Raw genomic sequence first — 61,286 nt, forward strand, 5'->3', positions numbered from 1 at the left:
ACAGAGAAATACTGGAACTAACAGATGTTATAAACCAAATGTAGCTAACAGAAGAATACACCTTCTTCTCAGCACCTTACAGAACTTTCTCCAAAATTGATCATATACTCGGTCACAAAACAAGTCTCAACAGATACAAGAAAACTGGAACAACCCCTTGCATCCTATCAGACCATCACAGTTAAAGCTGGATTTCATCAGCAACATAAACAACAGAAAGCCTTACAAACTCATGGAAACTGAACAACTCTACTGAATAATTACTGGGTCAAGACAGAATAAGAAAGAAATTAAAGACTTTCTAGATTTCAATGACACTGAGTATACAACATATCCTATATATATATATATATATGCCAGGCAATGGTGGCACAGGCCTTTAATCCCAGCACTCAGGAGGCAGAGGCAGGCAGATCTCTGTGAGTTCGAGGCCAGCCTGGGCTACAGAGTGAGTTCCAGGAAAGGCGCCAAAGCTGCACAGAGAAACCCTGTCTCGAAAAAAACAAAAACAAAAAAACCAAAAAACAAACAAACAAACAAACAAAAAAACTCTAGAACAAAAAGAAATAAGTTCACCCGAGAGATGGCAGGAAATAATCAAATTGAGGACTAAAGTCAATAAAATAGAAGCAATGAGAACAATACAAAGAATCAATCAATGAAACCAAGAGTTGGTTCTTTGAAAAAAATCAATGACGATCCAAACTAACTAAAAGGCAGAGAGAGAATATCCAAATTAACAAAATCAGAAATGAAAAGGGATATATAACAACAGACACCGAGGAAATCCAAAGAATCATACTTTAAAAATCTATATATCACAAAATTGGAAAATCTAAAAGAAATGGATAATTTTCTCAATAGATACCACTTATGGATATGATAAGATAAAAAGGTCAATTATTGAATCTACTTTTAAAAAGGAACTACTTGTTTTAAATAGGATAAATAATGAAAATTTTTTTTGTCTAAGCTTATCAAATGTTAACAGACTGGACATTGTTATATATTAATGGAGTTTTTCATCTGAATCTGTCAAATGTTAATGGACTAAACATTGTTAATGTAATTCTTGACTGTATATATTGTATATACTTATTGGATATAGTTTTTCTTGTATTAGTTATAAGTTTTTTTAAATTTTGACAAAAAAGGGGAAATGTGGTGATATTGTGTTTCCCCAAAATATTGGGTACCCTAATAAACTTATCTGGGGTCAGAGAACAGAACAGCCACTAGACAGACATAGAGTCCAGAAAATGGTGGCACTCACACCTTTAATCTTAGCTTTCTGGAGGCAGAGATCCATCCGGATTTCTGTGAGTTTAAAGCCACACTGGAAACAGTCAGGCATGGTGACTCATGCCTTTAATCCCAGGAAGTGAGCCTTTAATCCCAGGAAGTGATGACAGAAGGTAGAAAGGTATATAAGGCATGAGAACCAGGAACTAGAGCCTGGTTAAGCTTTTAGGCTTTTAGCAGCAGTTCAGCTGAGATCGATTTGGATGAGGACTCAGAAGCTTCCAGTCTGAGGAAACAAGATCAGCTGAGGAATTTGTGAGGTGAGGAAGCTGTGGCTTGTTCTGCTTCTCTGATCTTCCAGTGTTCACCCCAATACCTGGCTTCAGGTTTGATTTTATTAATAAGACCTGTTAAGATTCCTGCTACAACCACTTATCAATGTTAAATCAAGATCAAATAAACAATTTAAATAGATCTATAACCCCTAAGGAATTAGAAGGAGTCATTAAGTCTCCTAAGCAAAAAAAGCCCAGGACCAGATGGTTTTAACACAGAATTCTGCCAGACTTTCAAAGAGCTAACACCAACACTCAAGTTATTTCACAAAATAGAAACAGGAGGAATATTGCCAAATTTATCTTATGAGACCCCAATCACCCTGATACCTAAACCACACAAAGACTCACCAGAGAAAGAGAATTACAGATCAGTTTCCTGTATGAATATAGATACAAAAATACTCAATAAAATACTTAAAACCAAATCCAAGAACACATCAAAAAGATCATCCACAATACCAAGTAGGCTTCATCCCAGAGACGCAAGGGTAGTTCAACATATGAAAATCAGTCAACGTAATCCACCATATAAACAAACTAAATGAAAAAAAATCTCATAATCATCTCACTAGATGCCAAAAAAGCCTTTGACAAAATCCAACACCCCTTCATGATAAAGGTTGTAGAGAGATCAGGGATACAGGGAACATTCCTAAACATAATAAAGTCAATTTACAGCAAGCCAATAGCCACCATCAAATTAAACGGAGAGAAACGCAAAGTGATTCCACTAAAATCAGGAACAAGACAAGGCTGTCTACTCTCCCCATATCTATTCAATATAGTACTCGAAGTTCTAGCCAGAGCAATAAGACAACAAAGGGAGATCAAAGGATACAAATTAGAAAGGAAGAAGTCAAAGTATTGCTATTTGCATATACATAAGTGGCCCTAAAAATTCTACCACGGAACCCCTACAGCTGAAACACCTTCAGTGAAGTGGCTTTATAGACGATCAACTTGTATATCTGGTGTAGGTATAGACAGGTTCACACAGTCCATGGAAGCAGAGACAGCTGCACCCCGAGGATAAATCTGCAGCCTTTCCCAGATGCAGGGGTTTCCGTCTCTACTGACTGGTCCACTCTTGCTGAGCAAAGGGCCCTTTTATTGTTATACAATTTACACCTTTAGCAAGTCAATTCCATATTCCAAAACCTCTTATCTAAGCCCCCCAGAGGGACAGTGCCAAACGCAAATTCTCAGTAAAGGAATACTACAGTGTTCTGGGTTGTCCTTAAACCAAACATAGGCTTTGATCCCCTAGGGAAACTCTCAGCTAAGACTTCAAACAGAAGGAACAGAGCAAACAGGAGGCAGCAATCACAAAAGGCAGATCAAAGCTAGGTGCTAACAGTCCAGAGTCAAACCAGCTGTAGCTCTGTGGGAATTCTCCCATCATTAACTCCAAAAAAAAAAAAGTAGCCCTCCTATATACAAATGACAAATGGACTGAGAAAGAAATCAGGGAAACAACACCCTTTACAACAGGACCCAAATATCATAAAATATCTTGGGATAGCTCTAACCAAGCAAGTAAAAGACTTGTATGACAAAAACTTCAAGGATTTGAAAGAAGAAATTGGAGAAGATATCAGAAGATGGAAAATCTCCCATGCTCATGAATCAGTAGGATTAACACAGTGAAAATGGCCATCTTACCAAAGGCAATCTTCAGATTCAGTGCAAGTCCCGTCAAAATTTCAAACAATTCTTTGTTTGTTTGTTTGTTTGAGACAGGGTTCCTCTGTGTAGCTGGAGCTGCCTGCCTCTGCCTCCTGAGTGTTGAGATTAAAGGCGTGCACCACCACTGCCCAGCTGTAACACAATTCTTTACAGACCTTGAAAGGACAATACTCAACTTCATATGGAAAACCAAAAAACAAACAAAGAAAAAAAAAACCCAAAATCCGATGTTGGGATAATCTTTTTGTATACTGTGTAAAGATGTGTCTCTGCATCTGCCTGCCTGAGGCACCTTCTGATAGGTTTAATAAAGAGCTGAATGGTCAATACCTAGGCAGGAGAGGCTAGGTAGGACTTCCGGGTAGAAATAGATACTCTAGGAAAGAATCTGAGGTGGGAGATTCATCAGTCAGATGATGGAGGAAGTTGGATGTACAGTACTTAGGAGCGCTAACAAGCAGAACATTAAGTGTGGGCTCCTAGTAACGGAGGATATGGACCTACATCCACTATCTTCAGTAACCTGGCAAGGCTTTCAGTGGTGGAACTGGGACACCAACCCAGCCACAAAACCTTCAACCTACAATTAGAGCCTGCAAGATGTCCTGGTGCAGAACTTGCGGGACTGACTAAGCAATGACTGGTCTAATCTGAGGCCCACCCCAGGTGAGGGAACCATGCTGATGACCAGGGACTGGAGGCTGGACAGCCCAGAGACCTAGGGTAGAACCAAACATGACTAGCCAAAAACAAAAAAAACACTTAATGAAACGACTCCTAATGATGTTCCGCTATACTCATAGATCAGTGCCTAGGCCAGTTGTCATAAGAGAGGTGCTGAGGATGATCCTTCTGCATGCTGTGTATTACTCTCATTGGTTAATAAAAAAGCTGATTGGCCTATAGGAAGGCAGAATAAGGCTAGGCAGGAAAGCCAAACTGAAAACGCTCGGGGGTGGGGGTGGGGGCCGGGGTGGGGGGGAGTGGGAGAGAGGCCAAGAAGCAAGATGTTAGAGGACAGGTAAAGCCAGGAGCCACATGGCAATACATAGACAAACAGAAATGGGTTAATTTAAATGTAAGAGCTAGTTAGTAATAAGGCTGAGCTATCAGCCCAGCATTCTGTAATTAATATAGGCTTTTGTGTTTATTTGGGACTTGGTAGTTGAGACAGGAAAACTCTGCCTCCATCTACACAGAGGCTTCCTCCAGCAGCTCTTAGCAGCAGATGCAGAAACCCACAGGCAATCATTAGGGAGAGAGGGAGCCCAAGTTGAACATCTCCATCAGGTCCCTCCCCTTGGAGCTCAGGGAACCCAACAGGGGAGGGGATGAGGAATTGTGGGAACCAGAGAGGTTGAGGACACGAGGAGAACCCGGCCTGCAGAATCAACTAAGCAGGGCTCATGGGGCTCACAGAGGCTGAGGAGGCAATTCCTGAGCCTGCATGGGTGTGCAGCAGGTCCTCTGCATATATGTTGTGGTTGTTGGCGTGGTGTTTTGCGAAACTCCTGGGGGTGTCTCTGACTCTTTGCCTGCTCCTGGGACCCTTTTCCTTCACTGGTTCCCTCACCCAGCTTTGATGAGAGGGTTGTGTCTGGTCTTATTGTCTTCTTGTACCATGTTGAGCTGATGTCCCTGGGAGACCTGCTCTTTTCTGGGGGGGAGATGAAGGAGGGGAGGGGAAGTGGGGGCATCTGGGAGAAGTGGATGGAGGGAAGGCTTTGGTCAGGATGTATTTTATTTTATTTTAAAGATTTATTTATTATGAATACAGTGTTCTGCAGATGTGTATGCCTACGTGTCAGAAGAGGGCATCACAGCCGGGCGGTGGTGGCGCACGCCTTTAATCCCAGCACTCGGGAGGCAGAGCCAGGCGGATCTCTGTGAGTTCGAGGCCAGCCTGGGCTACCAAGTGAGTTCCAGGAAAGGCGCAAAGCTACACAGAGAAACCCTGTCTCGAAAAACAAAAAACAAACAAACACAAAAAAGAAGAGGGCATCAGATCTCTTTATAGATGGTTGTGAGCCACCATGTGGTTGCTGGGAATCCAACTCAGGATCTCTGGAAGAGCAGTCAGTGTTCTTCACCTCTGAACCATCTCTCCAACCCCTGAATGTATTTTATGAGAGAAGAATAAATTTAAAAAATTATCTATCACCGGGTGGCGGAGGCACATGCCTTTAATTCCTGCACTCGGGAGACAGAGACAGGTAGGTCTCTGTGAGTTCGAGGCCAGCCTGGTCTACATCATGAGTTCCAGGACAGGCTTCAAAGCTACAGAGGAACCCTGCCTTGAAAAAAACAAAACAAAACAAAAACTATCATTATTTCTTCTTTTTGGGGGGATGGAGAATCTTTTTCAAGACAGGGTTTCTCTGGGTAGCCCTGGCTGTCCTGGAACTCTCTCTGTAGACCAAGCTGGCCTCTGCCTCCCGAATGCTGGGGTTAAAGGTATGCCACACCAACAGCTTCCATTTCTTCTTTATTTTGTTTTTACTTTTTCTTTGGGGACAAGAGTGGGATGTGAACAGAGAAAGGGAGCTTTTTAATGCATATAGAAGTTAACCAAGTTGAGGCCTAGGAAATGTAGCTCAGTAAGTAGATTGCTTACTCTAGAAGAAGTAATGATAGATAATTTTTGTTTGTTTGTTTTTGTTTTTTTGAGACAGGGTTCCTCTGTAGCTTTGAAGCCTGTCCTGGAACTCACACTGTAGACCAAGCTGGCCTCGAACTCACAGAGACCGACCTGCCTCTGCCTCCTGAGCATGCACAAAGCCCTGGGTTCCATCCCCAGTATTGCGTGAGAGCAGGTGTGATGGCCTGTGCCTGTAATCACAGCACTTGGGAGGTGGAGATGGAATAAAGACCTTTGTTATCCTTGACCACACAGCAAGTTCTAGGTCAGCCTGGGCTACTTGAGACCCTGTCTCAAAAGCTAATCAAGATGAGGCCAACAAAATGGCTCAGTGAGTAAAGGTACTTGCTGCCAAGCCTGATGCTCTAAGTTCAATCCCTGTATCCCACATGAAGAAAGGAGGAAACTAAGCTCCACAAGTCCTCCGAGTCTCACACATGTGCCAGGACACATGTTCCACAGACTCACATCCACACAATCAGTCAATCAATACATGCCATCGTTTTTAAAATTAGGTATGTTGAAGAAACAGAAGGTTTACCTATGGCACATAAATCTTCACTACTACTAGATATTTTGGCCATATCAAAATGAGACATCCCCAAATAAAAAAAGTTGGAATCTCAAAATTCATGATGTTAGTATTGACCTTGACTCTGTAATCCGTCAGATAATAGTAATAATTTAATAGTAGGCAAGTTGTGTGAACAAGAGGTAGATTTGCCTTTCCTGAAGACATTCAAAACCAGCTCTTGCAGAATAGAATATTTGTTTAGCTATGTAAAGATGTGTTGCTGTTTCACCTTGCCTGCCTAAGGCACCTGATTGGTCTAATAAAAAGCTGAACAGCCAATAGCCAGGCAGAGGAGGGATAGGCAGGGCTGGGGGAGAGGAGGCCAGGGGCCGCCAGCCACAGAAGAAGCAGGAAAGCAGGATGGACAGTATGTAGATGAGGTAAATGAGCCTCAAGGCAGTACATAGATTAATAGAAATGGGTTAATTTAAGTTGAAAGAAAGAAAGAAAGAAAGAAAGAAAGAAAGAAAGAAAGAAAGAAAGAAAGAAAGAAAGAAAGAAAGAAAGAAAAGAAAAAAGCTAGCCTTAAGGCCGAGCATTCGTAATTAACCATAAGTCTCCGTGTCATCCTTTGGGGGCTGGCGGTCCAAGAAAGCCTGCTACAGCCAGCAGAACTGAAAACAAGCTCTCTGGAAAATTCGGTCCACTGGAACTTTCAGTGACCGAACTGAGCGTTGGATTTGATTCTTCATTTATTTTATTTAATCTTATTAAATATGATTTTATTTCATCATGTCTCTGTTCAGTACTTGGACTGGGGCCTTGTGCGTGCTCGGCGCGTGCTCTCCCACTGAACTACAGCCCCAGCTCCAGGGCTGTCACAGGCCCCTCGGAAAAGACACCAAGTTGGTGTCCTGGCTCCTCCAAAACCGGAACCGGCTGTCCCCACCGGGCTGAAAATGCAGCTGGGCCTGGTGTGTGTGTTTGCCTCACTCAAAAGACCAGCCCTGAGGGCTGTTTGGGAATCCTGAGGTTGACTAGCTGGCCTCACCTCAGGGAGGCGAAATGGAGGAGCAGGCAGGGAATTCCAAGTTCTAAGGGAGAAGGGGCACCGTGACCCCATGACACCCCTGCGGCCTGGGGTGAGCCCGGGGTGAGCCCGGGGTGAGCCTAGGGTGAGCCCGGGGTGAGCCCGGGGTGAGCCCGGGGTGAGCCTGGGGTGAGCCCGGGGTGAGCCTGGGGTGAGCCCGGGGTGAGCCCGGGGTGAGCCTAGGGTGAGCCTGGGGTGAGCCTGGGGTGAGCCTGGGGTGAGCCTGGGGTGAGCCTGGGGTGAGCCCGGGGCTCCATAACGGCCGCTCCTCACACCGGCTCCCCCACCAGCCTTAGATCCCTGCTAAGCTCTCCAGGGGCTGATTAGACAAGAAGGATCGCGAGGCTCGGCTTGGAAGCCTAGCCACCTCCGCAGTCCTTCCTTGCCAGCCATTTCGTGCACATGAGCCATTGCCCGCCCGCCCGCCCGCCCGCGCCTCGCACCTCGCGCCGTGTCTGCGGAGAATGATTTTACTGTGACGCTGCCCACATGCCCTTGCTCACAGCCCTTGCGCGCGGCAGCCCCTTTTCCTCAATCTTCAGCGTCATACCCCGTGTGACACGCGCGCTGTGTTTCCCTGCTGCCACGGGAGGTGGAAATGGTGGGTGGGAGACTGGATCTTCACTTTTATTCCACGTGGATTTCAAACCCCCTTTCAAAATCAAAGATCGCTCCACAAAGGCTGACGAGGGACTTTAAGGATAGACTTGAAAACAGGGCTGGAGAGATGGCTCAGAGGTTAAGAGCACTGACTGCTGGTCCGGAGGTCCTGCGTTCAATTCCCAGCGCCCACATGGTGGCTCACAACCATCTGTAATGAGATCTGGTGCCCTCTTCTGTAAAACAAATAAGGGGGGGGGGGTTTAAGAGCTGGTCAGACCACCTTAGAGTTGAGACTGAAGCCCAGACAGTGATGGGTCAATGGTAGTGATGGGTCAATGGTAGGCTGCACCACGTCTTGGACTGCTTAGAAATGCATATTGTTAGCCCTCTATTTACACTGCAATCTCACCTCAGGTTCCCGAAGATGGATTAGAGGGGGGTCACTGGATCTATTTGTCCAGTTCCCAAAGGGGCCACAGTGGATAAATCTTTTTGTTTTCCACTGTTCTTTTTGTCTTGTTTTTTTTTGGGGGGGATTCTCTGTGATGATTTTTACCCTGCGAAGAAAAGTCATGAAACACGACAGAATCCACTAACAAGAGTTTTATTCAGAACGGAGAAAGGGACAGATGTGATCAGGCCTGCTGAAAGCTCACGTGGGGGAGAAGGGGTGGGGGTGGGGACGGGACATGGGGCCTGCCTTTCTAAGGGCCTACCTGCACATGTGCACACAGGCCCACGTGGCTACTCCACGCATGCGCATTGATCACGTGGTCACAATTACGTGACCACATAGCACATGGGTTTTGTAGGACGTATAACCCAGAAATGACTAGGTGGAAATGACAAAGTGTCCTTCCAGGGCATGCACGACCATGGGGGTGTGGCTGGAATTCCTATCATCCTGGATCTTGCTTTGTAGACCAGGCTGGCCTCGAACTCACAGAGATCCCCCTGCCTCTGCCTCCCTAGTGCTGGGATCAAAGGTGTGCGCTACCACCGCCCGGCTGTTTTCCACTATTAATTAGATTCTTTTTTTTTTTTTTTTTTTTTTTTGGTTTTTCGAGACAGGGTTTCTCTGTGTAGCTTTGCGCCTTTCCTGGAACTCACTTGGTAGTCCAGGCTGGCCTTGAACTCACAGAGATCCACCTGGCTCTGCCTCCCGAGTGCTGGGACTAAAGGTGTGCGCCACCACCGCCCGGCAATTAGATTCTTTTTACTAGCTTATTGGGGATGAGTAGCTGAACCTTGCTTGGGGTACAACCTGTGACAGGGAAGACCCAACCCCCAAAAGTTATTCTCTCTCTCTCTCTCTCTCTCTCTCTCTCTCTCACACACACACACACACACACACACACACACATGCTCACACACATGATACATACTCACACACACACCACACACTCACACACATAGACACCACACATATACCACACACACATCACATACACACATACCACATACACACATACCACACACATACTCACCACACACACTCACCACACACACACACCACATACACACATACCACACACACACTCACTACACACACACACACACCACACACACACCACATACACACATACCACACACATACTCACCACACACACTCACCACACACACACACCACAAACACACATACCACACACACACTCACTACACACACACTCACCACACACACACCACATACACACATACCACACACATACTCACCACACACACACCACATACACACATACCACACACACACTCATTACACACACACACACACACTCACCACACACACACCACATACACACATACCACACACATAACTCACCACACACACTCACCACACACACACACACACATACACACATACCACACACACACTACACACACACACACTCACCACACACACACCACATACACACATACCACACACCCTCACCACACACACACACTTACCACACACACACCACATACACACATACCACACACGTAACTCACCACACACACTGACCACACACACACACCACATACACACATACCACACACATAACTCACCACACACACTGACCACACACACACACCACATACACCCATACCACACACACACTCACTACACACACACACACACACACACACACACACACACACTCACCACACACACACACCACATACACACACACCACACACACACTCACCACATACCCACCACACACACACATACACCTCATTAAAAATAAAGGAAGGGAGCCGGGCCGTGGTGGCGCACGCCTTTAGTCCCAGCACTCGGTAGGCAGAGGTAGGTGGATCTCTGTGAATTCGAGGTCAGCCTGATCTATAGACTGAGTTCCAGGCCAGCCTGGTCTACAGAGTGAGCTCCAGGACAGCCAGGGTCACACAGAGAAACCCTGTCTCAAAAAACAAAAACAAAAAGAACAAAAAAAAAAACAAAAACCCCACAAGTGGACAGGTTCCAAGGAATGACATCTGATGCGGTCCTCTGGCCTCCAAATGTACATGTGCACTCACATGAACACACAACACATATATACACATAAATAGAAAAAAAAAAAAAGAAACAGATGAGTCTTGTCTCAGAAGACAGAGCTGCCAACTCAGAGACCTAGGGTTTGGATAGGAAGCTGGGTGATGGGAACCCCGCACAATACTGGAAATCTGTGAGGAACTGGGGGCTGGACAAATGTGAGGAACTCCTGGGCACATCATAGGAAACCGTGGAGATGCTGGGTGTGCTCAAGTGACCCCCCCCACACACACTGCGGATGCCTGGCTCTTCTGGTGACACACACACACACACACACACACACACACACACACACCAGTTTCTCCGAAGAGGCAGGAAGTGCCACCTGAGGTTCACTTCCTCTGCCGGATGTTCAGGCACTGCCTAGCTGCTCCCCTCACCCCTGGGACTGTCACACCTCCTCTGCAACACTTTCACTTCCCCTGGTGTCCAACCCCGGCCCCAAGCACAAGGGAGCACCTGGTCTAGGGAGGCGGGGGTGGGGTGTGTGTGGGGGGGGGGTGAAGAGACCCAAAGACACACACACACACACACACACACACACACACACACACACACACACACACACGACAGAGGCAGAGAGGGACCCAGAGAAAGAAAGAGATGCAGAAGAAGAAGGAAGGACAGAGAGAGAGAGAAAGAGAGAGAGACAGAGACAGAGACAGAGAGACAGAGAGAGTTAGTTCAAGGGCAGGGGCGGAGCCAGTGGACAGTGAGGTCAGAGTGTCTGTGAGGTTGGCCCCTGCAGAGACAACCCTGAGGCCCCAGGACAGAAGTGGGGAGAAGTCAGTCAGGAGCCCCTGTGCACCCTCCCCGAGCCATGAACACCTGCGAGGGACCACCCATTGTGTCCTTGGTACCCACACATTCCAAAGACCCTCAGGTACGCGCCCTGTGGAACCCATGAAGATGGGGCCCAGCCGCAGCCGTATGAAAAGGGCTGGGTGGAGCTCCACCCCTGGAACTTCCTCTTTCTCTGCCCTCTTCCTTTGCGCCTCCTCTTAGTCTCTCTTCCTTCTCCGACCATTATGCCCCTTGTTCCCTGTGGCCAACACCTCTTCTGTCTGGGCTCCTCGAGTGGGTCGCTCCCCATCTAGGCGAAGATGTCAGCCCAGGAGAGTTGCCTCAGTCTTATCAAGTACTTCCTCTTCGTTTTCAACCTCTTCTTCTTTGTGAGTTTCCTCAGGGCTGCCCAGCGGGGTCCCAGGGACACCGTGGCCGCGGTCTCATGCTCTTCTCTCCCCTAGGTACTAGGCGGCCTGATTTTCTGCTTTGGCACCTGGATCCTCATTGACAAGACCAGCTTCGTGTCCTTTGTGGGTGAGGGGGCTGGGCAGTAAGGGAGGGTCTTCCTGGGGTGGACCTGACCCAGAACCCCACCCCAAGGCATCTCCTTTGCCCCGGAGGCCCTCAGTAGTTACCAACTTCCCAGACAGGACTCAAATTCTAGAGCCCCACTGGCCACTGCCACCCTGCCTCTGTGCCCCGTGTCTTCCCTGGCAAACAGGACATGTAAACTGGACATGGTGGTGCACGCTATCATCCCAGCGCTCAAGAGGTGGAGCTGGAGGATCAGGAGCTCAAGGCTATCCTTGGCTACACAGCTGGAGGCCAGGCTGGGCTCTGTGAGACCTGACTCAAAACAGCCATGACAAAATGAGACCATGATTACAAACAATAATAACAGAAATACTTCCTGTGTCACATCTTGGACTGGGGCTCACAGACCCTCCCTTCTTGAGGTTCACGGAAGGGAAGTCTCTTGCTGGGTGTCACACAGCAGGGAAGGGGAAGAGCAGAAATAACAGTAATAGCAGGGAAACTACTGATGAAGTGGGCATCAAAACCATAGCAACTGGGCCGGGCGGCGGTGGTGCGAACCTTTAATCCAGCACTTGGGAGGCAGAGCCAGGTGGGTGGATCTCTGTGAGTTCGAGGCCAGCCTGGTCTACAGAGTGGGTACCACAGAAAAACAGAGCAACTCATATTTATCACGGTGAACAATGGTTCTCATGCATACCTCAGAACAATTCTAGGGTGTATGTGATGGCTCACATCTGTTATCCCAGCACATGGGAGGTGTAAGCAGGAAGATCAGAAGGTCCAGGTCACCCCTGGCTACAGAGTGAGTTCAAGACCAGCCTGAGGTACATGAGACTCAGGGTGGGGCAGAGCCAGAGGCCCAGGCAGATTCTGAGTAAGGCCCAAGAGACGGGGCTCTGCCTGGGCGGCCTAGGGGAGCTGCTATTTCCCAGCCCACCCTCACCGACTTTCACCGCCTTAGGCCTATCCTTCGTACCACTGCAGACCTGGTCCAAGGTCCTGGCTGTCTCGGGTGTCCTCACCATGGCCATGGCCCTCCTGGGTTGTGTGGGGGCTCTGAAGGAGCTGCGCTGTCTTCTGGGCCTGGTGAGTAGCGTCCCCATCACGGTTCCTGTTCTGCCCCTCCAAGGCCTTCTCCCGCCTCACCTCCCTCTCCACTCTGTCCTCAGTACTTCGGGATGCTGCTGCTCCTGTTTGCCACACAGATCACCCTGGGGATCCTCATCTCCACTCAGCGGATCCGGGTGAGTTTACCAACACTATTACCCCAGCCGTGGAGGTTGAGGGGCAGGAGTAGAGGGGGGAAAAGGCATGTGGGCACTGCCACCAACCAGGAAGCTGAGCCACAGAACAACACACATACACAGAGACAGTAAAGGAAGACCGGGACCGGGCACACATAAAGCTGCCGTGGCATTGCGTGTGTCCCAGCTACTCACAGGCTCATATTAGCCCAAGAGACCAAGGCTAGCCTGGGCAACATACTAAGGCCGTATCTATCAAAAAAGAATAGGCCGTGTGTGATGGCACACATCTTTAACCCCAGTACTCTGGAGGAAGAGGCAAGCAGATCTCTGGGAGGCCAGCTTGGTCTGTACAATCAATTCTAGGGCCGCCAGTTACATAGAGAGACTCTGGAGAGAGAGGGGAGGGTGGAGGCAGAGGCAGACACAGACCGACTTCTACTTGGTAGCATTTATTCAGCTGATTGAGTGCTTGCCTACCATTCATGAGCTGGTGGTCGGTTTGGTCCCCAACCCTGGATACCAGCACCCAGAAGCTAGTTAGGATCAGTTCCAGACCAATGTGGGCTACAGGAATATAATTTATTGAATAATTTTATTCAAAAATAATTTTATTCCAAAATTAAATTTAAACTTAAAAAAAAAAGGAAGCAATGGAGACCTAAAGACCCTTAGAAACTCCTCTGAGAGAGATTCTGAGGAAGAGAGCCACTGCCACGGGTGGTAAAGTTGTGCTCCTGGGGGGAACCCCACGGGCGGGGCTGGGGCAGTCGGCCAGTTCACTCCATCCCCACCTACACCCCCTCAGCTGGAGCGAAGGGTACAAGAGCTGGTGTTGCAGACCATCCACAGCTACCGCACGAACCCGGATGAGACTGCGGCTGAAGAGAGCTGGGACTACGCGCAGTTCCAGGTGTGTGAGCTCACTACATCTCTTGTCTCGGACAGTTAACACCCCGGGCTCTAACGTGGCTCTAAAATCTTAGCTTCAGCCTGGGCTTTAAGGAGACTCTGCGTCCCTGCGGGCCGCAGGTTACCTGTTCCCTCATCCTCGCGCCCGTCACACACTGCTTGAGCACCCCCAGATGACAGCATCACTGTCTGCATGTAACTAAGTCCCCAATCCCTAGATCCTGAAGTTGCTCCACCCCAGTCCTAAAATTTCTGTGCGAGGGACTCCCGCATCCACCCATCCCGAGACAGAATCCAACCACCCACAATCTCAGGTTCACCGGGTGCTCCTCTCCTGAACCCAGGTCACTTTGGCCCCATTGTATCTCCAGCCCATTGCCACTTACATACCCATCATCCCAGGCCTGGCTGCACACCTACACCCGTGACGCCGGGCCCCTGACTCTGTCCCCCCACCCCATCAGCTGCGCTGCTGCGGCTGGCACTCTCCGCGGGATTGGATGAGCGCCCGCATGCTGAGAGGGAACGATTCTGATGAGCCCTTCGTGCCCTGCTCCTGCTACAACTCCACGGCGACCAATGACTCCTCGGGCTTTGATAAGCTCTTCTTCTCCCAGATTAGCCGGCTGGGGCCGCGGGCGAAACTGAGGCAGACCGCTGACCTATGCGCACTCCCCGCAAAAGCCCACATCTACCGCGAGGTGGGACAGGCGGTAGCCCGCAGCCCTAAACCAGGCTTGGCCTTGTTGGGGCGGGACACTGGAGAAGTGGGCCGTCGAGTGGGCGGGTCTTTTAGGGTGCAGGAGTCTTAAGAGAGCAGGCTGGGCTTTGAGGGTGCGGCTAATATCAAAGGCGTGACCTCAGAAGGTGAGGAGGAGGCTAGGAAAAAAAGAACTCCTGATGCCTGGGCATGCATCAGGAGTCCAAAGCAAAATGGTAGGTGGGGCCAGGGAGGGTTGGGACCCTCTGATGTGATCCAGGCCTACATGGGGCGTGGCATGAGGGGGCGAGCTTTGGGAGGGGAGGCTACAGAAGACAGACCAAGGGCAGTCCTTTATAAGTGGTCGGGACCTACTCAGGAGCATGGTATCTGGAGGCCGGTGGTGCGTGAGCTGGACGGGGCGGGCTACTAGAAAAGTTAGTGACGAAAGGGGCGGAGCCCTCTGACAGCGAGAGGCGTAACCTAAGCAAGGGCGGAGCCTGGAACACAGGCACTGGGTAAAGCTTGGACAAGACGTGCTTGGATACCTAGGCACTGGGTACTGCAAGAGGATCTGAGGGGCCCCTGGGCTTGAGGGTGAGTTTCAGAAGCAAACACCGCCCTCACATGTTTCCTGCACCCCCAGGGCTGCGCGCAGAGCCTCCGGAAGTGGCTGCACAACAATCTCATCTCCATAGTGGGAATCTGTCTAGGAGTCGGTCTGCTTGAGGTGACTTGACCCCGCCCCCATCAGTGATTGGTCTAGCTATGTTTTCCCGTTGCCGAGGAAACGCTTGCTTAGCTGTACCGTCTTTATCAATCGCCACATTAGCATGAGATGGGGCGGAGACCCGGCTTCTGCAAACTCTTGGCCGTACGCGTGCGCTGCCCCCTCCCCTCTCCCGCAGGTGAGCGGGATGGCGCTGTGTCTGCAGCTACATCGTAGAGCTTTCAGCCGAGAGCCGGTGCTGCCGCTGTCGGGAGCCGAGGGTTCGAGCCCTATTCCCGGGCCAAGCGCTGAGGGCAGCGGCGGGCGCTGGGGCGGGCTTAGCAGCAGCAGCAGCGGACGCAGCAGCACCCCATGGGGCACCAGGGGCATGGCGGGTGCCTGCCCCACGTGGGGGGACAAGGCTCCACAAGGCAAGCTACCCATGGCTCTGGGGCCCTGGCCGTTGTGGGATGCAGACGAGGAGCCGCCCGAGACGGAGAGCTCGGGCGCTGAGGTGGAGGTCGGGGCACACGCGGAGACGGCCGAGTCTCCGGAATAAAGTCCCGTGGGCCTGCCTCTGAGCTTCCTCCTTTTCAGACTGCCGCAGGCCTCCCGCTCTCAGCGCCGCCGACCACTCCACGCTCCCATGAACGCCCACTTGTCGCCTCTCCTTAGGGTACCACCCCTTCTCCAACCCTGAAGCATCTCCTTTCTCCCGCAGCTCGGCTTCATGACGCTCTCAATATTCCTGTGTAGAAATCTGGACCACGTGTACGACAGGCTGGCCCGGTACCGCTAGGCCCCAGCCCGCCCATGGGCACCCATGCACCTCCACGCTGCCAGGAATGTTTCCTTCCTGGCTGGCCCTAGGCTTGGAGCCCGGTGCCTCGGGACTCATTCCCTGGGGAGCCAGGTGTGTCTGCCTTCACAGACAGCCATCACTTCCCGCACCGCACCGCACCGGGGCCAGGGCCTTCCGTCCCCAGCTTCCTTCCCCATTCCCTCCTCCCCACACCATCTGTCTGCCACCTCCCACATGACACCTCAAATAAATCCCCTTCGTTTTTGGTAAAAATAGCTTTATTCTCCTTCGGAACATAAACCATCCTTCTTGGGGAAAGGAAGGTGGCAGGCTGGTCTGAGGCTCATTTAAAATGGGGACAAGATTAAGAAGTCCCACCCCACTGCTCGCCTAGCTGAGATAACATTACATCCTTAACACCGTGTATAAATATCTCCTTATATTAAAAAAAAAAAAAATCGGGTCCCACTTCACTCTGCTCTCAGCTGGGAAACAGTTATCTTCAATGTGTGACATTCCAGATCAGAGCAAGTGTGGGGCAGAGGCAGACATGGGGGTGGTGTGGAAACAGGAAGGGTACAAGGCAATGAGTAATATCCCTCACACAGCCCAGCTCCCTTTTCCAGAGCAAAGAGGGGCCCTTGTAGAACAGAGGCCAGTGCTGTCCCTGTGGGTGTGCACTCCTGTCCCAATCCCTGATGCTGAGGAGTGACGTGTCCTGTCAAATGCTCCCTGTGAGGTCCCATATTGGAGCTCTAACCTCAAACAGCTCATTCAGCTCAACAACCAAGTTTTGGGGCTCCCCTCTAATAGGAGCCAGCCCCCATTGCTCGAGCTTCTGAGATCAGGCCTTTTTTTTTTTTTTTTTAACATCATGGCCCCCTTTCCAAGCGAGGGGTACAGGGAGAGCCAAAGAGTCCTTCCTGGGAAGGTGGTGTTCTGAGGAAGACCAGCAGCGGGGCCCCGTCAGTCCCTGACCAGGCGGTAGATGTGGTGCTGGGCTCCGCGTTCACTGGTGGAGACCTCGAAGACGTAGGCCGTGCACAGCAGCAGTTCCTGCGTGTCCCTGTTTGTCACCACCTGCCAGGAGGACAGGCTTATGCTGTGGCGGGGGTGGTGTGCGAGTGTGCGAGTGCGTGTGTGTGTGTGCGCGCGCGCGTGTGTGTGTGTGTGTGTGTGTGCGCGCGCGCGTGTGTGGTGGGACTCCCCTGCCCACCCCTAGTTAGCAAGGCCTTTGGCCTCTTCCCACCTTCCAAGAAAGGGACGCCTGCCATGCTATGCATCCCAAGTAGAAGGGATGCCCTGCAGGTCAGGTTCCTTGGGCAAAGGGGTCACCCCTAAGCTGAGAGTTGGCAGGGAGGGGTCTCCACTATGCCACAGGTAAAAGGATTAGAGATCATATTAGTACAACCCCCAAATCAAAGGAGCGCCCACTAGCTCTGGACCCCTCAAGTAAGCCAGATGCTTGGAAGCTGAGGTAGCTTCAGCTGCCCTAGTGAGGATGGGCTTTCCACATGGGACAGGTGAGTCCCATGTTGTAGTAGAGTGCCCCACCCCACCATGTCCTAGAGGCAGAGTGGGGGCTCAAGGCTGCTGTGGAGCCCCTAGAGGCTGAGGGTCTGCTTAAAGTCCGGCCTGCCCGCCCCAGTATATCACCTGGAGGATGGTGAAGTTCTCCAAGACACTGTTCATCATGTAGCGTTCAGGCAGCTGCCGCAGCTTGTGTAGGAAATTAACCAGGTACTCACACATGGGGGAACGCAGCAGGCGGTACACGAAGCGCCCATCCTCCAGCTGGGCCCGCTCTGTCTGGGAGTGGGAAACAGTGGCTGAGAGAAACAGCGGCCCACCCTAGGAACCAGCCAGAGTACGACAAGCACCCCACCTTTAATGCCCAGGGCCCCTGGGTGTCCAACTCGGGGCCTCTGAACCTGCAAACCGGGAACCTTCCATCTCCTCAGAGTCATGATCTGAAACCTCATGACTTTCAAACACCCTTGATAGTATCTCCAAGCAGAGCTTGAGTCCTCAAGTCCCCACAGTCCCTCAAGTATAACGCCTCGTCTCCTTATTCCACAGACTCCTACAATACTCTTAAGAACCTTTTTTATCTTGTAGATCCAGTCTCTACACCTTTCAACCCTTGAAATGAGCCCTAGCTGTTACTTTTAGTGGCTTATTCCTGTTTTGTTTGAGACAGGGTCTCATGTAGCCCAGGCTAGCCTGGAACTCCTTATGTAGCTGAGGATAGACTTGAAACTCCTGATGATTAGTCTACATGGTGCAGGGCAAACATTCTACTAACTAAACTACATCCTCAACCTTCTTTGGAGTTAATTCCCAGCACACGCACTGAACTGCCAGAGAGGTTGGGATGGCCCTACCGTACCCACACCCACACCCCTGTGACCGCTTACTCTTGATGCATGCTGTGCCCTAGCCCTGGGCCTCACCTCCACCTTCTCCACCACTTGCTTGCCAAAGGAGCAGACCTTGGAGGAGCAGGTAAGTGTCATGAGCTCCCGGCTCTCATACTGGCTGCTCACTCCATAGAAGCCACCGCTGCCTCCACTGGCCCCTGCCTCTTCACCACTTGGGCCCCAGTTCAGGTCCGCCTGATACACGAGATAGAGAAGCACAGGTGAGCTGGGGAAACCCTACAAATTCTGACCCGGAGGCTGGCTCCCTCAGCTACACCCACTTGCTCATCCCCCACCCTGGCTCAGCTTCCAAAGTCCCCAAATCAGCGTATGTGCTCTGTAGACGACCCACCCCATGTTCCAGGGTCCCAAGAAGAGTCCTGACCCTCATTCTCTAGGAACCTGGGATCCAGAGAACCCAACCTTTTTGCCTGAAGCCCCTAGCTCTAGAGTTCAGCTTAGGCATAACAGTGCAAGCTTATAATGCTAGCACTTGGAAGGTGGATGCAGGATTGTGAGTTTGAGACCAGCATGGTCAACACACAGAGAAAGACGGTGTCTCAAAATGGAAACACCACAGAACGTGGTTGAGGTCTGAAGACTAAGGAAATGGAGGGAGGATTTTAAAAAAAAAAAAGGGACTTTAGTTTCTGACAAGGGCCTCGTTACTAGCAGGCAAGTTATCCTAGCAACTGGTTCCATATCCTCTCCCACCTCCCTACCCCCCAGGGGTTGTGAAAGCAAGTGGCTTGCCTACCCACTACCAGCAGGGCCAGGCTCCTCCTGAGGACACTCTAACCTCTCCTCTCCGTCCAGCCTCAGGAATGCACCTGTGCCTACCATCCAAACGTCAGACAGGCAGGACAGGCCTCAAAGCCCGTGGCACCCTTGAGAAGCAGATACTGCCTGTTCTCTGTCCTGACTTTCGCTGACTCCACCACCACCCCAGCAACAGGGCATTCTGATGCAGGACAAATCCCTATGTCTGTGGTCATGGCAGCCCACAGCTGGAACCCTAGCACTTGGGAGGCTGAGGTAAGAGGACTATTGGTTGGAAATCAGTCTAGGCTATAATGTGAAGGAGAGTCTGTCTCAAAAAGGATGGCACATGCCTTTAATCCCAGCACTCAGAGGCAGAGGCAGGTGGATGTCTGGAGTTCAAGACCAGCCTGGTCTACAGCAGGAGTTCCAGAACAGCCAGGGAGAAAGGCCTCAGCAGCTGCCTTCCCACCTCATCAGGAGCCAGGTTTCTGACAGCGAGCTGGAGGAGCCTCTGAACCCTAATAATGGCCAGCCTGCAGCAGCCCCTCAGAGCCATCGAAGGCCTCCACCCAGAAAGCTTCGTGGTTTTGTTGTTTTTGTCTTTTTTCAGGATTTCTTTAGTTTTATGTGCATGAGTGTTCTGCTGCATGTATGTCTGAGCACCACATACGTGCAGCACCCTCAAGGCCAGAAGAGTTCCTCTGGAACTAGAGTTTCAGACACATGTGGGTGCTGAGAATTGAGCCTATGCCCTCTGGAAGAGCAGCCAGTGCTCCTAACCCCAGCCCTCTTTGTTTATTGTTTGTTGTTTGTTTGTTTGTTTGTTTGGTTTAGTTTGGTTTGAGCTAAGGTCTCCCTAAGTCATCTAGGCTGTCCTTGAACTCTGGATTCTCCTGCCTCAGACTCTTGATCATTGGAATGACAGGCATGTACCATGATACAAGGCTCAAAAAGCATTATAACCAGACACCCAGGGGAACCAAACTGACTGAAATCCACTGTGGATTTCCTTTCAGGACCAGACACCCTGAGCTCGTCAGTGTCAATCATGTGACTGGACAGCAAATCAGATGGGCCTCAGAAAGAGGTGCTCTTAGCCACAGCCCTCCATGTCCCCAAGATCTGCAGACACTTGGCTCCATAATAGAGCAGGCCTTAGGAAGCACTAACACTCGACCTACAGTCTCCCATATACTGTTTTGTTACAGAATATTATTTTAAGGTATGTTACATTTGTTTATGCTGTGGAGCATTTGTTTTAATGATGCAAAGATGCATTGCATTCTTTTATGTTGCATTTGTTTATCTCTGTGAAGCTGTATTACTGTGCCTGTCTAAAACACCTGATGGTCTAATAAAGAGCTGAACGGCCAATTGCAAGGCAGGAGAAAGGATAGGCGGGGCTGGCAGGCAGAGAGAATAAATAGGAAGAGAAATCTGGGAGGAGGGATCAAGGAACAAGAAAAGGAAGAGGAGGACATCAGGGGCCAGCCACCCATCCACACAGTCAGCCATGGAGTAAGAGTGAAAGTAAAATATACAGAAGTAAGAAAAGGAAAAAGGCCGGGCGGTGGTGGGCATGCCTTTAATCCCAGCACTCAGGAGGCAGAGCCAGGCGGATCTCTGTGAGTTCGAGGCCAGCCTGGACTACCAAGTGAGTTCCAGGAAAGGCGCAAAGCTACACAGAGAAACCCTGTCTCGAAAGACCAAAAAAAAAAAGAAAAGAAAAGAGCCCAGAGACAAAAGGTAGATGAGATAATTTAAGTTAAGGAAAGCTGGGCATTCCTAAGTAAGAATAAGTCTCCATGTGTGATTTATTTGGGAGCTGGGTGGCAAGCCCCTCAAAGAGCAAAGAATAGAGAGAGAAAACAAACAAACAACAACAACAAAACTACAGTGTTTGTTTTGCTTTGTTTTTGTTTTTGAAGTGTGGCCCAGGCAGACCCAAGACCCCCTTGTGCCTGGCTGACAATACCATGGCTTGGGAGCACTCCCACTCACCCAGAACTTGACCAGGAAGAAGGCGTGGGGTGGCCCTCGGTCATACAGCTCCCGGAGGCCACCCTTTTTCTCAGGGAACTTGTCATAGATCTGCCGTACGTCCACACTCTCCAGGGGCGGTGCTCCGGGACTGGGACACTGCTGACTGATGTGGACAAACAGGTGCCTCTGGAACTAGAGATGACAGGTAAGGAAGGGGACAAGGGCTAGACCCAGATCCTCACCCAACAGACCTACCGGCCAGCACATGGCCACACCTTGGGCCACATCCAGCCCTGTGGCCCCAGCAATCTGCCTATTCCTTCTCTGCCCCCACTGTCCCAATGAGCTCATATCCTCTTCTATTCTCTGGTCTAGCCTCCCCGACATTTTTCACCCCTCACACAGCTCTCGAGCTGACTCAGTCTCCAGAATCCAGTGCCTGCACTCCTCTCTGCAACATCGCCAGCTCCCACCAAATTTTGTCATTAATATCCTTGAAAATTCCATCTCTGTTCGTGTAATTTACAATGTTGCACCCAGCAAACTCGTACATAACCCTCAAAGACCAACTTACACATGTCCTTTCAGGGAAAACTTCACCAGCTCCCCAGGGAAGATCACCTCTCTCTCTATATATAAGAACTAGACATGTAGAGTATTAAAAATGTGTTACATTTATTTATGTTGTGGAATATTTGTTTAATGATGCAAAGATGTGTTGTATTCCTTTATGTTGCATTTGTTTAACTCTGTAAAGCTGTGTTACTTTGCCTGTCTAAAACACCTGATGGTCTAATACAGAGCTGAACGGCCAATAGTGAGGCAGGAGAAAGGAGAGGCGGGGCTGGAATAAATAGGAGGAGAGGGTCAAGGAACGGGAAAAGGAAGAGAGGACTCCAGGGGCCAGCCACCCAGCCACAGAGCCAGCCATGGAAGGAGATGTGAAGAAAGGTACACAGAGGCAAAAGCTAGACAGAACAAGTTAAGAAAAGTTGGCTAGAAACAAGCCAAGCTAAGGCCAGGCATTTATAAGAAAGAATAAGTCTCTGTGTATTTTACTTGGGAGCTGGGTGGAGGGTCCCCAAAGAGTAAAGAGTAAAAAAAGAAGCCAGCACCACCAGACAGGCTGGTTGTATGCTAGTACTAGTCTTGGTGCTGGGGCTAAAAGACCAGAGTCTGTTGGAAGAGGGAATGGGGGGTGGGTTGGAGGAGCAGGCTGTGGGGGCGGGAGGAGGAAGAGAGGGAGATCTGTGGTTGTAAAATGAATATAAATTTTTTTAAAAAAAAAAGGCCACTAAGTCCCCGAACTTTCAGAGTTCAGTCTACCACAGAGAAGAGAAGCTTAAATCAACTTACTTACAGATAACAGAAATGTCAGGAATAATTTATGCTATGAAAAATATCCTGGCGAGTATAGAAAAAGGCTCAAAAGTGATGGTCCGTGAACCAGGTATGGTGGTATAAGCCCGTAAGAGAGGTGGCTCACAACCACCTGTAAGTCCGGCTCCAGGGGACTGGATGCTCTCTTCTGGCCTCCTTGGGCACCTTGCATCACACACACACACACACACAAAATCTAATAAAAAGATGGTACATGATATTTTTAGCAGAAGGCTTGGGAAAGTCCCATGAGAAAATTAAGCCAGAGTCACTCACAGCCAGACCCAGAGAAGGCCCCTACCAGACTGAGGGGAAGGCAGGCAGAAAGGTGCCGAGGCAGGAGGGGGCCATGGTAAGCAGACAAAGACACAGCAGGGCAGGGTTCAGATAGCACAGGGGTTTGTGAGCAGTCGGAGGGCTTCAGCTCCTGCTCCAGTTGGGATGCGAAGGGGTGCCTTCAGTCTTGCTGTGGGCATTTCTCTTTTTGGTTTTTAGTTTTGTTTTGTGTGTATATGCTGGGATTTTTTTGGTTTTGTTTAGGGAAGTTTTTTGTTTTTATTTTTGCTGCTTATTTGTTATTTTGCACTAGGGTCTCACTCTGTAGCTCTGCTGGCCTAGAACTCAGTTTCACCAGCCTCTACCTCCCAAGTGCTGGGATTGATTAAAGGTGTGCACCACCACACCCGGTTCCTCTTCCTGGATTTTTGGGACAAGGTAACTTTCTGTAGCCAATGCTAGCTTTGAATTCACTATTATAGAGTAAATTGTTTTTTGTTTTTTGTGGGGTTTTTTTGAGACAGGGTCTCTCTATGTACCCCTGGCTGTCTTGGAACTTTCTATATATAGACCAGGCTGGCCTTAAACTCTCAGAAATCCTCCTGCCTCTGACTCTCAAGTGCTGGGATTAAAGGAGTGTGCCTCCATGCCTGCTTGTTTTGTTGAGACAGTGTCTTGTGTGTTCCTGCTTGGCCTCAAAACTCCCAGTGTAAAAGAGGATAACTATGAGTTTCTGACACACACACCCCCCCCTGCCTCCACCTCCAGGGTATTGAGACTGCACGCATGCACCACCACACCCAGTATATGCAACCCTGGGGATGTAACCCAAAGCTTCACACATGCTTATATTCTACCAACTGAGCTAAATCCCCAGCCTCAGACTGACTCCTGAACTAAAAGCAATACTCCTTCAGGCTCCAGGGTTCTGGGATCACAGACTTCCAGTGTAAGTCTCACCAACATCACCCTTTTTAGTAACCTTGACAACCTGATAGATGGCATTAGTGTGATTTCAGAGACACTGCATGCAGTGAACTACATACACTTCCCAGGCCTCTGCAGTTAGGTGTGAGCACATGACTAAGACCTGGCCAACAGAATGTGAACAGACCTGTGAGTAGCTTCATTCAAGCCCAGCCCATAAAACCTGGGCACACGTTGGGTAGTGGTAGCACATGCCTTTAATCCCAGCACTCGGGAGGCAGAGGCAGGCAGATCTCTGTGAGTTTGAGGCCAGCCTGGACTACAGAGTGAGTTCCAGGAAAGGCGCAAAGCTACACAGAGAAACCCTGTCTCAAAAAAACAAAACAAAACAAAACAAAAACAAACAAACAAAACCCACACAGATTGCAAGCCCAGCGCCACTTTGAGATCTTTGGCAGCAATTAACTCTGGAGCTCACACATGATTGAACCTGTACGATGAGTATTCAGAGACGGGTAATGCCTGGGGGGGGGGGCTCTCACCAACCTAAGACAGAGCACCTGTGTGGCCTGGGCAGGCATCTCCATGACAGGTAGGGTGACCTGCTGACGTCCCATGCAACCTAAGTCAGAAGCTCATTTTTTAGTAAAAGGGGGGCCTGTAGAACCCTGGCCCCCGTTTTTGGGTAGCTGTTGCCTTGCTTGCTGACCTTGACCTTGATATCCTCCCTATGCTAATTCCCTGCCGGGTTCCACCCTCCTGAATGCTTAAGGGAAGTTCCTTGCCTGTGTATCCTGCATATTGGACGTTAACAGCTTAGATGCAAGATTGTAAAACATTGGTAGCGAAATTCTGCCCTCTGGGGTTCTCCCATTGTGCCGTAAGCCTGTATTTAAGACCTCTTCCCTCCTCCAATAAATGGCATTCGGCATTTAAAAAAAAAAAAGCCAAGTTACAATGCAGTAACCAGACTTCATGGGAGAATCCATGACAGCCAGCCAGACCTCCTCCAAGAATAGAGAAAGCATTCAACATTATGTAAAACCCTGTAACAATGCAGGATTTTCTTTTTCTTTTGTTCTTTCTCTGTTGTAGAATATTATTTTAAGGTGTGTTACTTTTGTTTATATTGCATTTGTTTAACTCTGTGAAGCTGTGATACTGTGTCTGTCCAAAACACCTGATGGTCTAATAAAGAGCTGAATGGTCAATAAAAAAAAAATTAACAAAAAAAAACCCCTGGGCACAGGAAATCCTATACTCTCTCTTCCTCCATCTGCTGGCTGGATGCAGAGAACCCAAAAGGTTCTATAACTCTAGAAAACGGCAGAGCCACAAAATGGCAAGGGCCAGGTCCCAAACCACTGGGGCAACACATCTGTTCAGCCTACCTGCTGAGAATACCTATGAAACGCTGGGCACCCCAGTGCACGCATGTCATCCCAGCCCCCAGGAAGCTGAGGCAGAACGATCACGAAGTTCAAGGCTAGTCTGAGCTACAGAGTGAGACCCACCTTCACAGTAAACAATCAGAAAAAAGTAGAGCTATGGCTCTTTCCAGGTCCTTAGTGTTACTGCAAAGCCTGTCAAACGGCAGGGACTTGCTATTAGATGACTGAATGAATACTCTGTGTTCCAGTCCCAGAACACCACAGGAACAGGCTTGGCAACGTGTGCCTATAATTTCAATGCTGTTGAGGAGCAGACAGGTGTAGCCCAGGCTCACTGCTCAGCCAGCCTGGGCTACTGGGTAAGCGCAAGCGCAATGAGAGGCCATCTCAAAACACAAGGTAGACACACCTCAAGTTGGCCTCTGGTTTCTACATTTATAAATCAGAAAGAAATCCTGCACAGGGAACAGAGCGGGTCGTCTGAATGCACCCTGCGGGTGACGCTGCTGACGGTGGGGACAGCAGCTGTCTTCTCTGCCTCCCTTCCTTGCCCTACAGCAGCACCCAGCAACTGCCCAGGCTTCACTCACCGAGTCAACTGCATCCGGTGGTTCCACAAAAGCTGAGAACTCCACCAGCTGCAGGCGCGCGGTGCCCAGGGCCCGAGCCTGCCAGGCTGGGGGAGACGGAGCAGGCGGGGGCAGGGGTGAGAGGGCTGGGGGCGGCTCATACCCTAGATAGAGAAGAAAGAAGAACTACTCACAAGGATGGACTGTTTTCTCTTGGCCACTTCCACTCAGAGCTCTCAGGGCTAGGGATGGAGAGGCAGCTCCCCTGGCGGAGCGCCTGCCTTGCGTGCAGGGAGCCCCGGGCTCTTTCCCTAGCTCGGCCTTGGAATAGGAGCACACACCATCCTAGCACTTGGGAGGTGTCCTGTGACAGTGTGAGCATGAGTTCAGTCACACTCAGCTACAAAGCAAGTGCCCACCCTGGGATACACGAGACTGTCTCAAAAAAGAAAACTAGGGGGAGAAGGGCACTGGAGAGACAGCTCAACTGGTAAGAGCACTGGATGCTCTTCCCAAGACCTGGCCTCACAACAGTCTGTAACTCCAGTTCCAGGGCATCTAGAACTCGCTTCTGGCCTCTAGGAGCACCAGACACACACACACAGCACACCTAAATACATGCAGCAAATCACTCATACACATAAATCTTTAAAAAAAAAAAAAAAAAGCTAAATATTTCCTGCAGGTTCCCACACAGCTAAAGGTGGCCATACAGTCCTTGCCAATGTGTCAGAGGGAATCTACCAGAAAAGAATTCAAGAGGCAAACTTTGAGAAGAAAGCTCTTGGCCTGGACCAAGTCCAGCTTTCCAGGGGCATGGTAGAGTTGCAGCAGCCATGTTGGCACAATGAGGCAGAGGCCAAGTGAACTCTAGAGACCTCTGGCTGAGGTGACTGAGCTGGCAAGCCCTCTTCTAGACCTTGCATCACCTGGGATCATTGAAGCCTTCACTTGTCCTTGTATTAATCCGGATAGTCTGCTATGTTGTAGAATAATTGTTTAACTAGGCAAAGATGTGTTCCATTTGTTTATGCTGCCTTTGTGTTAATTAAATAAAATTAACCTGGGCTCAGAGCGGTGAGGTTGGCAGCTAGTTGACAGGAAGCAGCAGGGAGGAGCTGAGCATGGTTTTTTTAGTTGGGTTGGTGTGGCTTCCCAGGATGCCAGCTAAGAGAGAAAGTCAGCTGCTACACTAGCTCTCAAGCTCACAGGTTTTCACCCCAGCCTTTGAATCTCGACTTCTATCAGAACGATAGTTAGTCAAAACTACCCTTAGCAGCAGCAACACAGTCGTTGTCCGAGGGAACAGAATTCCCCTCAAGTTACAGCCTTAGTACTAGGCTGCTGGTAGATTAAAGTGCAGCCACCGTAAGGACGGTAAAGCAGTACTGTTACTTGTAGTCAGACGCATTAATTGGTGAGCATGGCGGCTTGCAAGAGCGGTAACTCAGAGGGCTGTGTGGGTGGGTCTGGGAGAAAGTTTGCCACTGGGAGTGGGCTCTGAGGTTTCAAAGTCCTACACCATTCCCAGCTTGTGCTCTCAACTTTAAGCTTATGGTTCAAGATGTGAGCCCACAGGCCGGGCGTAGTGGCATGTGCCTTTAATCGCAGCACTTGGGAGGCAGAGGCAGGCCTCTTGAGAGTTACAGGCCAGCCTGGTCAACAGGTCGAGTTCTAGGACAGCCAGGGATACACAGGGAAACCCTGTCTTGAAAATAAATAAATAAGAGATGCAAACCTTTGGCTTCCTGCTCCTGCCACCACGCCTCCCACTCTACCATCATGGATGGATCTAAGCCTCTGGAACCGTAAGCCCCACATAAAATCTTCTACAATTGCCTTGGCCATGGTGTTCGCATATCACAGCAATAGAAAAGTAACAAATAAAACCGAGGGACCCAGGAACTCTTCCACCCATCAATGTGGCTGTTCCGTGGCCACACTGGAACTCTGGGCTATGGGCATAGTCTTCATGGAAATGAAGCCGCCACAGAGAGAAACAGATGGAAGTAATCCCTGAGGCTGCCACTGAGCGGATGGATCCAGCGGTGCCTGAAGCCACCCTTGTGTCCTTTGTTTCTTTCCTCCTCCTCCTCCTCCTCCTCCTGTTTCGGCTAATTTGATTTAAGTTTTGATACTTGGCTGTGCCCAGTGGACAAAAAGGTGAAGGAATCGCTGCTGGGGTCAGGAACAGAAAGACAGAGGAGCAGACTCACCTGGTAGGTCAGTGGATGGGGGAGTCAGTGACACAGAGAACGGTGTCTGTGGGAACGGCTTCACGCTGCAGGACAAAAGGACTCCTATGAGTGCAGTGGAACGGTGCTGTCTGAACCCGCCACTATCGACCATGAAAGGCCAGGCTCCCCCACCAGAACACTCCATGCAGTAGGTGAAAAGACCTCTCCTCACGTTTTTCACATGAGACTGAGGTCAATGTCAACTGATCTGCCCAAAGCCACACAACTAGGGTGCCATAAAACATGGGCTCCAACCCCAGTCAGTCCCGACCACGAGGACCAAGATTTTTGTTGTTTTGGCAATACTAGAATTGAACCTAGTGCTTCAAGTATGCTAGGCATGGGTTCCACCAAGCAACATGCCCCTCAAATGGGGGTTCTAGGCAGAGGATCTATACCTAGAGGATCACTGTACCACATCCCCAGCCCCTCACTGGGGGATTCTAGGCAGGGGCTCTACCACTGAGCTACACCCCCAGCCTCTCACTGGGGGCCTGTACACAATGGCTCTACCATTGAGCCACACCCTGAGGTCTGGGTTTTGCTACAGGGTCTTGCTGTATAGCCCAGGCTGGCCTGGAACTCGAGATCCTCCTACCTCAACGTGTAGAGTGCTGGGAAGACAGGAATATACCACTACACCTGTTCTATGTGATGGAAATGTTCCACCTCTGTAACCGTCCCAAGGTAGTGGCCACTGGCCACATTGCCACTTAGCACTAGTCATGCCTGAGGAATGGAATTTCCATGTAAATTTAATTTTTTTGTTTTTGAAACGGGGCCTCATTATGTAGCCCTGGCTGTTCTAGAACACACAAAGACCCACCTCCCTCTGTCTCCCAAGAGCTGGGACTAAAGGCGTGTGTAACCATGCCCAGCTATACATTTAGTCGATTCTAACTCAACTGGCTGCTCACAAATAATCATTGTAGACTCACACTCCAGAGGCCTAAAGGTAGCTCAGGAGATGATGGTCAGGAGACTGAGAGGCCATAGGTCAGAAGAGGTCGAGGGTCAACAGACCAAGATGAGAAAGACAAACCCAGGGACCTTCCAATTGGAGTCCCAACCTCTTCTCAGCTCTCAACTTTGTATTTCAATGAATTTCCCACAATGCCTCGATCTCATGTCATCTGGTCACCATTCAAATGTCAGCTCCTCAGGAAGGCCCACCCGGCCTTCTAGCAGGTCTTAGTGGGTATGGTGGCATACAGGCAACATCACAGACATTAGGGGGCTGAGGCCGGAGGATCTAGTCTGGGATACAGAGCTGAGAGCCTGTCTCAAATAAAAACAAAAGCAGACCCTTGAGGCTAGAGATGGGCCCGATGGTAGACACTTGACTAGCATGCACAGGCCCTAGCATGAACTCAATTCCTCATATATATATACATATATTTTTTTTTTCTTTATACATACACAGGTCCAGGAATGCACCATTTCCTACTTTGTTCCTTAATAAGAGCACACCCAAGCCGGGCAGTGGTGGCACATGTCTTTAATCCCAGCACTCAGGAGGAGAGCCAGGAGGATCTCTGAGTTTGAGGCCAGCCTGGTCTACAGAGCGAGCTCCAGGACAGGCACCAAAACAACACAGACAAACCCTGTCTCCAAAAAAAAAGAAAAAGAAAGAAAGAAAGAAAAAGAAGAACAAAGAGCACACCCAGACACTTAGTAGGTGTTCAGTAAATATCTGGTGTCCCAGCTGCTTGATACAGGCCCCCTCATTGCAGAGGCTCACCTCAGTTTCCTGCCTGTGAATCTTACACATGTTGTTTATCTGCCTAGAATATTCCCACCCCCACCCTTCATCTGGCTAAACCCTACTAACCTCAGAGAAAACCCCAGAACTTTCTCCCTCACCATTAAACCCATGGTGGTTCCTCACAACACTGCACACACTTCCATTTTGAATTTCTGAAAGCATGGCTTAATCAGCGCGGGTCTCCCCATTTGACTGTGGGCTCTCCAGCACCCAGACATCCCTCCTCTGCAGCACACCTGCAGTCCCCTCGGCCCCTGGGGACTCTTTCTCATTTCTCTCTGATAACACACACTCCCATGCTGCCCTCACGCAGCCAGGCTGAGCTGGTGCTAGGGCCCCTTTGCCTACAACACATCTGCTTACCCTCAGTGCCCAGGGGTCTCCAGGCTGAGGTCACTCTAGGTACCCCTGATACTCATGTTCTCCCTCCCAAGTATGAAAGAATAAAGTAACCCCTTCCCCACCCCCAAGCCCCAGAGCCACCTCAGGGATCTGGAAACCAGCCTTCACAGGCAATTCTAAGGGTACTCACAGTCCCTCCCAAGAGTCTCTTGGCCTATAACTGCCCCCCCCCCCCCCCATGATCCTCTGAGACCTACTCATCCTTCCCAGAAGCCTCTAGGTTTATTACTATCTTCCCACAAGCCTCTTGGGAACCCTTCATCTGTCCTTGAGCCTTGGGCCATAAATATCCCTTCTTATAATATTAAGGAGCCCCCATCTCCCCAAGAAGCCTTAAGACTTCCTCCCCATAAGCCTCTGGGCCCTTCTTGTCCCTTCCGAGACCATCTGTATCCGTAACTGCCTTCCCACAAGACTTTATGGCTTCCTTTGTTTCTTTCTGGAGCCCCTGGGTCTACAACTGCCTTCCCATTATCCTCAGGGTCTCCTAGATCCCTCCAAGGTGATCTTTTGGGACCCATCCATCCCTCCCAGGAGAACCTCACCAAACAACTGCCTTCCCATGATGCACTGGAATCCACATGTTCCTCCAGTAGCCTCTGGGCCTTACATCTGGCTTCCCATGAGCCTCTGGGGCTGATGTTCTCACTTCAGAGCCATTTTTTCCATGGACATGTACCCCTTATCAGAGATGAGGTAACGAGGCCCGAAGCACAGAAGGGGTCACCCCCACAAGACCCCAGCCAGCAAAGTGCAGGGCCAGACTTCAACGCCATATGGTATGGCTTCAGAATCTATGTCCAAAACGGATGTGGGTGGGAGGGGAGGGGGAAGTACTCACTCTGGAACATTCCATGGCGGCCCAGAGCCCCCTGACCAGAACTGGAAAAGCTCAGTGGCCTAGAGAGAAGACACAGATGCGGGTCAGGCAACCCTGTCGGCCAGCACAGCACCATCCTTCCATCCCGGATCTCCACAGTCCCCAGCCCAGACCACCTGAGGGCCAGAAGGACCCAGCTTGGCCTGCAGCGAAGGCGCAGGGACCAGCTGTGCCGACGACGACGACATGGTCACCATGGTCTGGAATGCCTTGTCCTTGGAGACCTGGTCCTGGGGAAAGGTGGAGGTCCAGGTGAGTGGGGAGTTCCAGTCAAGATAGCCAGTGTGGGATAATGTCAGGGCTGGGGTCGGAGATGGAGGCATGGGGAGCTGTGACACAGGCTCAGAGGTAGCTCCCCACCTGCACCTCTGACCCCTCCTGGCCCCCCGTGTGCGAGGTATAGCGGTAGGAAGATGGGCAAGGGGACTTACTACATTCAGAGTCTGACCCAGGGTGCGGGGAGGAGCCAAGGGAAGAAAGAAAACCCAACTTAGGAACTGCTGTACTTCATCTCCCTTAGGACCGGAACAGCACCCCAGTCAGCATGGAGCAGAGAAGGGGGTCAGCGCACAGAGCAGCACGCACCTTACCTCAGAGGAAGAAAGGGTCACAAGCCCAGGATAAGATACTAACGGGTTTTCTAAGTCAGATGCCCAGGCTACAGGAAATGAGACTTTCAAGACCCCCGGGAACAGGAAGGGGTGTTTCGTATTCCAGAGAGAACACAGAGGGGACCGGGAAAGTACGGGAAGACCAGAACCTACAGAAAAGGCAGGGACCATCCCCAGGTAAAAGAACAGGAAGGAAGCCGGCAGTGGTGGTTTACGCCTTAAATCCCAGCACTCAGGAGGCGGGGGCAGGCGGATCCCTGAGTTCGAGGCCAGCCTGGGCTACAGAGCGAGATCCAGGACAGTCAGGGCTACACAGAGAAACCCTGTCTCGAAAAACCAAAACAAAACAGGAAACAGTCGAGGCTAATAGAAATCACACACAGAGGTACAGTGACGGGGATTCCGGCTGGGAGACACGGGGAACTCTCAGTGGAGAGTAGAAAACAGCACAGTCTCTCCCAGGAAAGAAAGCGTAGCAGCAGCCCAGGGAGGCAAGGATGGAGCGGAGAAACGACAGGGACAGGGGGAGAGCCAACCCATCAGCTGCATGAGCCACGCAAACCTCTGCTGGATGAGCAGACCTGCGCCTCAGGGTCTCTGGTCCCCAAGGATCTCTCTCGTTCTCTGTCTTCCCATTTCCTCCCGGGGTGAGTGTGCATGTGCCTGTCTGTCTGTTTCTCTGTCTCTCTGTCTCTGGGTCTCTGTCTACTTCCACACCCATATAACTGTGTCTTTGTAGCTGTGAGGTCGCTACACGAGTGTGTGGGTCCACGAGGATCTGTGGAATGAAGACACAGAGGCATCTTAAGAATGAATCTAGCCTATCATGGCTGCAGGGGGGTCCAGCCTCGAAGGACTGAAGCACTCTTCCCTTCACTTAGGGCATATTTATTTACTCCATTTTACAGTTTAAATAGTTAATCTCCGTACCTTCAAAACAAACCAAAAAGAGCTCCCAGAGACCAAATGCCAGGTACAAATTACTTAATTTCTCAGGTACCATGGTTTTCCGGGTTTCCTGGACCAAGTTTTACATAGGCCTTTGATCCTTGAGGGACTCTCTGATCCTTGACTCTCAAATAAGATTCACATATCTTAGGTGATAAAATAAACAAAAGATAAGAAAAACAAAAGGTGTGATTAAACAAAGGAAGGATTAGGGCTAGATGCTGCTCTCTGGAGCCAAGCCGGGAGCTCAACAAAAATGCCACTCCATGTCTTTCTGAGTCTGTATGTGTGTGTCCATCTCTCTGGGTCTCCATCCTCTTCTCTATCCGAGTCTCTGTCTCTCTCTTACTATCTCTGAATCTGTATCTCCCTTCCTCCTTCTCTCTCTCATCCCCCCCACGCCCCCCCTCCCCACCCCTGCCTTCATCCTTACCTTTAGCTTGGACTGGATTTCTCTCGATTTCCTTCGAGCCAAAACCTGGATGTGACTGGAGACCTGGAGGGATAGAAGTGGATCTGAGCGGTCCCTCCTTAGCTGAGGCGTTGTTCCTGCACAGGTGACAAAGCCTGGGACCGAAGGCTGTCTGCAGGAGTGGAAAGGCAGCTCCAAGGCTGATCCTCCAGGCCCCTCCTGTCCTTCCTTCTTGGGTTTTCAGCCTCTCTCTGAGCCCCTCTTTGTAATAACGTCCTACAGAAATACCAGCTCTGACGAGACGGTTCAGCAGGGAAAGGCACTTGGCACCAACCCTAATGTTCAAAGTTCCATCCCTGAGACCTACACAGTGGAACAAGAGAACCAACTCCTGAATGTTGTCTGATTTCTGCATGCATACCATGGCACATGGACAGACACACACACACACACACACACACACACACACACACACACACGTAATAAAAAAAAGTACGTAGAATTTTTTTGTATTACATTTTATGTATGTGGGTTCGGGCGCATCATGGCGCAACTGCAGAGGTCAGAGGGCAAGTCGGGGGAGTTGGTTCTCCGACCATGTGGCTCCCAGGGACTGACTCAGGTCAGGCTTAGCAGTAAGCCCCTCTAGCCACTGGGCCAATTCACAGGCACTTAACACAATCATTTTACAAGAAGTATCTGGCATTCCTACAACACAGGGAAAATACAGGAAACAGAGGCCAGGTTCAGTCCATACAGCTTGCCCTTCCTTCATGCCCGTCATGCATGAGGATGCCAGTTCAATCCACATAAATTTATAACGGCAGCACTAGGGAGCGCAGACAGGTGCAGGCCGACACTAGCTGCCTACTCAGTCTCGTCAAATCACCCAGCTCCAGGCCAGTGAGAGACCCAGTCTCAAAGCAGTGGGCAGTACTGATGAAACCTGAGGTCATCCACTGACCTCCACATGTTCATGCACACACAGGCATGGATACCCCCACACACATACAAGCTTCATGCACACACATGGATGGGTACCCCACACACACATACAAGCTCCATGCATACACATGCATGGATACCCCCCCACACACATACAAGCTTTATGCACAGGTACCCCACACACACATACAAGCTTCATGCATACACATGCACGGATACCCACACACACATACAAGCTTTATGCACACACATGGATGGGTACCCCCCCACACATACAAGCTTCATGCATACACATGCATGGATACCCCCCCACACACATACAAGCTTTATGCACACACATGGATACCCCCCCACACACATACAAGCTTCATGCACACACATGCATGGATACCCCCACACACACATACAAGCTTCATGCACACACATGCATGGATACCCCCACACACACATACAAGCTTCATGCACACACATTCATGGATACCCCCCCACACATATACAGGCTTTATGTCCACACATGGATGGACACCCCACACACACATACAAGCTTTCCGTTTCTTTTTTAATCACATGAACCACATCTGCCTTGAACCTGAACCAGCACGTGAAGACGGCCCTCAGGAAGTGCCCGACCCCAAACCAAAGCCCCAAAGTGTCAGTCTTGAGACCTGCTTGCGGGTTCTTGTCTTCCCTGTCCTCAGCTTGATGTAACGGGCAATGAGTTCATTCCGGCCTAGAGTCAAAATGGAAAAGAGCAAGACTGTCAGCAGAACTTCCTGCCAGAAGACAGGGATGAGGGATGAAGTCAGCAAGCTAACAATCCTCACTCAACTACAGCCAAGACAGGCCGAGGGACTCCTCAGCCACAGGGTCACCAGCTCAGTCACATAGTAGCTATGTGGCCACTGACAAATCACTTAATTTTCCTGTGCCTCAGTTTCCCTCATCTGTGCAGGAAAAAAAATGCTAGAGTCTTTCTAAGTCATGGGACGGATGCAAGCCTTTTTTGTTTTTTCATTCATTTTTTTTTTCTTTCCTTTCTCTCTTTCTTTGAGACAGATCTCTATCCTCATTGCCCTGGCTGTCCTGGAACTCACTCTGTAGACCAGGCTGGCCTCAAATTCAGAGATCCACCTGCCTCTGCCTCCTGAGTGCTGGGATTAAAGGCGTGTGCTACCACACCCAGCCTCATAGTTTATTTTGAGACAGGGTCTTATCTAGATGAGGCTAGCTTAGAAGTCAGTATGTAGCTGAGGATGACCTCAGCTCTTTAGGTGTGTGCCACCAGAGCTGGCTAGACTCTAAACACGTTAGTTAGTGTGACTTTTCTCATTGGGGTCAGGGTGGCCACCACAGAGAACTCACCATACATCTTGCCCTCATCCGATAGGATGATCTTTCGGCGGCCACAGGGAGGGTAGATGGCCAGGGCCTCCTGAAAACTCTGCTCGATGTCAGGGCTCCACACACCCTCTGCATCAGGGCCCCCGTCGCCTCCAACACCCTCACTGCCTCCAGTCCCCTCCTCGCTGCCTTCCTCACTGCCCGTCCAGCCCCCGCCATCGTCCAGGGGGGCCCCAGTCCGGGGTTCCCCCATTTGGGCCTGCAGAGACAAAGATCAGCAGCTATATATGATGTTGCAAGAACAAGGCAGGAGCCCTGACTGAGGGAGGAAGCTAGGCCTGGACCTCCAGGCTGAAGCCTGGACCCCTGGTCTGACGGGGGAGAGTAACCCAAGCCTGGGATCTGGGAGGCCGTTCTTCCCAAGCTTGCTTTGGGTTGAAGTCACCTGACCACCTCAGGGTGGTGCCTGAGGCCATGTGGACTAAAGCTGCGTTTGGATCACCGATTTCAGGGAAGAGCAGAGTCTGGTATGTTGCCAGGAGTGAGAACCTCCAGTCCCACTAAGAAGGAACAGGTGTTAAGAAAGGAGCAGCAGCTGCAGGAAAAGGCGAGGGAAGATCCAGGGAAAGCGGGAAGAGAGATCCAGAGAGAGTGGGGCAGAGACCCAGACAGGCACGGAGAAAGGGGGCATCGTCATGGCTTTCTGGCTGAGACCAAAAGGCAACCACAGAACCAGGCGGGGCTGGGGCTAAAGCGCCCATCAAGCCTCAGGCACTGGGACTCAGTCGTCCAGCCATCTGGAGGCCAGAACAAAGAGCCCTGGCATCCCCTCCCCCAGTCCCCCACAACCCCTGCTGTGGGCGGGGCCTGCGTGCAAGCAGCCTCCAGGGCCCCGCCCCCGCCCCCTGGGCTCGGCTCCAACCCAAGTTCCCGTCGACTTTCCGGAGGCCAGAAACAGGGAAAACTTTTCCCATACTGTCCGATACCGCCTCCCTGGAGGTTCCGTGTCTTCCAGAACTTCCCCAGGCTCCCAAAGTTCTGAGTCCCATCCCCTCCTCCGGACTCTCGACCTAGCGGAGGTTAAGCGAACAAAGACCCCAGGCCCAGCCCAGTGTGGCGGCGACGTTCAGGACCCCCGTAGGCTGGAATCCCAACCCTGCCCACTTCCATGTGGCCAGACAAAGAGACAGACGAGCGGGGCAAGACAGACATCCTTAATGCTCTGCCCTGGTCCCCAAGCCTCAGAAGAGCCATGGACGAAGGTCCACGGGGCCTCGCGGCTCTCCCCGGGCCACCCCCGCGCCTTCTCGGCTCCGTGAGAAGGGCGGACACTTGCAGGAGGGGTGGCCCGGGAGGGGTGCGCCTCGCACCGCAGGAGAGCTGCGGCCCCGCGCACCCGCGTCCTGGGCCCGCAGCCCCTGGCCACCCCGCGCGCTCCCCCTGCCGCAGACCATCCCCAGGCCCCTGACTCTCAGAAAGTTCCAGCTCCACACTAGGGCTGCGTCCCAGCGCAAACTCGGGCCCCAAGGCAGAAGGAGGGCGGCGGGCAATTCCCACGCGGTCCCAGGAACACGCACCTCACCTCATCGCGCGGAACTTCCCACCCCAACTCACACACCCCAAGCAGGACCCCGATTCCCGCCGGCGCCTTCCTACCTCCCGGCCTGGGCAGGGGAGCCGCGGGCGGGCGGGGCAAGACCGGGAGAAAGTTGCCGGGAGCTTTGTTTGGGAAAAGTGGGAGGGACCGCAGAGGGGGGGCGGGCCCGGCAGCAGGCTCGGGATCCCACCGTGACACTGGGGCAAGGTGTTTGCTTTGGGAGAGATGAGTCCATGGAAGGACTGGGTGCGGATGCTGGGGTCCCTAGAAGAGGTTGTTATGGGGGCCTGGATTCCTGGCTGTGAGGCAGGAAGCTGGGGCCTGGAGCCCGAGGTCTGCGAGAGGAATGTTGGGATCCGGACCCTGGGTCTGAGAGAGGAGGCTGGGGCCTGGACTCCTGGATCTGAGGGAGGAAAACTGGGGCCTGGACTCCTGGATCTGAGGGAGGAAGGCTGGGGCCTGGACTCCTGGATCTGAGGGAGGAAGGCTGGGGCCTGGACTCCTGGGTCTGAGAGAGGAGGCTGGGGCCTGGACTCCTGGATCTGAGGGAGGAGGCTGGGGCCTGGACTCCTGGATCTGAGGGAGGAGGGCTGGACCTGGACTCCTGGATCTGAGGGAGGAGGGCTGGGGCCTGGACTCCTGGGTCTGAGGGAGGAGGGCTGGGCCTGGACTCCTGGATCTGAGGGAGGAGGGCTGGGGCCTGGACTCCTGGATCTGAGAGAGGAGGCTGGGGCCTGGACTCCTGGATCTGAGGGAGGAAAACTGGGGCCTGGACTCCTGGATCTGAGGGAGGAAGGCTGGGGCCTGGACTCCTGGATCTGAGAGAGGAGGCTGGGGCCTGGACTCCTGGATCTGAGGGAGGAGGGCTGGGCCTGGACTCCTGGGTCTGAGGGAGGAGGTACTGGGAGTTGAGGGAAGGGAATGGACTCCTAGTTCTGATGGAGGAGGGGACGTGACCTGGGTCACCCTGTAATGCGTGTGTTTACTGAGGATGTGGAGTTGACAGGGAAACAAAGTAATCTTTACCAGTTGTATATGAGTTTTTATTCTTATTCTATGCTTTTAGATGTTTTAATTTTATTTTATCTGTATGAGTTTTTCTGCACGTATGCCAGAAGCCAGAAGAGGGCACTGGATCCCCTGGAACTGGAGCTACAGATGGCCCACTGTGTGGGTGTTGTGAATCAAATCCGGGTCCTCCAAAAGAGCAGTGCTCTAAACCACTGATCTGTCTCTCGAGTCAGCCTCTGTCTCTCTGTCTCTCTCTCTCTGTGGTGTGGAACTGGAGATGATGCTCAGAACCCTGAGGCTCTCCTGTGCTAGGCAGATGTTCCACCTCAGAGCTGTCTCTAGTCCAACCTCTTTCTGTTTGATAAGTAAGATGTTGGGGTGGGTTTGTTTTCTTCTGAGGACTTAGCTTCCTTGTGAGCTGGCCAGAGTCAAGCCTGTTGGGCTGGACCCCCCACCCCCACCCCCCCGCCAGAGTTCCTGAAGATCCATGGAAGTGCAGACTCCACGTTCCACGGGCACTAGTGGCTGCAAGTGGCACCTGTCCCAGCATGGGACAGAGCGTGGGTATCTGAGGGGCCCTGGGTCTTGCTCTCTTCAATACGAAGGTCTGAGTAAAAACGGTGCCACGCCTCTGTAGCCCAGCTCTTGGGAGGCTGGGGCGAGCCCGGATGCTCTAGTTGGCTTCTATTGCTGTGGAAAGCGCCATGACCAAAAGTAACTTGGGGAGGAAAGGGTTTATCTAAGATTACAGTTACAGTTCATCATGAAAGGAAGTCAGAGCAGGAAGTCAAACCAAGAACCTGGAGGCAGGAACTGAAGCAGAGACCATGGAGAAGCCCTGCTCACTGGCTTGCTCCCCGAGACTCGCTAGGCCTTACAGCACCTAGGAACACAGGCCCGGGGTGGAACCACCCACAGTGGGCTGGGCCCTCCCAATGTAAATCATTAATCAAGATAATGCCCTGCAGACTTGCCTACAGGCCAATTTGATAGAGACATTTTGTAAATTAAGTTCCCTCTTCCCAGATGACTCATGCCTGTATCAAATTAACAAAGAACTAACTAACCAGCATGATGAACTACAGACATTCTCTGAGAAAACAGACAGAAACCCCAAAACAGACACAAGACGGCCATGAGCTGGACAGAGGGCTCAAGGAAAGGGACTTCTGCCACCCTGTTGACCTGAGTTCAGTATCCAGTGCCCACGTGGTGGGCAGAACAGTCCTGAAGGTTGCCATCTTCATACCTGCTTGTGATATACACAAAGGTTCAAGGACATCTTCCACTACATAGTTCAAGGCCGGTCTAGGGTGCATAAGACCCTATTTCTAAATTTAAAAAGCAAGAAATGAGGAAAAGAAGGGCTGCCTATCTTCAAGCTCCCAGTCAGAAGTGGCTGGCATGTGGGCTCTGTGGGTCTGAAAGAGAAGGAAGCTGAGATTTGGGGTTTCTTGGAAAATACAACACAGGACTGTAATTAGGTTTTTTGGGATTAGTTGGGCTTTTTACATGCAATCAGCTGTAAAATGAGAAGACATCTATGGTAATCATCTTAGGTTCCTTGTGGCTTTACCCAGCAGGTCCGCATAGAGGATGATTAGACCACAGGCCTGAGTGCAGGTGTCTGAGATGGTCTGCACTTGGCTGTGCTGGGGGAGGAGGTCTTTTGCTCCACCCCTTGGTGTCTCTATAAAAACCCAGGGGCAGAGACAGTCAGGGGCCGTTGGAAAAGGTTCCAGGCCCTCTCGAGGCTATCCTTTATTTTCTATCTGTTTATCTCCGCGATATTCTCCGCAATAAATCCTTCTATCTAATATTTCCTGCTGCTCGCACTCAAGAAAACTCTGGGGAGCTGTGGGGTTGGTGGGTAAACGCCCCACAGTCGATGAATGAGGGTGAACCAGATGCCTTAGCAGTGAAGGCATTTACACTCAAGCCTGAGCTCGATCCTGGGGACCTACATGGTAGCGGGCCAGAACCAGCTCTTCAAGACTTGCCCTCTGACCTTTACATCTGTACCATGGCATTCCTATGTGCTAACACTGTGGATAAATAAAATTAAATGAATGATCTTAGACCCGGATATGGGATGAACAGAGGTCCAGGGAGTTCTGGGATACAGAAGCATTGTTCTAACTTAAAGGGCGAGACCACCCATAACTGTTGGTCGACTCCCATTGGAGAGTGGGGGTTGGGCAGAGAACAGTGGGCAGGACTGAGGGTTCCAGGGCCCAGGTCAGTGATTAGGGCGTGGCCCTGCGACGGGGGCATGGCCAATACGAGATGGGGCAGCAGAGGCCAGGTCAGGTAATAGAGGCTAGAGGGTGAGATCATCAGATGGGAGTGGGGTTATAGTATAGGGGCAAGATCAGGAGAGGATCTAGTGATCTGGCTTAAGGGAAGTAGTTAGTGATGAATGGAGGTGTGACTCTGTATGCAAGGGCTTGACCACGGAAGGAAGGCCTGTTCATCCATGAGGTCATCAACTGGGGGCAGGGAGACAAGTGGCTGTGCCTGAAGGGACGTGACAGGCGTGTCTTTTAGACGTCAGAGAGTTTAGGAAGGTCAGCGGGTGGAGGCGTGGTCAGGAAAAGAGGGCATGTTCCTCGGATGAGGCATGGCCAGAGAGGAAAATCTGGCTTACAGGTCATTGTTGGCGGAAAAACGCAGGGTGGCTCTGTCTCCGAGGCATGACGTAGAATAAAATGCCTGGCTCATGGGCAAGGTCACCAGGTGGGGACGTGACCATCCACTTCTGGCGTAAGAGATGTGGTTAATGAACAACAGAGGTGTGAATTTGACTGTGGAGTAGTGGTGATTCTGCGGTGACCGCGGGAGGTGGGCGTGGTCAGACAATTGGGGCGTGGCCAGGCTCGCGGAGCTGTGGCACCCAACCAACGCTCCGGTAATCTGCTCAGGCTCGAGGCCAGAACTGGATATTAACGGTCCCGGTCCGGCGGTGTCCGGAGCCCGGTGGCCGAGCTGCGGTCCAGGAGAAGGAGCGGATGTAGGCAAAGGTGAGGAACGGGATCTGAGTGACGCCGAATCCGGATGAACGGCGCCTGAAGTGGAGAGTGCGGACCAGAGCCAAGGGGATGCAGGGCAGGTGGGCGGGGCCTGGGGAGGGGCCACCGAGGGGTGATTGTTGAATCTGAAACTGCCCTTGTCACAGCCTCCCACCCACCTGCAATGTGTCGCCTGGGGGTCCTGCTGCTGCTGCTCACCTCAGCCTTCGTGACCTCCTCTGCTGCCCCGATCCATGATGCCGACCCTCAGGAGGGCTCCTCCGGGTTTCTGGGCCTTCAGAGTCTCCTTCAAAGCTTCAGTCGACTGTTTCTAAAAGTGAGTGATGGCAGGGCTTGAGGGGGCAGAGAGAAGAAAGAGAGTCAACAGAACAGAGAGGTCTGGAGTCGTGTCTCAGAGGGTAGCGTGACTGTCTTGCATGCACACGGCCTGGGCTTGGTTGCCCAGCACGGTTATACCAACACTCAGGAGATGGAGGCAGGGGAACAAGGAAACCCACCTTCTCCTACATAGGAAGTCTGAGGCCAGCCTAGGATACACGAGACTTTATCTCAAAGAAAAGCAGGATTGTAAGGTAATGGGTTGAACGGACAGATGATGCAGGACAACACAAAATAGGAAGAGAAGCTGGGCCTGGGGCTGAAAGCTCGTCATCCCAAGTAGCAGGTCACATGAAATCCCAACATGGAGGGGGGGAGTTCAAGGTCAGCCCAGGCAGCTTTTTTGGGAGGTAAAGTCAGGACACTGAATTGGAGGCCAGCTTCGTCTGCATATCGAGTTCTAGGTCAGCCAGAGATACATAGTGAGACCCAGTCAAAATACATACATAAAAGAGGGCTGGGGTGTAGTGGCTGAGGGTATGGCTCAGAGGTAGAGCCCCCAGTAAGGGGCCCCCAGCCTGCCTGCCTAGTATGTATGGGGTTATGGGTAGAGAAAAGAAGAGGGGTGGTAGCCAGGACATGCAAGGGGCAAGAACAGCAAGGCACTAGGACAGAAAGACAGGCAGGTATGGGGGCAAGAGGCCCCGGGATGAGAGGACCAAGGGAGAAAGGGATGGACTGACTTGGAGCAAGGCCTCGGGACACCCTGAAAGTGCAGCAGGTGTACACACTGTTCCCCTCTGGCCTAGGATGACCTGGTACGAGACCTGGACAACTTCTTCTCCTCCCCCATGGACTTCCGGGACCTTCCCAAGAACTTCCATCAGGAAGAGAACCAGGAGCACAGAATGGGGAACCATACCCTCTCCAGCCACCTGCAGATAGACAAGGTGCCTCACCAGGACAGTCCTTCCTGAATTCTCACTTCCACCCATCATGCTGCTTTTCCTGACAGGAGAGAGGAAGGTGAGGGAGGAAAGCAGGTTTGTTCTGACGCCTTGTGTAATCCTCACAGGTGACTGACAACAAGACAGGGGAGGTGCTCATCTCCGAGAAGGTGGTGGCCTCCATTGAACCAGAGGGGAGCACGGAAGGGGACTGGAAGGTAAGGCCCTACCGCGTCCCCAGGTACCCAGGAATCAGCATTTTTTTTCTATAGTCAAGGAGGTCCACTGTGCCATACTGTTCGGTTTCCTTTCTGTTACTGTCATGAAACACTCCAGCCAAAAGCAGCGTAGGGAAGGAAGGGGCTAGTCTGGTTTACAGTCCTTCAGTAGGGGAACTTTCTGCATCATTCATCTCTACTGTCAGGAGAGAGAAAACACGTCTTTGCTTGCTTTGTCCTGTCATAGGTGGTTCAGGACCCACTAGGGAATGTGCTGCCCACAAGGGCCGTGGTCTTCCCACCTCAATTAACAACCTTGATCTAGTTAATTCCCCATTCAGGGTCTCTTCCCAGGTAATTCTAGGCTGTGGCAAGTTGGCATTTAAAATTAGCCAGTGAACACTCTGTACATGGAATATCCTCAAAATTTTTGGGGCTCAGTGTGACATGTGTCAAAAGGGACAGGTCAATAGATGTAGTTGTAAACACAGGTGATCCCAGTACTTCGAAGGCTGAGGCAGGAGAACTGCCACAATTTTAGGCCAGAGGCAAGAGGATCTCTGAGTTAGAGGCCAGCCTGATCTATAAAGCGGCCAACCTGATCTATAAAGCAGGTGCCACGGGCTGGAGAGTTGGCTCAGAGGTTAAGAGCACCGATTGCTCTTCCAGAGGTCCTGAGTTCAATTCCCAGCAACCACATGGTGGCTCACAACCATCTGTAATGAGATCTGGTGCCCTCTTCTGTGTATGTAACAAATAAATAAATCTTAAAGAAAAAAAGCAGGTGCCAGGCCAGCCAGGGTTACATATTAGGACCCTGTCTCAAAACAAATACAAAAACCTCACAAAGTGTTTTGGTCTTCTCAGAGAGTTTTAGGGTCTCCAACAGCTTTGTGAACTTCAGTCTTAGAGAATTCCACTAATTCCAGAAGTACAGGGCACATCTCGGAGGTGTTTTGTTTATTTTGATTTAGTTTGGTTTGTGTGTGGGTCTATGTACACACATGGGGATGCCCAAGTAGGTGTTAAGTTCTATTTTTTTGTTTTGTTTTGGCTTGTTTTTTGGTTTTTTTGAGACAGGGTTTCTCTGTGTAGTTTTGGTGCCTGTTCTGGATCTCCCTCTGTAGACCAGGCTGGCCTGGAACTCACAATGATCTGCTTGGCTCTGTCTCCAGTGCTGGGATTACAGGTAAGTATCTTACTCAATCACTTTCCACAGGATCTCATTGTGTAGCCCTGACTAGCCTTGAACTCAGAGACTGCCCCGCCTCCACCACGATTAACCTCTTGAGTGCTGGGATTCAAGGTGTGGGACACCACAACAGGCCTCCAGCCTATTTTGGGGGGACAGGGTTTCTCACTAAACCTGAAGATCATCCATTAAGTTAAGCTGGCTGGTCAGCAAACCCCAGGATCCTCCAGTCTCTGCCCTACCCGCCACCATGTGTGGCCAATCGGAGCATGTGCTGCAGCTCCTGGCTATTACATGAGTGCTGGGGACTGAGCCCACACACTCTACCGACAGAGCCTTTTCTTGAGATGGGGTCTCACTCCAGGGCCTAGGCTGACCCTGAGCTTTCCATGCCCCTGCTTCAACCTACAGGTACCTGGGAAAACAGGCCTGCACCATCAAGCCCAACTGAGGTTAGGGAATTTCAGAACAAGAGTGTGACATGCATGTTTGTTTTTATGTTTTACTTTATTTTGGTTTGGTTTTGGTTTTTTGAGATAGGATCTCCCTATGTAGCCCTGACGTCCTGGAACTTGCTTGTATTTGCAGACTGACCTCCAACTCTGAGATCCACCTGCCTCTGTCTCCGAGATGCTGGTTTTAAAGGCGTGTGCCACCACAATGACATAATTTAAGGCTTTTGATTTAGAGTCTACCTCCTAAATGCTGGGATTCCAAATGTGAACCACCACACCAAACTCAGTGCTTTCTTTTTTTGTTTGTTTTGATTTTTGGAGACACATTTTTTCCATGTAACCCTGATTGGCCTGGAACTCACTCTGTAGACCAGGCTGGCCTTGAACTCACAGAAATTACTCTGCTGCTTCTGCCTCCTGAGTGCTGGAATCAAAGGTATGCGCCACCACGACCCAGCTAATGCTTTTGGTTAAGAGTACTGGCTGTTTTTCCAGAGGACCCAGGTTCAATTCCTAGCATCCACATGGCAGCTCATAACTGTAAATCCAGTTCCAGGGGACCTAACACCCTCACACCAATGAGGGTACATAAAAAGTAAAATAAAATGAATTTATATATATATATATATATATATATATATATATATATATATATATATATATATATAAATTTTTGAGACAGGGTTTCTCTGTGTAGTTTTATATATATATATATATATATATATATATATATATATATATATATATATACATAAATTAGCCATCCAGTGGCCAGAAGAGGGCAACAGATGAGTTAGATGAGCCTGTGCCTGAGATAGTTGACATGGGTGTTGGGAACTCAGCTCCTATCCTCTGCAAGGGCACTACTGATGTATTAAAGTGGTGCACACACTTAACATTCAGGCACACCCTTGTAAACATAAGATAAAATAAATCTCTAAGGCAATGGTGGAAGTTTAAAAAACAAATTTGTGTGCTGGAATGATGGTTCAGTGGTTAGGCACACTGGCTGCTCTTCCAGAGGATCCAGGTTCAATTCCCAGCACCTAATGGCAGCTCACAACTATAACTCCAGTTCTAGGGAATCTGATATCCTCACATAGACATACATAAAGGCAAAACACTAATGCACATAAAAATAAATAAGTCTTCGTGGAGGCGGGTAAAAAATGTCTTTAAAAACTAAATAATAGCCGGGCGTTGGTGGCTCACGCCTTTAATCCCAGCACTCGGGAGGCAGAGCCAGGCGGATCTCTGTGAGTTCGAGGCCAGCCTGGTCTACAGAGCGAGATCCAGGAACGGCGCAAAGCTACACAGAGAAACCCTGTCTCGAAAAACAAAAACAAAAACAAAAACAAAACTAAATAATAAAAGCAAACGTATTTATTACATAAAGAATGCAGCAGGACAGACAGAAAGCAGAAATGTCTGCCCCAAGCACTAAGTGAGCTGAGATACAGGTTGAGGTGACCCAGCTTCTTGGATGTGATGTATGGCATTTGACCGGGATCTCCCTGTGCCTCACATTACCAGGTGCCCAAAGTGGAGGAGAAAGAGACTCTGGTGCCTGTGCCAAAGGCCATAGACAGTTTGCACCCAGAGCCCCGACGGGTGGCTTTCTGGATCATGAAGCTGCCAAGGCGGAGGACCCAGCCTGATGTCGAGGATGGGAGCCGCTGGCTCATGGAAAAGCGACATCGCCTGCAGGCCATCCGGGATGGGCTCCGTGGGGGCACCCATGAGGACAACCTGGAGGAAGGGGTCCATGTCCCCCAACATGCCAAGCTGCCTATACGAAAGACACACTTTCTCTACATCCTCAGGCCATCCCAGCAGCTATAGGGTGGGGACTGGATGTCCCTGCATGTCTTCACCCTACCCCAGCACCATATGGAAATAAAGTTTTTCTTACGTCTAACATTATCTCCTATGTTGATATTTTATTTGTGCTCTAACAAATAAAGCTTGCCTGGAGATCAGAGTGCAGAGCTAAGCCACTAGTTAGCCGGAGAAGCCAGGCAGTGGTGGCACACACCTTTAATCCCAGCACTTGGGATCTTATGCCTTTGATCCCAGTGCTTGGGAGGCACACACCTTTAATCCCAGCACCAGGGAAGTGGAGACAGGAAGCAAGATGGTTGGGCGGAGAGAGGAATATAAGGTGGGAGGAGACAGGAGCTCATCCTTTTCAGGCTGAGGAGTTGTCGAGGTTAGAGGTGGCCGTGGCTGTGGTTTGCTCCTTTGTCTCTCTGATCTTTCAGCATTTACACTGATATCTGGCTCTGGGTTTTTATTAAGATCAATTAGGATTTGTGATATATCTGGCATTCAACTTTTTGGGCATCAATTTATGGAAAAGCTGCTTGCCTGTGGTGCCAGAGCTAAAGACAACCAGGGCCACTACCCCTCCAGCTAAAGTTTTCCTTTCTTTTCCTCAAGCCTCTGAGAGAGTTGGGGTTTTTCTTTTGCAGCATCTCTGTGGCAAACTCCATAGGCCGTGGGGCTCCCAAAACCTCGGGAGTTTGAAGCTTTCGTACCTCCCCCTGTGCAGACAGCTGGTTCTTTTTCTTCTTCTCTCCCGGTGGGCTGTGGGCTCTCCCTGTACCCCTCCTCTGGCTGCTGCCAAACTAGGTAGCTGCCTTGAAAATCGCTCAGGCTTCTGTTCTACACAGAGCAATCAACCCCACACTTCACCATCATCTGAATCGTATCATTGACAGATTTGGTGAGACAACTGGGAATTCTTAAAGGGAGGAATTAGTTAAAAGAGTTTTTTCTTCACATTAAAAAAATGGGAAACACTATTACAATGAAGGGAGTTAAGTCTCTGTATGATAATATATTGGACAGTTTGAAAATGGAGCAATTAAATGAGAGTATAATTAATTTAGATGGGGTTTCCATAATGTCAATTTAAAAAGTCATTTACAACGTTGGTTAATATGAGTGTCAAGATACAAGTTTTAGAAAAACTTACTAAAACAGATCATAGAGCTATTCAGACCCGGGCAGAGGAATTTAAAGGAGAACCAGTCTCAGCATTGCATTGTAAGGTTAGAAAGGAACAGCCTAAGGTTTTCAAAGAGCCAACCTTAATTTATCCAGTAACCTTACAGGAACTCCAAATGATAGATATCCCCAAAAATTGAAATATGTACACCACACCATCGATACTTATTCAGGATTTCAATGGGCAACTGCTTTGAGTTCTGAAAAAGCTGATTCTGTAATCACTCATTTGCTAGAAGTTATGGCCATCATGGGTATACCTGCACAAATTAAAACTGATAATGCTCCATCATATGTCTCTGTTAAAATGAAACAGTTTTTTGCTTATTACAATATAAAGCATATTACAGGTATACCACATAATCCTACAGGTCAAGCAGTCATAGATCAAATTGAACTATAAAGGATATGCTAAGTAAACAGAAAGGGGTAACAAAAACCCCCAGAAATAGATTACATAATGCTCTATTAACTTTGAATTTTCTCAGTGCCAATGAGAAAGGAACAACAGCTGCAGAGAGACATTGGATAATAGAAAAAACTACAGAATTAAATCAGCCTATATACTTTAAGGATGTGCTGACCTCAGAATGGAAACCAGGGTATGTGTTACGTTGGGGACGAGGTTTTGCTTTTGTTTCTACAGGAGAAGATAAGCTGTGGGTACCATCAAAATTGATAAAGGTTCAATTTGGACAAGAGAGACCTCTCAATTAGAGGAGGTGATAGTTCATCAACTATCGTAAACATCCAATTTAAACTAACTTACACCAGTAACACATGCCTTTTCATTTAATCAGATAACTTGTCAAAAAGGAACATCCCCAAAAAACCTTGGGGAAAGGTTTTTGTTTTTGTCTTTTAGGAGAATGAAGGTTAAGGAATCTGAAGAACACTGGACAAATGGGACAACTGAAGAAAAGGGACAAATCGTCTATCCCAGGAAACAGAGTGAAATGGCGTATGGGTGTATCATCTAAAAAATTTTATGTCTTCCTAAATGTTTGTTTCTGCTCTTCTCTAAAGATCTAACACTATTGGTCTTCTAATAGTCACAATTCAATTAAAATTTAAAGCTGACTTTGGAGTTGGAGAATGGCTCTCTCTTTCTTTAAACTCAAGCATGTTGTTAAAAGGAAAATGCCAGAAGAAAAGAGCCATCTTCTGCTATGGGACAGGAGAAAAGCCAAATTAATTAAGGGACTATTCTATTACTAATCTCAACTCTTTGATTCTATTCTGATTCTTTAAACTTTTCTTAAAGTATGAATTTTATATCAAAATTTACAAGATTAATATATATAGATATATATACATTTTAAACTTTGTTAAGATATGAATGGTCATATAGAGTACTAACTAATTCTAGAAAAAAGACTTCAATTAGCTGCATATATATGTCTTTGTGTTCGAGTCTCTTATCAGTTTTCTGCAGGAAATCACGGCCAGGCCTAACATCAACTGAAGTCTCCAGGAAGAAGATGGGGCCCCACAACAACAACAATTCCACATGGACAATAATAACATCACTAAGTTGACAAACATCATCTACAGATCAGCTTTGGACTACAAAGTGCTCAGAGCAATTTTGAGAGGGCTAGCTGAGATGATCCAGTCTCAAAGACTACTTGAATAAGGATTTGAGATAAACCCTGAACTTTGGCATTATACACAGACTGGATAACGAAGGATATAGTTACCTTTCCTAGAATTTGACAATTAACCTAAAATTTTTCTTTTCAGGATAAAGATACCTTCGCCCATACCCAGCAGGAAGCAATTTCAATAATACGATGCCCACATTCCCAAGAGGTGGTGTGGGGCGGGTGGTTTTTTTGGTCTTTTAATGGGTTTTGGGTCTGGGATAATTTTCATTGATTAGGGGGTTGGTTACAAGTTGTTGTCAAGGGCTAGGAAAAGGGCTAAGCAAAGGAGATTAGATTTAAGGTTCTTGTTTAAAAAAAAAAAGAAAGAAAGGAAAGAAAAAGACAATTACTAGTTTTAAGTACTTTACATTGGATTGGATTGTTTATATTGTATACAAAACATATATATTGAAATGATATTGTTTGAAAATGCAATATGTATATTTCTAACTGTATTTATACCATTCATTTAGCAATGTAATACAATTTTCTGATCCTTGAATGTTATTATTACCAACTATTAGGATATAAAGAAATCAAAGTTAGTAGTTAGACATTATAATAGAACTTGTAGTCATATTAGGTGTTTTCAAGATTGAGCAGATATATTTTAGATAGACAAGTCATCTTCAAACCCTTCAGAGATTTACAGAATATGGCATTTAAAATGTTTTAATAACTTAGGAAACTTTTCTTTTTTGTTATGACTATGAGACATGTCGGCTCCTGGCAGTACCAATCTACTTCAAAGAAAATATGGGCATTGAAAAAACTGCAATTGGAGTTAACTTTCATCGTGGCAAAAGTTAGCCACTGGACGACAAAGTATCCTCAAATCAACTGCTGACAAACAGGACATGAAACAAAGGACTACTGATTCTTGCTAAAACAAGTGTGGTTATGGCTTTATCAAAAGGCATCTTCTGAGGCCAGGACAATATGGCACCATCCCTGAAGTGGCCTTCGCAATCCGGAAAAGGTACAGTGTCCTTTTCTTTGAAGGCAGCTGAACAGGCAGTGGGCCGATGGCTTCTGATGTGCAATGGAACAGCAGCTGAAACAGTTATTCTTGAAGAGTAATTAAGCTCACACCTCTCAATAGTAGAATGGCATTTAATAGAGGGATGTGGAGAAGAACGGGATGCTGAGATGAAGCCACATATACACATAGCCAAGAAGAATGGACAGCTGAATTCAAAAAACATCAACAATTTCCAGAATTTAAAATCCTGAATCATGACATGACACTAGTGGAATTCAGGTATTTCTGGTACATGGACTGTTCTCGCCCAATGTGAGGTTGAACTGTTGACCTTGTGTACATCTACTTCACAAATGAGTCTGTCAAATACGCTAAGCCTATAGGCTGAAGATGATGCCCCAACACTGTGGAGAAACCTCAGATGACTGTTCAAGCAGCTGGCTGTTTCTGTCAACTCACAATTTTTTGGAAGTTGCTTGCATGTACTTCCTGTTTTTATTTTTGTTAGCTAATATTATTTCCTTCTTGGGTCTCTGAGGGAGTTGAAGATTAGTTAGTTATAATTGAAGATTAATTAGGATAGAAAGTGAATTAGATACAATAGGATAGATAATGGAATTATTTTCTCTGAATTTGTCAAATACAAATGGACTAGACATTGTTTAGGTATTTATTACTTGTATATATTGTATATAGTTATTGTACTTTTGTATATAGTTTTTCTTATATTAGTTATAAGCTTTTTCCTTTTTTCTTTTTATTAAAATAGAAAAGGGGAAATGTGGTATTTTATTTGTACTAAAATGTTATTTGTATGTTAATAAATAAAGTTGCCCGGGGGTCAGAGCTATTAGCAAGCCATAGGAAAGCCGGGCGGTGGTGGCATACGCTTGTAATCCCAGCACTTGGTAGGCAGAGCTAGGTAAGTCTGTGTATTCAGGGATACAGCCAGTATTGGATACACACGCCTTTAATCTCAATACCAACCATAGAAGACCTGGAGGTCTGTACAGACAGGCAGTGACGAGGCGGTCATGTGGTTGGGTTTACAACCAATGAGAAGGCAGAACAGAAAGTCTATATAAAGACTTTAACACAGGAAGTAGCTCTCTTTCGGAGAGATAGGACCACCGCAGGAGGAAGGGTAAGGTTTTAGCTCTTAGCTCTGACCTCTTGGCTTTCTTCTTTGCATTGGTTCTGTGTTTCTTATTTAATAAGACAGTTGGTTACATCTACATCCCCCAAGATTGTGTAAGAGCTGAGTGGACTCCTATACAAATGTTAGATTTGAGGAGAGTCAAGGAAGTGATATTCTCATATGGCATGCATTCACATTTTGTGAAGCAGATGTTAAACTCATGGTCAACTTGTAATAAAATTATCCTCAAGTCTGGAGAGATTTGGTTATAGCAGTCTTGGAGCCTGGTCCTCAATTACAATGGAGGACCTGGTGGAAAGATGAGGCTAAGTCAACAACAAAGTAGGGCTAAGGGTATGGAAACTTTCCAAGACTAACTTCTTGGAGACGAAGAGTATGCTAATGTGGAAAGGCAATCTCTATATGATATCCGCACCCTGGCTTTATGCCATGCAGCAGCCTTGAATGCTTGGGACAGATTGAAGAAGTAGGAAACAAAACTGAGTCATTTACTAAAGTTATAGAGGGCCCAAAAGAAACCTTTGCTGATTTCTTACAAAGATTTCTTCAGCAGTAAATAGAATGATACCAAATTCAGAAGCTAGACAAATAATAATTGAATCTCTGGCTTTTGAAAATGCTAATGCTCAATGCAAAATGGTAATTAGGCCACTAAAGGCAAGATCAGCACGCTTAGAGGAATGAATCCGAGATAGTGTCAATATTGAATCTCACAACCATGGTGATGCTTGGATAGGAGAGGTGATTTCCAGAGGTTTGAAGAAAAGTCAAAATGTCAAGTATTTCAATAGCAATAAACAAGGTCACCTAAAAAGTGATTGCAAACAGAGTGTTCCTAGAAACAATGTTTTTTCTAAGAATAATCCCAATAGAACACCCCTCCCTTCTGGATTATACAGAAGGTGTGGCAAAGGCAAGCATTGGACTAATGAATGTAGATCAACAAGGGACAGTCAGGTAACTCTTTCCCATTGGGAAACAATTTTGGGGGCTTCTTGCAGGCCCCCATGTCAAATTCAGTTCAGCCATTTCCTGACATTGTGGAAGAAACTCCTTCTCAGAGCAATTAAGGAACCTAATGCCTATTGTAAGAACCCACACTGCTCTGGATGATAGAACAGCTATAGAAGGGAGAATGAAAAATTCTGGAGAAACCATAAAGTGAATAGTTTGACAAACTTCTATAAATGAACAAAGACCAAAATTAAAAACACAAATGATGTTCTTACTGAAGGTCTTGTAGACACAGTTGCAGGTGTAACAATAATTACAACGGAATCTTGGCATCCAAATTAGCCTCTTCAGGAGGAAAATGTTCAGTTTTTAGGGACTGGTACTTTATCTCAGGTAAAACAGACTATGAGATTGGTCAAATGTAAAGGGCCAGAAGGACAGAGAGGAAAATTAAAGCCATACATGTTTAACATAGCAATGAATTTATGGAGACATGATTTGTTACAGCAATGGAATACTCAGATTAACATTCCTCTAATCTTAGAAACAAACCATAAACTAATGTATGTTCCTGGGAAAAAATATTAGAAGGTATTATAAAGAACAGCCACAAACCATTTAGGTTGTGCAAGAACAGGGCACAACAGCTGCTGATCTTTCAAAGACACCAACAGCCCTGCTTTTAAAATGATTGACAGATGGGGGCTGGAGAGATGACTCAGCAGTTAAGAGCACTGGCTGTTCTTCTAGAGGTCCTGAGTTCAATTCTCAGCAACCACACGGTAGCTCACAACCATCTGTAATGAGATCTGGTGCCCTCTTCTGGTGTGCAAGCATACATGCAGGCAGAGCACTGTATACATAATAAATAAATCTTTAAAAAAAATAGTTGATGGAGCTGGGTGGTGGTGGCACACACCTTTAATCCCAGCATTCAGGAGGCAGAGGCAGGTGGATCTCTGTGAGTTCAAGGCCAACCTAGGCTACAGAGTGAGTTCCAGGAAAAGTGCAAAGTTACACAGAGAAACCCTGTCTTGAAAAACAAACAAACAAACAAACAAACAAACAAACAAAAATGGTTGATGGACAAACCTGTATGGCAGAGAAACTACAGGCCTTAGAACAGCTGGTACAGGAGCAGTTAAATACTCAACATATTGAAGAATCAACCAGCCCTTGGAATTCTCCTGTATTTGTTATTAAAAAGACATCTGGAAAATGGATAATGGTGATAGATCCAAGAGCTATTTTCATGGTAATTCAGCCAATGGGTTCTCTACAATCTAGAATTCCTTTGCCTATTCTGTTACCTAATAGATGGCCTCTTATAGTTATCAATTTAAAAGACTTTTTTTTTTTCCGCTATACCTTTACAAGAAAAGACAGAGAAAGATTTGCCTTCTTGGTGCCTACTTATAATAATTCTCAGTCTGTTAAGAAATATCAATGGAGGGTTCTCCCACAGGGAATGTTAAATAGCCCCACCCTGTGCCAATATTTTGTAAGTCAGCCATTGGAAATAATATGTAAGCAATTTTCTCAATCAGTAGTTTACCATTACATGGATGACATCTTACTAGCTGATTCAGATGTAGATACTTTAGAAAGACTGTTTGAAGAAGTAAAGAAAAATTTGCCTTGTTGGGGATTACAAATTGCTCCTGAAAAAATACAAACAGGAGATTCTATTAATTATTTAGGATATAAAATAGGTCTACAAAAAATTAGACCCCAAAAGGTACAAATTAGGAGAGATTAGTTGTGGACTCTTAATGTCTTTCAAAGATTGCTAGGAGACATTTCCCATCTACGGCCCACTATTGGGGTGAAAAATCATGAACTGAGTAATTTGTTCAAAACCTTAGATGGTGACAAGGACTGAAATAGTCCAAGAGAATTGTCAGCTGAAGCTGTGAGAGAATTGGTTTTGGTGGGTGTGGATACATTCCTGCTGAGCTACTCCTGGCCTGGCTCCAAGAGAGTAGCACCTAGCCCTAATCCATCTTTTGTTTAACTGATACCTTTTGTTTCTCTGGTTGTCCTATGTGAGTCTTGTCTCAGAGTCTCCCAAGGCCTATACAAAGGCCTATACAAAACTTGGTTCAGAAAACCAAGAAAATCACAGTGCCTGATGAGTCGAGGAATTTACACTTGGCATTGTATTTTGGGGAGCTTCTTTCAGGTTGTTTTGAGCATATGGAAACCAACTTGATAAAGTGTAAATATGGAGAGAAATAAAAATGCCCTGGGCAAAGGGAAAGGGCTTCAGTCCTTCAAGGCTGGACCCCCGCAGTCGCAAAGGCTAGATTCATTCTTAAGATGCTTTGAGTCTTCTTTCCATGGATCCGCGTGAACCCACACACCTGTACCGTGACACTTCGTGACAGGTGGAAAAGAAAATTCAGGATGCACATGTGGATCCTTTGGATCCAGAGCTTGACTGCATTCTAGTTATTTTACCTTCTACCCATTCTCCTACAGGAAAATTAATGCTGAGGGAAGATATTATTTTAGAATGGATCTTTTTACCACATAAGCAGAGTAAAAAAAAAAAAATTAAAAACATATGTGGAAAAGGTCTCTGAGTTGATTCTAAAAGGAAAATTGAGACTTTGTCAATTAGCAAGAATAGACCCAGCAGAAATTGTAGTACCTTTAAATAACAATGAAATTGACAAATTATGGGCAGAAAGTGAACCTTGGCAAAGAGCTTGCAGTAATTTTTTGGGAGAGATTAACAGCAAATGTCCCCAAAGCAAGAGAATTCAATTTATAAAGAGAACTAACTGGATTCTTTCTCATATTGTACGGGGAACACCAACTTCTGGAGCCCCTACATTCTATACTGGTGCAAATAAATCAGGAAAGGCAGGTTACAAATCAGAAAATTTAAGTAAAGTGGCTCAAAGCCCTTATGATTCTGTCCAAAAGTCAGAATTGTATGCTATTCTGTTGTTATTAATGGATTTTACAGAACCTCTTAACATAGTTACTGACTCTTATAATGAAGAAGGAGTTGTTTTACACATTGAAACTCCTGAATTTATTCCTGATGAGTCAGAATTAGCTTCATTATTTATTCAGTTACAAGAAATAATCAGGAATATGAATCATCCCTTATATGGAACACACATCCAATCCCATACAGGTCTGCCAGGCCATCTAGCACAAGGTAATGAAGAAATTGATCAACTATTGATAGGAAATGTGCTGGAGGCCTCAGAGTTTCACAAAACAAAAAATAAAAAATAAAAAAAACCCCACCATGTCAATAGTAAGGGTTTGAAAAAGGATTTTTCCATCTCTTGGCAATAAGTCAAGGAAATTATAAGAAAATGTCCTACTTGTACTTTTTACAATCAAACTCTACCACCAGCAGGATGTAACCCAAACAGTACTCAGAGGAATGAAATCTGGCAGATGGATATGTTTCTTTTTGTAGAATTTGGAAAATTAAAATATGTACACCACACCATTGATACCTATTCAGGATTTCAATGGGTAACTGCTTTGAGTTCTGAAAAGGATGATCCTGTAATCACACATTTGCTAGAAGTTATGGTCATCATGGGTATACCTGTACAAATTAAGACTGACAATGTTCCAGCATATGTTTCTTGTCCTGATATTTTGTGTATGCTCTAACAAATAAAGCTTGCCTGAAGATCAGAGGGCAAAGCCAGCCACTAGTTAGCCATAGAGGCAGACGGATCTCTATGAATTCAAGGCCACCCTGAGCTACACAAGATTGATTTAAAAGAGAAACAGCCAGGCAGTAGTGGCACATGCCTTTAATCCCAGCACCAGGGAGGTTGAGGCAGGAAGTGATATGGCTGGGCAGAGAAAGGAATATAAGGCGGGAGGAGAGAGGAGCTCGAGTCTCTCTCAGGATAAGGAGTCCTAGATTCCTAGAAGTGAGAACTATCTAGTGCCTGGCTGCTCTGCTTCTCTGGTCTTTCAGCACTTACCCCAATATCTGGCTCTGGGTTTTTATTAAGACCAATTAGGCTTTGTGCAACAGTTTTGAGTAAAATGAAACAGTTTTTTGCTTATTACAATATAAAGGATCTTATAGGTGTACACAAAGTCCTACAGGGCAAGCAGTTATGGAAAGATCAAATTGAACTCTAAAGGTTATGCTAAATAAACAGAAAGGGGTAACAAAACCCCCAGAAATAGATTGCATAATGTTTTACTAACTTTGAATTTTCTAAATGCTAATGAGAAAGGAACAACAGCTACGAAGAGACATTGGATAATAGAAAAAACTACAGAATTAAATCAGCATGTATAGTTTAAAAAATGGAAACCAGGATATGTGTTACGTTAGGTTTTTTAGGGGTTTTGCTTTTGTTTCTTCAGGAGAAGAAAAGCTATGGATACCATCAAAATTAATAAAGATTCAATTTGAACAAGAGAGACCTATTAATTAGAAGAGGTGATAGTTCATCAACCAGCATGACCATCCAATTTAAATTAACTTATACAACTAACAAATGCTTTTCATCTGATCAGATATAACTTGCCAAAAGGGAACCTCCCTAAAGTCAGGGTTTGGGAAGGGTTTTGATTTTTGTCTTTCAGGAGAATAAAGATATCCACCTAAGGAATCTGAAGACCACTGGATAAATGAGACATCTGAAGAAAAAGGATGATTCAGCCACAAAAAAAAAAAAAAAAAAAAAAAAAAATCCCAAGGAAAAGAGTAAATTGGCCTATTGATAAATCACATTTTCAACAGGATAAAATTTCACAAATCTCCCAAGTGTTTGTTTCTGTTGTTCTCTACAGACACATAATGCAAACGATCTTTTTGTAGTCTCAGTTCAATTACAAACTAAAGCTGGCTTTGGAGCTGGAGCGTGGCTCTCTCCTCCAAACCCAAGCATGCCTGTTAAAAGTAAAATCCAAACTCTCAGATCATGCCACCTGACACAGGACAAAAGACAAACAAAAATTCAGGGACTGTTTTATTGTCACTAATCTAATCTCATAGTCCTTTGGTTTTATTTTGACTTTTTTAAAAAACTTTTCTTTTAGGGCTGGAGAGATGGCTCAGCAGTTAAGAGCACTGGCTGTTCTTCCAGGGGACCTGGGTTCAATTCCCAGCACCCACATGGCAGCTCACAACTGTCAGTAGCTCCAATTCCAGGGGATCTGACACCTTCACACAGACATACATGCAGGTGAAACACCAATGCACATAAATAAAAATGTTAAAAGCCGGGCGGTGGTGGTGTACGCCTTTAATCCCAGCACTCGGGATGCAGAGCCAGGTGGATCTCTGTGAGTTCAAGGCCAGCCTGGTCTACAGAGTGAGTTCCAGGAAAGGCGCAAAGCTACACAGAGAAACCCTGTCTCGGAAAAACCAAAAAAAAACAAAAAAAAAACAAAAAAACCCAAAACTTTTCTTTTTTTTCCAGAGCTGAGGACCGAACTCAGGGCCTTGTGCTTGCTAGGCAAGTGCTCTACCACTGAGCTAAATCCCCAACCCCAAAACTTTTCTTAATGTATAAATATTATCTCAAAATTTAACTTTTGTCATGATATTAATGGTCATATAGGGTACTAACTAATTCTAGAAAAATGTTTCATCTAGCTTCCTGTACATGATTTCAGGTTTGATTCTCTATCAGGTAACTAGGAATTAAGTTTTTGTACTCTGGATGTACATAACAAATATTGATCCTTTAACCTCTTTGAGGTCTGCTGCATATGACATTTGAAATGTTTAAGTGTTCAGCAGTGAACAATGACCATGCCTGACAGTGGGTTTGGAAGTCTCCAAAAGGATGATGGGGCCCCACAACGATGATTCCACATGGATTATGATAACACCACTAAGCTGACAAACACCACCCAAAGATCGGCTTTGGACTACAAACTACTCAGTACCATTTCAAGGTGGCTAGCTGAGATGATCCAGTCTCACAGACTACTCTAGCCAGAATCTGAGACAAGAAACTGGACAACAAATGATATAGTTACCTCTCCTAGGACTTGACAATTAACCCAAATGTTTCTTTTCAGGATCCCCTAAAGATGATGTTGGCCCCAGACAGCAGGAAGTAAATTTAAGAACACGATGCCCACATTCCCAAGAGGTGGGTGGGTGGTTTCTGGTCATTCAATGGTTTATGCATATTGTCATTTTTTTAGCCAGTTGTTTGCAAGTTGTTATTGGTAATGGTCAAGAAAAAAGCTGAACAAAGAAGTTTAGATTAAGGGTTCTTGTGTTTGTTTGTTTGTTTGTTTGTCCGAGACAGGGTTTCTCTGTGTAGCTTTGCGCCTTTCCTGGATCTTGCTCAGTAGACCAGGCTGGCCTCGAACTCACAGAGATCCACCTGGCTCTGCCTCCTGAGTGCTGGGATTAAAGGCATGCACCACCACTGCCCTGGCAGGGTTCTTGTTTTGAAAAGAAAAAAAGAAAAACAGGGAATATAGAAATGATAGGCTAAAAGGGCTTATTGAATCTACCTTTATATATATATATATATATTTTTTTTTTTTTAATTTTTTTTTCCGAGACAGGGTTTCTCTGTGTAGCTTTTTGACTTTCCTGGAACTCACTCTGTAGCCTTGAACTCACAGAGATCCACCTGGCTCTGCCTCTGAGTGTTGGGATTAAAGGTTTGCGCCACCGCCACCCGGCTTGAATCTACTTTTAAAAAGCAACTACTTGTTTTAAATATTTTACATTGATATGTATCTTTGTATATTGATAAAAAGTTGAGATTATTTTTGTTAGAACATAATGTATGTACATTTCTAATCTTGTTCAAGGTACTGTACTTCCACATCTCATTTAACAATGTAATGCAAATTGCTAGTCCTTGGGAGTTATTATTACAAACTATTTAGGATAATAAAGAAATGCAGGTTAGCAGCTGGTCACCTATTACAATTAAGCTTGTAATCAGGTATGTTTTCAAGGTCAAACAGATATATTTTAAGTAGACAGGTGGTCATCAAACACTTCAGAGATCTACAGAATATGGCATTTAAGATGCTTTGATAACATAGGTTCTTTTTTTATGACAATGAGACATGTCTGCTCCTGGCAGCACCAATTTACTTCAGAGAAGATGATGGGCATTGAAGAAACTCCATATGGAGTTTATTTTCTTTGTGGCAAAAGTTAGCCACTGGGCAAGAAAATGCCATTGCTTTGACTGCTGACAGTATGCTGTCCAAATGGGACAAGCAGGACACAATGAAAGGACTGCCAAACTTTGCCAAGACAAGGTAGGACAGCCCTTCAGAACAATCCTGCTTCACAGATGAGTCTGTCAGATATTCTAGGCCTGTAGACTAAATATAGATGTCCCAACATTGCAAAGGAACCTTGGGTGACTGTCCAAGACAGCCAACTGTTTCTGTCATTTCTCACATTTTTTGGAAGTTGCTTGCTTGCACTTCCTGCTTACTCAGGTGTTGTTCGAATCTTAGATAGTCTTTTAATAAAAAAAAAAAACAAAACCAGAGCCAGATATCAGGGTGAAAGCTGAAAGATCAGAGAAGCAGAGCAGCCAGCCACTAGTTCTTACCTCTACGAAATCCTCAGCCTATAAGAGAGTGAGTTCCTGTTTCCTCACGCCTTATATACCTTTCTCTGCCCTGCCATATTACTTCCTAGGATTAAAGGCTTGTGTGCTTCCCAAGCAAAGGCATGAGATCTCAAGTACTGAGATTAAAAGTGTGTGCCACCACTGCTTGGCTCTGTGTCTCTCCTAGACTAAGTCAATCTCATGTAGTCCAGGGTGGCCTTGAACTCACAGAGATCCAGGCAGATCTCTGCCTCCCAAGTGCTAGGATTTTTTTCTTTTTTTGGTTTTTTTTTTTTTCAAGACAAATCCTGGATCTCACTCTGTAGACCAAGCTGGCCTCAAACTCACAGATATCTGCCTGGCTCTGCCTCCCAAGTGCTGGAATTAAAGGCATATGCCACCACCACCTGACTTCTAAATCTAATCTAGTGGCTGGCTCTGTCCTCTGATCCTCAGGCAAGTTTATTAGGGTACACAATATATCACCACACTCAGGTAATATTATATCCTTCTTGGGTCTCTGATGGAGTTGAAGACTTTATAGTTATAGTTTTCCTTGTTACCAGATTTAGAAAAGAAATTCACTAAAGAGGTGTAAAGTATATAAGGTTGAGAGACATTAAAAGGTAATTTTGATAACACAAGTTAGAATAGAAAGTGAAATAGATACAACCTTTTGGACTCACCAAGATAGGGTAGATAAAGAGTATTTTCCCTGAATTTGTCAATTGTAAATGGACTAGACAATGTTGATGTATTTATTGCCTGCATACATTGTGTACAGTTATTGTACTTATTGTATATAGTTTTTCTTATATTAGTTAAAAACCTTTTTTATTTTAGACAAAAAGGGGAAAATGTGGTGATATTTTGTTTGTGCTCTAACAAATAAAGCTTTCCAAGCCAGGTGGCTGTGGCACACCCCTTTAATCCCAGTACTTGGGAGGCAGAATTAGGCTGATCTTTGTGAGTTCAAGATCAGCCTGGTCTTCAGAATGAATTCCAGGACAGTCAGGGATACACAAAGAAATCCTGTCTCAAAAAACAAACCAACAAAAATTGTAACAAATTTTTAAACAAAATTAATATTTTTAACAAAAATTTTTATATTAACAAATATTAATCTTTCAATATTTGTTTTTCCTTTTGTAAGATCTAAAAATTTTGTAAAATTTTGTAATTTTGTAAAATCTAAAAAACATGTTTTGGTGGCTAGTGTGGCTCAGCAGGTTGGGTGTTTTAAAACTTGGGGCACCGGGCAGTGGTGGTGCCTGCCAGCACTCGGGACACAGAGCCAGGTGGATCTCTGTGAGTTCGAGGCCAGCCTGGTCTACAGAGTGAGTTCCAGGACAGGCTCCAAAACTACACAGAGAAACCCTGTCTGGAAAAACAAAAACAAAAACAAAAAAGCAAAACAAAACAAAACAAAAAAAACCTTGGAGGCTTGGGAGGGTAAACAGGCTGGATCAAAGGCTTCCTTCAGTACCAGGTGCACATCGTGGTGCCATAGGAGACCAAGTTGCCCAACTAAGAGATGGTGTACTGCCTGGCTTTGCGTGTCAACTTGACACAAGCTGGAGTCATCAGAGGAAGGAGCCTCAGTTGAGGAAATGCCTCCTTGAGATCCAGCTGTAAGGTA

The 61,286-nt window shown here is 47.8% G+C and overlaps 3 protein-coding genes across 8 annotated transcripts; 2 read left to right on the top strand and 1 right to left on the bottom strand.

Annotated features, from left to right (window-relative positions):
* Positions 1-11,643: 11,643 nt before the first annotated feature.
* Positions 11,644-16,366, top strand: Cd37 (CD37 molecule). 4 transcript variants are annotated; one of them, XM_052711972.1, is made up of 8 exons: positions 11,644-11,816; positions 11,892-11,964; positions 12,929-13,053; positions 13,137-13,211; positions 14,020-14,124; positions 14,588-14,824; positions 15,470-15,553; positions 15,732-16,108. In XM_052711972.1, the coding sequence occupies exons 1-8, from the start codon at positions 11,748-11,750 to the stop codon at positions 16,089-16,091; spliced, it is 1,128 nt and encodes a 375-aa protein (XP_052567932.1). In that variant the 5' UTR covers positions 11,644-11,747; the 3' UTR covers positions 16,092-16,108. The 4 variants fall into 4 exon arrangements, 3 of the variants coding, with proteins under 3 accessions (XP_052567932.1, XP_052567934.1, XP_052567933.1); XR_008212817.1 differs by lacking the exon at positions 15,732-16,108 and adding an exon at positions 16,254-16,360 and having other exon boundaries at positions 11,651-11,816; positions 15,470-15,731; XM_052711974.1 differs by lacking the exon at positions 15,732-16,108 and adding an exon at positions 16,254-16,366 and having other exon boundaries at positions 11,654-11,816.
* Positions 16,367-17,289: 923 nt separating this feature from the next.
* On the bottom strand, positions 17,290-37,814 carry Tead2 (TEA domain transcription factor 2). Of its 3 annotated transcripts, none has more exons than XM_052711968.1 (12): positions 37,240-37,792; positions 35,605-35,842; positions 34,908-34,972; positions 33,319-33,381; positions 31,443-31,556; positions 31,288-31,346; positions 28,259-28,323; positions 26,064-26,206; positions 21,518-21,691; positions 18,788-18,949; positions 17,991-18,143; positions 17,290-17,414 (listed from the first exon to the last, which is right to left on the bottom strand). In XM_052711968.1, the coding sequence occupies exons 2-12, from the start codon at positions 35,834-35,836 to the stop codon at positions 17,301-17,303; spliced, it is 1,344 nt and encodes a 447-aa protein (XP_052567928.1). In that variant the 5' UTR covers positions 35,837-35,842; positions 37,240-37,792; the 3' UTR covers positions 17,290-17,300. The 3 variants fall into 3 exon arrangements, with proteins under 3 accessions (XP_052567928.1, XP_052567930.1, XP_052567929.1); XM_052711970.1 differs by having other exon boundaries at positions 37,161-37,263; XM_052711969.1 differs by having other exon boundaries at positions 17,303-17,414; positions 17,991-18,139; positions 37,240-37,814.
* Positions 37,815-40,586: 2,772 nt separating this feature from the next.
* Dkkl1 (dickkopf like acrosomal protein 1) lies at positions 40,587-46,273 on the top strand. The gene is made up of 5 exons (XM_052711975.1): positions 40,587-41,211; positions 41,367-41,536; positions 42,348-42,488; positions 42,614-42,703; positions 45,884-46,273. Exons 2-5 carry the CDS (start codon positions 41,384-41,386, stop codon positions 46,190-46,192), a joined length of 693 nt encoding a protein of 230 aa, XP_052567935.1. The 5' UTR covers positions 40,587-41,211; positions 41,367-41,383; the 3' UTR covers positions 46,193-46,273.
* Positions 46,274-61,286: the final 15,013 nt, after the last annotated feature.

Source organism: Peromyscus californicus, unplaced genomic scaffold (genome assembly GCF_007827085.1).
Source record: "Peromyscus californicus insignis strain IS unplaced genomic scaffold, ASM782708v3 Scaffold_4__1_contigs__length_199733344, whole genome shotgun sequence".
Classification (NCBI taxonomy): Eukaryota; Metazoa; Chordata; class Mammalia; order Rodentia; family Cricetidae; genus Peromyscus; species Peromyscus californicus.

What these genes read in the sequence shown, in the direction of transcription:
- Cd37 (XM_052711972.1), top strand. Translation starts at nt 11,748, where the DNA reads ATGTCAGCCCAGGAGAGTTGCCTCAGTCTTATCAAGTACTTCCTCTTC. An exon ending in CAGCTTCGTGTCCTTTGTGG is followed by an intron (nt 11,965 to 12,928) that starts GTGAGGGGGCTG and finishes TCACCGCCTTAG; the next exon opens with GCCTATCCTTCGTACCACTG. An exon ending in TAGGAGTCGGTCTGCTTGAG is followed by an intron (nt 15,554 to 15,731) that starts GTGACTTGACCC and finishes CCTCTCCCGCAG; the next exon opens with GTGAGCGGGATGGCGCTGTG.
- Tead2 (XM_052711968.1), bottom strand. Translation starts at nt 35,836, where the DNA reads ATGGGGGAACCCCGGACTGGGGCCCCCCTGGACGATGGCGGGGGCTGG. An exon ending in TGGGTCCTTCTGGCCCTCAG is followed by an intron (nt 31,347 to 31,442) that starts GTGGTCTGGGCT and finishes TCTTCTCTCTAG; the next exon opens with GCCACTGAGCTTTTCCAGTT. An exon ending in CCCATCCACTGACCTACCAG is followed by an intron (nt 26,207 to 28,258) that starts GTGAGTCTGCTC and finishes TTCTCTATCTAG; the next exon opens with GGTATGAGCCGCCCCCAGCC.
- Dkkl1 (XM_052711975.1), top strand. Translation starts at nt 41,384, where the DNA reads ATGTGTCGCCTGGGGGTCCTGCTGCTGCTGCTCACCTCAGCCTTCGTG. An exon ending in TCAGTCGACTGTTTCTAAAA is followed by an intron (nt 41,537 to 42,347) that starts GTGAGTGATGGC and finishes CCTCTGGCCTAG; the next exon opens with GATGACCTGGTACGAGACCT. An exon ending in GCACGGAAGGGGACTGGAAG is followed by an intron (nt 42,704 to 45,883) that starts GTAAGGCCCTAC and finishes TCACATTACCAG; the next exon opens with GTGCCCAAAGTGGAGGAGAA.